We start from the raw sequence: 72,089 nt of genomic DNA on the forward strand, positions 1-72,089 counted from the left end.
GCAAAAACAAGTCCTGGAGCTGACTGTGGCTTAGGTCATGAGCTCCTTATTGTAAAATTCAGACTTAAATGGAATCAAGTAGGGAAAACCACTAGGTTATTCAGTTATGACATAGATCAAATCTCTTATGATTATACAGTGGAAGTGGGGAATAGATTCAAGGGATTAGATCTGGTAGACAGAGTGCCTGAAGAACTATGGACAGAGGTTATGTAACATTGTACAGGAGGCAGTGACCAAAACCATCCCAAAGAAAAAGAAATGCAAGAAGGCAAAGTGGTTGTCTGAGGAGGCCTTACAAATAGCTGAGAAGAAAAGAAGCAAAGGCAAGGGATAAAGGGAAAGATATACCCAACTGAATGCAGAGTTCCAGAAAAGAGCAAGGAGAGATAAGAAGGCTTCTTAAATGAACAATGCAAAGAAATAGAGGGAAAAAATAGAATGGGAAAGACTAAAGATCTCTTCTAGAAGTTCTACAAACCTTGAGGATGACAAAAAGGTAATACCAGGGCTGCTTGCTATCAGGGGGCCATTTTTTCTTAGAAACTGTCTTTGGATTATTTGTCTAGAGTTTACCTTTAAAATTCAGGTGCTACTTAGCAGCTTCCCTAGGAGTTTCTCTGAGGAGCAGGTCAAAGAATAAAAAAAGAAAAGGGGGAAAGGGACCTTCTCAAAGTACAAAATCGTAGTGTTGGCTTATTTTCTTCACCATCACTTCAGCTGCACCTTTGGGAATGGTTGCAGGCATTAAGAAAAGTTACCCAAGGGTTAAGCACTATGCTTCAAGAAGACTGAAGCACACCCGGCTTCCCTAGCATCTCCAGGGAAACAGCTTCTAAGTTACTCATGATCTCTGATCATTACAACAGCACTGTGAGGTAGATATTATTATGTATTTTCACTTTTAAAATAAAGAAGCTATAATCCAAGAGTCAAGTAATTTGCCAAAAACCCATGTAAGTGCTAAGTGGAAAAGCTGAGGTTTAAACTCTGGTCTAGTTCCAAGGTGAATGTTCTTCCAACTGTGCTTTTTTGCCTCTCACTTAGTGGTTAATTAGCCAACGCAACTGCTCAGCAAATAGCATTTTTTCAAGCTAAGTGATCTGCTCTGGCTGGTTATTCCTCTCAGAAGAAAAGTAATTGTTCCTTTCTGCAATACAGCAGAAATACCCTTTGTGCTAAATACTTCCTTCACCAGGTCAATAAAACCCCCTTTCCATAAGCTGTTGCCTAAGCCTTGGGAATGCTTCTGCTACAGTGAATTTCTCACCACAGAGACATTCCTTGCAAAGGGACTTGATGTATAGACCAATAGTGCCTATAACTCATTCTGCAAGAAAATGCATACGCTATTAACATTTTATGGCATAAATTCCACAGAATAAAACAACATTTTAAATTTCTTGGAAACACTTGGTAGTTCCATTATTTGTGGAGACCTGGACAGTGAATGAGAGGGGGAATTGAGGGAATACTTATGCTTTTTTACTTTCACAGTTCTCTGCTCTGTTGCTGCGCTTGTGTGTCACTATGCCTTCTCTTTTGACCACCAAATGGAGGAAGGAGCATGTTTCCACAATTAGAACTATTCAGACACTTTTCACTTGAAGCACAAACTTGCAGCTATTTTTGGTTTCTCTTTGAGGCAAATAGTGGACAAACATGAACTATTTACTCAGTGGGAGGGATTCCAGGAACAAACTTTGGAGAGAGTGAAAACAAGTATATGGGCATTACACATTTATAAAGGCCTTCATACATGTCTCATAAAGTTGCCTCCTGGGAAAAGTATAACTAGCTGGTTTCTAGAAACCTAGCCCTCAGTATCTTCCTATCTTTCTTTCCCTACAGCCCCAGTTGCTCAGTGACATTTAGAAGAAACTTCCAATCACTACGCACTTCAGAAGGTACATATTCACTGATACTTTGGATTACTTGCTGAAATAGCAGCCAGTCCTTAGCTTCAAAAACCCAGGAGTGCTCTGAGAGATATTCCTTCTGAGAGATGCTTCCCTATCAGCTTCAGGGCCAGCGGGGAGGAAAGCTTATATTTTATTGGTCTTACAACCTGAATGACAGTGAAACTATGTTATTCACAGTCTCAAAGGTGGGCTTGCTCTTGGGCATTGTTGAGAAATGGCTGACTCCTGGAATAAAAGGGAGGGAGACTGTCACAGAAGAGGGAATCACAGCCCCTTCCAGAATGAGAGCAAGGCAATCAACAAGTGCACCTTCAAAATATACCTCAAAGGTCTGGGATTTGGAAGTATTCACAGTGAGTGTCTAAGTGTTCAAGCTATCATGCACTAACTATGTGACTTAGGCTGGTTATTTAACTTTTCTGAACCTCAGTTTTTCTATCTGAAAAATAATATCTACATCGCAGTGCTGTTTTAAGGAGTTGTTATGAAGTTAAGTATGATATATGGCAATCCTTACCATTCTGTTTAATACATGGTAATTACTTCCCCTTGCATATATGGACATATTAATTTAACTTGTTTAGGAGCAACTAAAGTACAGTTGCTAGATTATGAAGTTTAAAGTAATATAATTCTGTCTTTGAAATCCACCCCACCCTTTTAAAGGGATCATTCAGACTGGATTCAAATCTCAGTTGCACCCCTCTCAAACCTTGCTTTGATCAACTTTAAGAATGTAATTATACCTGCCCCACAGAGTGGTTGAGAAATAGGGTTAAATGTGAAGTGTTACTGCAGCATTGGAAACATAATAGGTACTCAGTAAATAATAAACTCCTCTCCTCTCATACCTAGAAGACTAGCCTGGGCCATTGCAAAAGTCACTATATAATCTATACATCCTGAAAAAATGATTTTTTGTTCTTTCTGTGTAAAAATATTCTAGATAATCTAAGTCATTTCAGGTCACTCTCCTTATGTATTCCACCACCCATGTTTTAAGTATCTACAGTGCATTACCCTTCTTTCAGTGATCAGGACCATCAACCATCTGACTACTACAGTAGATTGCTAACATTTATCAGTTAAAATGCACATTCCTTAATCAATCATTCTTGAGATCCTATAGCTATGGTTATTACACAGAGTTTTTGTGCTGTTGTTGTTTTTTCTAAAACAGACTCAATTTCAAGTATTGTACCCTATCTCCTATGTTGTCATAAATCACTGCAAATGCCTGGCAATTATAATACTTTGCTTTTCAAAATATATCTCTTACCTCTGCCACTCATACCCAAAAGCAGCACAGAAGTTATTTATTAAGCCATAGGACCTGATAATTGATTCATAAATTGTCATCACTGTACCTAGAATTCTTTGCAGTATGTACAAATGTGGCATTTCCTTACTCATTATTTCTCACAACAAGAATTTATTGAATACTCACTGTTTGCCAGGTAAATGATGCCAGAAGGGTAAATATGTTATATAGAAAAGCAGACATAGAAGTAGATAAATTATTATATAATATGACAGAAAAATAGAGCTATATAAAACTATGCTATGGCAGCCAAAGATAGAAAACAACCAGCCAATTCTACCTGAGGCTAATAAGGCAGTCTTAACTAGAGAAAGTGATGATTTAACTTGGACTTAAATGATACTTAAATACATAAGGGATGAATAGCTACTGTTTTTCTGAGTAGATATTGTTGAGGTGTTAGATTGGGGGGGTATTCCCTTCTATTACTGATTTCCATTTTGTGAGCTCGTATACTGTATTTCAGTTTTTCTAGAAAGCAACATAAAAAAAAAATTCCCCATGATAACAAGCCTAGCCTCAAATATTTTTCCTCGAAGTGGAACTTAAAATATCTATTTTTTGTCATCAGGTAGCTAAACTTTTACTGCTATTAGTGACCATTGTTTTCAGATATCATTACTGGCTCACAAACATGACTTTAAAAAGAAACATATACATACCCACATATTAAACACACACACGATGTGTATGTCGATGAGCAAGTGTACATATCACACACATACACACACACACAACACATACACACATACCACTTAGAATAAGCTCTGCATGCAGAAACGAAATTGGTAGCCAGCATTTCATGAGTATAATACTCGATTTAAAGCCTAAAAAAGAATGTAATTATCATTAAATGCTGGTTTGAGTTTCTAAAAATCAAATAAAAATTATGTTTATAAAAGCAGTATTGACGCTTTTCAACTCTGACTTTATTAAAAATATTAATTTTGTTTCATTTTAACTCATCTACTGTTAATTCAATAATGTGAAGCTTGTTCTCATTTACTCCTTTCTTTCCCACTATAGTCTCTGCCTAACAAAGACATGTCATTTGACACAGGGACAGGCAAGAGAGAGTGAATAGCTCATTGAAAATCTATCTCAGCTTGTAGGAACAGCTAATCCTCAGGCATGCTCTGCTTTAGGGGGAGGTGTGTCAAGCACTCCACATATTAAAACTTAAACATAGAGCCAAAAATGGCCCAGAAAAAAAAAAAAGAAAAGAAAAGCTGTGAACCAAAACGTAACTGCAAGTGTTTTTGCAAGGAACAAGCAGGTAAATTAAGAGTGGAAGAAAAAGTCTTCATGACCAACCAGACACCACCATTGGTTTTGCAGCTCTCATCTCTCTTCTTGAGATAAGTTTAGGAGTAAATTTGAAGACGTTGATCAGAAACTAGATAGCTTCTTGTCAATGTTCAAGAGAAAAGCACCTTCTCCAACTGGCAGAGAGAGCCAATTGGAAAGGTGAGAATGGCTCTGAAAATACATTCAGCTCTGGCTTAACCAAGATGGGATTTGTCAGTATCTTCAAGACCTGGCCAGTTTACAGTTCACATCTGTTAGGGAACAGGCAGCTATACATTTTCCATATAAATTCCAACTGGCCACTGCCCATTTGCATCCCCTCCTTCAAATCCAACCACACCAGTTCCTCTGAGGTTAGCTGACCAGTAGCTGAGAAGAGACTTTTTCTCTATCAATGCATAATTGGTCATTGATGAACAAACAAGCAGTCACTCAGACTACTTGAGTCTACCTAGGAAAAAATTTCCTGACCATCTTTCCAGATGTTCATGTCAGTCACCACAATCTCCATATAATTTACAAGGTATTAAATGTCAAATAATGAATCTTTTCAGTTAGCATCTTGGCAGATGATGATAGCAGTACAGTTTATGTGAGAAGCCAGCACAGACTTCTCCCACTAAAAGTGCAAACAGAAAACTGTGAGCACTGGCCCCAGATCCTCCTAGAAAAAGGCTGCCATTATACTCATTACAGTTAAAGCTATGTATGCACTTCCTGGATGGCATCCAATCACATAGCACTTTTCCCTCTGTTACATTTTTTTACTCTTATTAATAAAAACATGCCCTCTTAATGGCTAGGCAGTGGTTTCCAGTAAAGAAATAGACTGAAAATCAACCAGAGGAATGTGTTCTGAAAGTAATTAGAGATTTTTCAAAATGACCATTAACAAGATAATTCTTTGTAGTCAACTTTATGTGTTATGTGGCATGCCATATGGACCAAAGACTCCAGTCTAATATATAATTCAGAAGTGTCAGCAAGTGCCAGAAAGTACAAATTAAATGAGGGGAAACTGCAAAGGAAAGGTGGAGTTATTTACTTAAGGCTTGAATATAGCTTACAAATTTTAAACATGTTCAAGATTTGTCTCCTTTCTTTGAGTTCTTCCTTGAATACTTGGAAAGATATTTGGGAACCCCTAGGTTCTGCACAAACTCAAAAGAAGCAAAAGATAGAGTAATGAAAGTAGTCTCTTTAGGAAATTAGTTATGTACTTTTCCAATTGTATTCTAAAATAAAGATGATTTGCCCTTCAGTGTTCAGATTCTGAAGAAAGTCAACATAAAGCAATTGGAAAAGATGTTGAGCTTTAGGGAAAAGAGAAGGTTCAAGGAATAAATGAAGGGACAGTATAAGAGTAAGAGCCTTGAAGTCAAGCAAACCTGGTTTCCTATCCCAGATCTTCCACCTTGATTCATTCAACAATTATTACTTGAATGTCTACTATGTGCTAAATATTGTACTGATAAAAGCAACAGGATTTCTGTCCTCATGGAACTTAAATTATATGAAGAGTAATGTAGGCAGGCGCTGAATGAATTAATTAAAAAGAACATCAGTGAATTCTATGAAGAAAATTATAATAGGGTAAACTGACAGGAGTATCTGCAAATCTACTATAGATTGGAAGATCAGGGAAGGCCTCTCTGAAGAAGTGACATTCAAATCTGAATGATGAGAAGGAGGCAGCATGTGAAGACCTAGTGAAAAAGTATTCTAAGCAGAGGGAAAGCAAAGATGAAGGCTCTAAGACAAAAATGAGTTTCACTTATTAAATAGTGGAACTAACACCAAAGTATTTGGAGTTCAAGTATGAAGGAGAGAGTAGAAAGAAGAGGGTGGTCAAAAGGTATGAGCTTCACCTGGAGGGAGGGCTACCATGGTTAGGTGCTGTATTTCATAAAGACCCATTTGTTATCTATGAGAATTTGGGGAAGTTCCTTAACTCTCTACCTCAGCTCCCTCACTTGTAAAAGAGAGGAATAATAAGAACATTTATCTCAGAAGGTTATTGTGAAGATAAAAAGAGATATTTGTAAAGCATCTTAAGGGATTTGATTTAAGTAATACCAGAATAGTCCAGTGGTTTTCCCCACTTTCTTCAATTTAAGTCTGAATATGGCAATAAGGAGTTCATGATCTGAGCCAGAGTCAGCTCCTGGTCTTGTTTTTGCTGACTGTATAGAGCTTGGGGTTCTTTGGCTGAAAAGAATATAATAAATCTGATTTTGGTATTATTATCTGGTGATGTCCATGTGTGGAGTCGTCCTTTGGGTTGTTGGAAGAGGGTGTTTGCTATGACTACTGTGTTTTCATGGCAAAACTCTGTTAACCTTGGCCCTGCTTAATTTTGTACTCCAAGGCCAAACTTGCCTGTTACTCCAAGTATCTCTTAACTTCCTATTTTTTCATTCCAGCCCTCTATGATGAAAAGGACATCTTTTTTGGATGTTAGTTCTAGAAAGTCTTGTAGGTCTTCAAATGGACTCAGGGAATTATATCTGATAGACAGAGTGCCTGAAGAACTATGGGAAAAGGTTCGTAACATTGTACAGGAGGTGGTGAAACCAAAACCATCCCCAAGAAAAAGAAATGCAAAAAGGCAAAATGGCTTGTCTGAGGAGGCTTTACAAATAGCTGAGAAAAGAAGAGAAGCAAAAGGCAAAGGAGAAAAAGAAAGATATATCCATCTGAATGCAGAATTCCAAAGAATAGCAAGGAGAGATAAGAAAGTCTTCCTCAGTGATCAATGCAAAGAAATAGAAGAAGACAATAGAATGGGAAAGACTAGAGATCTCTTCAAGAAAATTAGACATACCAAAGGAACATTTCATACAAGATGCGCACAATAAAGGACAGAAATGGTATGGACCTAACAGAAGCTGAAGATATTAAGAAGAGGTGGCAAAATACACAGAAGAACTATACAAAAAAGACCTTCATGACCCAGATAACCATGATGGTGTGATCACTCACCTAGAGCCAGACATCCTGAATGCAAAGTCAAGTGGGCCTTTACAAACATCACTATGAACAAAGCTAGTGGAGGTGGTGGAATTCCAGTTGAACTATTTCAAATCCTAAAAGATGATGCTGTGAAAGTGCTGCATGCAATATGTCAGCAAATTTGGAAAACTCAGCAGTGGCCACAGGACTGGAAAAAGTCAGTTTTCATTCCAGTCCCAAAGAAAGGCAATGCCAATTTTCAAACTACTGCACAACTGAACCCATCTCACACACTAGCAAAGTAATGCTCAAAATTTTCCAAGCTCCAACTTCCAGATGTTCAAGTTGGATTTAGAAAAGGCAGAGGCACCAGAGATAAAATTGCCATCATTTTTGGATCATAAAAAAAGCACAAGATTCCAAAAAACATCTACTTCTGCTTCATGACTATACAAAAGCCTTTGACTGTGTTCAGTTCAGTTCAGTTGCTCAGTCATGTGCGACTCTTTGTGACCCCATGGACTACAGCATGCCAGGCTTCCCCGTCCATCACCAACTCCTGGAGCTTACTCAGACTCATGTCTTTCAAGTCGGAGATGCCATCCAAACATCTCATCCTCTGTTGTCCCCTTCTCCTCCTGCCTTCAATCTTTCCCAGTATCAGGGTCTTTTCAAATGAGTCAGTTCTTCACATCAGGTGGCCAAAGTATATTGGAGTTTCAGCTTCAGCATCAGTCCTTCCAATCAATATTCAGGACTTTTGACTTTGTGGATCACAGCAAACTGGGGAACATTCTTAAAGCAATGGGGATACCAGACCACCTTACCTCCCTCTTGAGAAATCTGTATGCAGGTCAAGAAGCAACAGTTAGAACCAGACATGGACTGGTTCAAAATTAGAAAAGGAGTACATCAAGGCTGTACATTATCACCCTGCTTATTTAACATATGCAGAATACATCATGCAAAATGCTGGGCTGGATGAAGCATAAGCTGGAATCAAGATTGCTGGGAGAAATATCAATAACCTCAGATATACAGATGACACCATCCTTATGGAAGAAAGCGAAGAAGAACTAAAGAGCCTCTTGATGAAAGTGAAAGAGGAGAGTGAAAAAGTTGGTTTAAAACTCAACATTCAAAAAATGAAGATCATGGCATCTGGTCCCATCACTTCATGACAAATAGATGGGGAAACAATGGAAACAGTGACAGACTTTATTTTCTTGGGCTCCAAAATCACTGCAGACTGGGACATGAAATTAAGAGATGCTCGCTCCTTGAAGAAAACCAATGACCAACCTAGACAGCATACTAAAAAGCAGAGATATTACTTCTCCAACAAAGGCCCATCTAGTCAAGGCTATGGTTTTTCCAGTAGTCATGTATGGATGTGAGTTGGACCATTAAGAAACCTGAGCACCGAAGAATTGATGCTTTTGGACTGTGGTTTTGGAGAAGACTCTTGAGAGTCCCTTGGACTGCAAGGAGACCCAACCAGTAAATTCTAAAGGAAATAAATCCAGAATATTCATTGGAAGGGCTAAAGCTGAAGCTTCAATACTTTGGCCACCGATGCAAAGTGCCAACTCATTAGAAAAGACCCTGATGCTGGAAAAGATTGAAGGCAGGAGGAGAAGGGGATGACAGAGGACAAGATGGTTGGATGGCATCACCAACTGATGGGCATGAGTTTGAGCAAGCTCTGGGATTTGGTGATGGACAGGGAAGCCTGGTGTGCTGCAGTCCATGCAGTCACAAAGAGTCAGACACAACTGAGAGACTGAACTTGTAAAGCATAGTGTCTGGCACATAGTAAACATTTGATACTTAGTTATTATATATTAAAACAAGTTTCTTGGCTGCTGATTTTAACTAGCCTGTATAAATATGTAAGTCCTGGTTCTGCCTTTTATTGGCTGTATGACTTTGGGCCTGTTACTTCGGCTCAGTTTTGTCACTTTTAAAATGAGATCATAGGATTATGTGTGCTACTTCCTGACACTTAATGAGCATTTGAAATATGTCCACTAATATTGCTATTGTTATTATTTAAACTCATTCTGGCCTCACAGGGGAGTGGTGGTGGTTTATTCACCAAGTCGTGTCTGACTCCTGGGACCCCATGGACGGTAGCCCGCCAGTCTCCTCTGTCCATGGGTTTCTCCAGGCAAGAATACTGTAATGGGTTGCCATTTCCTTCTCCAGGGGGATCTTTCCCACCCAGGAATCAAACCCAGGTCTCCTGTATTGCAGGCAGATTTTTTTACTGACTGAGCTGTGAGGGAATCCCTAAAGTGAAAGTCACTCAGTCGTGTCTGATCTTTGCAACTCCATGGACTATGTCCATGGAATTCTCCAGGCCAGAATACTGGAGTGGGTAGACTTTCCCTTCTCCAGGGGATCTTCCCAACCCAGGGATTGAACCCAGGTTTCCTGCATTGCAGGTGGATTCTTTACCAGCTTTTCTGAAAAGAATGGTGGAGAGAGAAGGAGTCAGAGTGACAGAAACAGAAAGAAAACAAGTGAGCCTCTTGCTGAAGGATGAAGCCTGAGGGAGAGGAGGCTGAGGCCATGACATTATCAGCTTTGATGACTGAAAGTTGCCTATGCCTGGGTTTTCAGGAGCCTTTTGAGGTCTTTGGCTTGGGCAAGAGCATAAACAGCTAAAGGTAGACAGACTAACCACAGAATTTGGACAATTCAGGGCTGCATAACCCCTTTAAAAACAAACATTAGTGATGTGATGTTTTAAAGTCAGAACTTTTTAGCTTATTTTTTTAGCTCTCCATGCTCTGAGTCTAGAACATAAGATTTAAAGTGCCTTTTTGTCTGTTATTTTCACTACTGCATTCTTAGTGTCTAAAAGAATGTTTGGCACATGGTTGATGTTCAAGGAATTTGTTGAAAAAGTAAATGAATGAATTATGAGTCACTCCCCCAGCCAAACTTTCCCAAGAACCTCAAACCTCCTTGAATCAAGACTAGTCCAGAAGTCCTATAATCTCAACTGAGGAAGACGATCAACTTGAATGAGGAAGGTAAAAAGCTGAGCAGACAGTTTATCCTAGACTAGCAGTGGGCGCAATGAAGGCTCTTTGTAACAAGCTTTACATCTTTAGGGCAGAGCTCCACCATGATAAGAAAGAAAACAAGGTATACACAAGTCATCCTAATCTTGGGGCTTGCCTGGTTTCCCTCACTGCCATATTTTAGGCTTCCACTGGCTCTACTCTTCTGCCCTCCTGGATTCAGCACCTCTCTGGGTGTTCGGGACAGAAGAGCTCTATTCCCACTCAGAGAGAGAAAGAAGCGAGGCAGTGGTAAGTATATAGCTATTCAAAACTCTGAATACAGGCAAATTTTTACTCAGTCATCTGTGCTTTGGCTTCTCCATTGAAACAAACTGCTTCATATTTTAAGAACCACTTCACCAAGTCCACCAGGATCAGCAGACATTTGAGGGAAATAATCCAAGTATATATGAAACGAGAGCATGTGTTCCCAGTCATCAGGGGGCAATTTTGGAAAAAAAGACTGTCTGGAGGAAGGCACTGTATATTTTAAACTCAGTAGTACACAGGGTAGTGTCAAGAGAGTGGGAAAAGAGAGTCGCAGTACAGAGGTTGTACTGCATGAGATGAGGGAGGCTGAAGTTCAAGAGATGATTTACCATTTGCAAGGACAGTCATCTCTCCCCATCCCAACCCTGCTTCAGTCATTTGAATTACCCAGACTCCTTTTATAAGATGCAAACACCAAAGTGAGAATTAAAAGCAGTGGGTAGTGTCTCAATGTAAATTTCTTCAATATGTCACTGTCTTGGCAGACATTTATGTCATTTATATATTGGTTTTGGTCCACAAAGAAGTACTATTTCTATAAGAGGTGGGGAGAGATGTTAAAGGGCCACAAGAAACATAGGTAAAGAGTTTGGGAAACAATAGCAAACATAAACTGCAGGGCTTTGGGAGTACAGAGATGGAAGATGGTTAATAAGGATGTGAAACCAATGGCATATCCCCATTTCTTCTGAGGATCTGGCTTAGAAGGTCGCTAATGACAAAGTTCTTATAATTTTAAACATAGCCTAGGGTGGACCATGCTGGTCATGATGTTAGAAAAGGCAATGTTTGCTGTCATCACATGGGGAACCAATATACAATGTACTTTATGAAATGCTGACACTGCTTTCCCTGAGAGTTAGAAGGCATAAGGATGACTAGGAATTTCCTGTGCTGCTATGCTGGGACCACCACTTGTTTTAGTTATTGATCAGTCAGCCACCTCTTTCCAAAATCATCTCACTGTTGTTAAATGTTTCCTCCCCCTGACTTTCCGCAGGCCTCCCAGTCATCCTAGGGTATTTCAGCAAATCTGAAAAGTCAGATTCAAGCATCAACTTGGCAATAAACTGCAAATAAATCAAAGCCAAGTTGGACAAATCAGCTTAACCTTTCAGTTTGATGCCTGAAAAGTCACCCAGGGATTTTCCTTTTGCAACTGAACATTAGTCTTCAGACAACTTCAAAAACAAAGTATTGGAATTGATTTGAGATCAAATATCCTTTAATAAGTTTTTTCTGAAAGATGGAGGGAAGGTAAAATTGTCTCTGGATGCCCACAGATAAAGGCAAAGTTCAGGGGTCCCTTTTCTCCATATTCTTGCCAACATTTGTTGTTTCTTGTCCTTTTAATAATAGCCATTCTGACAGATGTGAGGTGGTATCTCATTTTACTTGCATATCCCTGATGATTAGTGATGCTGAGCATCTTTTCATGTGATATGCCTGTTGACCATCTTCCTTGGAAAAATGTCTATTCAGGTCTTCTGCATACCTGAAACTAATATAACATTGTATATCAATTATAATTCAATAAAAAGGGCAAGTTGAAGAAATATTTGACCGAAGTATAACTGCTAGATAATCCAAATGTATTTTATTACATTTAATAAGCACTTAAAATCCAAGTTGTAACTACAGTTGAATGATTGCTTTTGCTTTTAAATGTAAAATAAAAGGTAATTTTATATTTAGCTTACATTACATTTTGTTGGTTACATTGTTAATATGACAAAAATTTTATTATTAGCAAGCTATATTAACTATAAAATTTGAAATTAAAATAAGTTGAAAAATGGAAAAGTAAACAAAACTAAATATGGAAATTATACAGAAGGAAATTGGTTTAATGATATACTTTATGTCAACCTGGTTAATATATTCTATTAAATGGTTTGGTGTAATAAGCCTAAAATTTCATAATTTTGAGAGTCAAGGGCACAAACAAAAGTTCACATATAGTTTATAAGAAACAGAAGAGAAATAATACTAAAAGAAACAAAAAGATTACTCATACTTTGATAACTAATTTGATCTTACAATATAATCTAACAACCAAACTTTACCTAACTTAAGCTAATTTCATCTAACTTAATCTAATGCCTTACATATTCAATCTATAACCTGTTTTCATAAGACAATATAATGCCTGATTATTTTTAGGAATTTAGATCATGAGGAAAAAAGTAATGCCATTTTTGAGAATTCTGTTTTATTATCGTTCTGTTGTTTTAGCCTTTTTTTTCAATCAGTTCCTAGTCCGGGGAAAGATTCAGCGGTTTTTAAGAGTTACATTATGCTCAAGAATTTTTATCTTAAAATTTTAGTGTTTTTAATCTACATATATCTGAAAGACAAATGTTAATAAGAGTTTTAACAATTAGCTTATGGCTTTAAAAGTTTTAATCTTTTGTCATTATTTTATGGTTTTTAATCTTTTTAAAATCACTCCCTGGTGCAAATTCAGCAACTTACAAAATGCATTGTTTCTGAAATTTTTACTTAAGAAGTCTTAGCATTTTAAAATTATCACATCTCTAAATAATTTAAAAAATTGATTAAAACATACTTTAAGAATATTTTGGTTTTGTTTATTATGTGTGTAGTTGTGTGTAGTATGTATGCAGGATATTCATTTTCACTACTTACCTGAGCACAAATCTTTCAAGCTATACCATGCTCAGAAGTTATGTTTAAGGTTTTAATATTCTTAAATCTATACTTCATTCAATAAACGGTAAGAGATTCTAAAGCTGTTTTTGCTGCTTTTGCTGTTTAAATTAGTTTAAAAAGTTTTCTTTTATATACTTTTAAATATTGATTTTAACTGCTTATGAAGTAGATGCCAGCTTAGTAACTTCCTAGTTGCATTTTCATTCAAAGCATCATAAGAAAGTTATAGCATCTTGTAAGTTTTAAAAATGCTCAGAAAAGTTCTAAGTTGTGTTTCTGTGTGTGTGTGTGTGTGTTGTTGTTGTTTTCTACGGAGTTATTTTGCTTTTATTTTTTTCCAGTTAGTTCCTGACTTGGGCACAAATGTAGTGGATTTCTACTTGTACTCTAAAATTTTATACAAATAATATAGTAATTTAAAATTTACATATAGTCAAATAATAAATAAAATATTAATGCAAGTGTTAGGAATATTTTTGTGGCTTTTATTGTTTTAGTTTTTCTTTTTGTGTGTGTTTGTTTGTTTGCATTGGTTTAGTTTGGTTTATGTATTTTTTTTCAATATGCTCCCAACCTGGGCACAAATTCAGCAGCTCTCTTGCTACATTGTGCTCCAAAATTAATACGAAAGCATAAGTAATTTAAAGTTACAGATCTCTGCTCCCTCCCTCAAAAAATGATTGATGCAAGTTTTAAGAAAGTTTTTTGTTCTATTATTGTATTTTTGTTATACTTTTGTCTTTTTGTTTCAATTTGCTTCTGACCTGGGCACAAATGGAGCCACTTTATGGTTGCACTGTGCTTCAAAATTTCACATACAGAATATTTATAAAAATTAGTCTCCCAAAAGAAAAAAATTGAAAATTCTTAGAGAAAATATTAATTTCTCTTAGTTTTTTATGAACATTTGTTGTTTTATGTGACTTTCCATTTTGCCCTGTTTTGGGCACATACTTAGCAGCTTTCTGGATTTGACATTTCATATAAGAAATTTAATATAGTATAAAAAAGGAAAAGGTTTTAAAAGCTGACACTGCTGGTAACTGCAAATATGTAAATCCAGTTAATTTTCCGTTTCTTCCCAGCAATATTCATACAAACACAAGTTATGTTTCTGCTTTTAAAATATATGCAATACATTTTACTTTTTTAAATTTGATACTTTTTTATTAATAATGTTAAAGTATGTTCTTGTACTAAAATAAACTCAACGACAATTCAAAAAGCGAAAAGAAGACTAGTATATATCAGTAGTAACACAAAAGGTTGTTTAAAAACAAATACCTGAATTTGTTCTATATTTATAGGCCCAAACTAATTACCAAATATTGGAATGGAAATATATTTTTTCAAAGTTTTTAAGTAACCTCTGTATCACTGAAGTCAAGGCTACTGTCGACTTATATAATGTGGTACACTGAATTTCCAGCCCAGAAGAACAGTTTGGCAATTCCTTTTGGCTGTTGTAATTAGATGTGACCTATAATTATTGAACAAAACAATATATGTATTACAATAAACATTCAAATAAATGTAGCTGATTATATTCAGTACATTGATCTATTCTTAATATCATTAGCTTCAAATTTTTTATTCATAGCATAGAAAAATCATAGAAGAAACCATATCTGGACCTAAAGAGACTTCTTGTACCTAGAAGGTGGATTCTAGCATTAATTCACCACCATTATGTGTTGTTTGATCACTAACTTCCTCTTGAATAGCTGGAAGGGAAGGCTTTGTGGTCAGAGGTGTTTCAGTCTTAAACAGAGACTCCATCCTGATATGGGTATTGATATAGAAGGACTTCTGAAAGGACTCAAGGGTGAAGTAATAGATGAAAGGGTCAAAGCAACAGTTTAGAGTTGCAAGGCACAAGGTGATTGGATACATAATCTTTGCAAATCTTTCCAACAAGCAATTGGTAATGGCTTGGGAGCGCACCAGGGCATACAGGAAGAGAACAGAGTTATAGGGTACAAAGCATACCACAAAGACTGCCATATGCACTGTGATCATCTTCAGCACTTTTTTCTTATTAGTCCCAATTTGAGACAATGTAGCAGGCTTACGGAGGGTTTTTAGCACCACAGAAGAGCAAGAGACATTCAGTATCAAAGGAATGATAAAACCAACAACTTCAATAAATATGGTTATCTTGGACAGATATGTCTTCCATACACGTTTGGAGAAGCCCTCAAAGCAGGTGGTGGTTGCATTGTTGACATTAGTGGTGGAGAATAAAGAGGCTGAAATACCACCACTGAGGACTAGGATCCAGACTCCAGCACACACAATGGCAGAATTCCTCCTGGTCCTAATGGTACGGGATCGGAAGGGATAGACAATGGCCAGGAAACGATCCACGCTAATACAGGTAAGGAAGAGCATGCTCCCATAGATGTTGGTTAGGAATGCAGTCCCAGAGATCTTGCAGAGGGTATCACCAAAAGGCCAGTGGCGGTTGAAATTGTAAAATATTTTGAAAGGTAGAGTGCAGACAAAGAGCAAATCAGAGAGGGCCAGATTGGTGATGAAAATAGCTGTCTCACTTCTCATTTTCATGCGGAAGCAGAAGACGAACAGAGAGGCACTGTTGGTTATCAAACCCAGGATGAATACAACACTGTAGACAGCACCATTCAGATTATACTTGAAGGAATCATCAACAATGCAAGTATTATTGGCAGTAGCATTGCCCAACCTGGGTCTGAGGTTTGAATTTAAATCTTGGAATTGGAAGTCAATGAATCTTCTGTCACCCATGGACTTTTATTCAGGAGGCCTGCGGGCTGCAGGGTTCAGCACTCTGAGACTAAAGACTGGTAGGAAATGTTTTCCTCCTATGGAAGATAAGATTAAGAGTCATCAAATCTACCTTCCATCCATCTTTGTGGAGTAAAAGATATTCTGTTCACACAGACTGGAAATAACATGCATATTCAGTTCAGTTTAACAAGTACCTTTTGATTACCTACCATATGTTAAAAGGTAGTACAAGAGTATCTTGCAAGAACAGGAGGGACCACACTCAAGACAGTAAGCACTATACTGTAGCATTGCAATTCACAGGAATAAGGTATTTGTTCCTTGGGAGCCCTAGGCTAGCAGGGGTAGGGATATGGAGACTCTGATATTTAAAACAATGCTAATACTTGGAAATTTGTATAATTTTTTAACTTCAAAAATGTTTTTTATTTGATTCCCACAAAAACACCATGAGATAGGCAAGGTAGGAATTTATCATCATGTTGCAGAAGCAGAAACTGAGGCTTATATAATTTAGAATTACATAATGTCAGAATTGTAAGAACATGTAAATGGTATAGTCAGAACCAGAATTCAGGTGTTCTTTTTAAATTCCTAACCAGAGGATTATTAAGCTTCTCTAAATTATATTGTCTACTCTCTGGTATTACTAAACTTCATTGTTGAGTATTAGTTCTACTGCACAAGACTAAATGTGGATATGAGACCTCCAGGAAAACCTCTTTAAAAAGTTATAAGTAAACTCCTGAATTAAAATGTTGATTATATGCAAAACAGAAAAAGAGACACAGATGTACAGAACAGACTTTTGGACTCTGTGGGAGAAGGCGAGGGTGGGATGTTTCGAAAGAACAGCATGTATATTATCTATAGTGAAACAGATCACCAGCCCAGGTTGGATGCATGAGACAAGTGCTCGGCTTACCTGGTGCACTGGGAAGACCCAGAGGAATCGGGTGGAGAGGGAGGTGGGAGGGGGGATCGGGATGGGGAATACATGTAACTCCATGGCTGATTCATGTCAATGTATGACAAAACCCACTGAAATGTTGTGAAGTAATTAGCCTCCAACTAATAAAAATAAATGGAAAAAAATTAAAAAAATAAAATAAAATAAAATGTTGATTCATCTTTTCTTCTAAAATACAGGTTCAGAGAGCAGGAATTCCTCAGTACATTAAAACTTTTGGCTGAAACTTTTCTCACTCCATTACAAAGCCTCTATAGAGAGAGAATTCAAATGATAATTGCAGTGTTTCTCTCCTTTAGATTGTGGTCCCTTACCAAGTTTCTTTCATGCCAGACCCTGAGCCTTGGATATTGTCTTACTCCCTCTCCCACTGCCCATTCCATGAGTTACATTCATGCTTTTAGCTTTTAAAATGGCCCAGGTCAATAAAGCCTTTTCTAGCTACATAAAAGTGAAATATGAAAGGTAGATTTGAGTTGAACAGCTATTCTTGTACATGTGGAGGTCACTGACTAATTATCTTTGTTGGATATCTGAACCAATATCGTTCAAGGTGCATATAGAAATCTTACTAACATGCTCCTAGGTCAACAGCCGCCATTGGAGGACTGTCTTCTGAATGCTCTATAATGCACTATGAATAAGTTGCAGCTGAATGAATTCTTTTCAATGAAGAGGATATGGAGTGAAAGTGGTCTTTGTTCCTGACATACCCAGTAATGAGTTTGCACATGATTATATTTTAAAATGTGAAAGCCATTTCTCTGAATTGATTCCTCCTTATGTCACTCTTTCTTTCCAACTCCTGGAACAGGTCACAGGACCTCATATATAACAGAAAAGGGAGTGGCAGGAGGAATCTGCCGGAGATATAGAGGTCTGAAGTCACTTCAACCAGTGGTTGGCCTGAGGGAGGAAAACACGATTTGAGAGAGACAAAAAAAAAAAAAAAAAAAAAAATTCACTCACTGTAGTGCCTAGAATGAGAGCTGACTTTCGAGAAAACAAGAGTGCAAAAAAAGTGTTGGCATTTTTAACAGCAAAGTTTAAAGTTAAAATTGGAAGTGTGCTGTTTCTGAATTCTCATTTAACGAGCTTTATGGAGTGCCTCCCCTGAGTCTAACACTTCTGTAAGATCATATTCCTTCATGGCCATTTCATCTCATATGAGATGGCTCAACTCAAAAGCCAGCTCAACTTTTGCCAGAAGTGACCTTAATACATGAAAGCAGGGTATGGTAAGAATCTTGACAAAGGAAGGTCCAGGAGGGAAAAAAAAAAAAAAATCCAGACAAGGAAGAAATAAAAATAGATGCGGAGAGCAGAACAGAGAATAGCAAAGAAAGTAGCAGAGAATGAAAAATAGAAGAACTGAGAGAAAAGGAAGAATAAAACACACAAAAAAGAAGACCTTGCTGGAGAGAGGTCACTATTTCCATCTAATTTGTATTAAGGGCTCGGAAGATAATTCCTCTAATTTCATCCTCTCTACCTTGCTCCATCTGACTTCTTCCATTTTTCTCAGAAAAAAAAAGTACATAATGACTGCTTAAGGTCAATGAATCTAATCTGAAAAAGAAAAATGAAAAGCCAGGAAAATCTCAGTCAATGGCATTCAAACCTCACTTTGAGAGCTGTAAATCTAAGTTTCTACAGATTGCTTCACCAAGGGGTTGGCAGAAAGGAAGACAATGTCAACTTCTCAACTGCTTAAACCACATTATATACCATTTTACACCCAACATGCTACCCATTAGTCTGGAAATCATTTTTTTTTTTTATTGCTGAAAGAAATCAAACTAGTCAAAAATATCCCTCTAACATAATCACATAATCTAATGAAATTATGGGACTGAAAAACCCCTAACATTAAAGTCAAGCCTCATTCACTATGATTTGCTTGCACTTGCCTTCTACAATAAGTACTGTCAATAAATTTTATTTGGAAAATGCTTTCATAATAGAAGACTTTCCATATTTGCTCAGAGTCCCTCCAGTCTGCCCACTGGTGATCCCTTTCCAGAGTATACCTCTAGCTCACTGGCTCTGTATTATTTTGTACTTCCCAAGATGGCATGTTTCAAATAGCTGTTTTCAAATAACTGTTTCAAAAATCCCCAGTTTTCTATTCAGTTTTATATCTCTTAGAACATATACACTATATCCACAGCAGACAGTCTGCAAATGTCTGGCACTTCTGTTCTTCTGCTTTGCATGACCAAGTTCTATGGGAGAGAAAGGAACAAAGACAATAAAGCATTACAGTCTCAATCCTGAAGAGAGAGCATGGGAAAACTGTCACTAAGGCCCTATTCATAGCTTTCCCTTGCTCAAACACACAGCACCTTTTGCTGTCTGGCGGAGAGGGTGTGGTGCTGGGATTTAACACAGCACTGGAAGCAAGGAGTTCTATTTCTGATTCAGACATTGGTTTGCTCTGTAACTTGGCTATACAGTTTCTCTTCCCTGTATAAACATTACCTCTAAGCCTCCCAGCTGAGGCTAGGAAGATTCAACAGGGTTTGTGAGTAGCTTTATGAGCTTGCCCAGCATTCAGTCCTACCTAACCACAAAGAAATATTACAGGAGTTTTTTTTTTTTTTTTCATTTTCCTTCATCTAACACAGCTGGACACATGTCTCTGTCTTTCTTGGTACGCTGAACTTCATATTAGTAACACATCTTCCTCCTAACACCTCCTAACACTCTACTTCAGAAATCTTCCCTTGAGTTTCTACCTTAACTACGCAATTTTATCATAACAGGACAACCCAGGAGTGTATACCAAAAGGAATATCTTCCCACTGAGCTATGGTTAAAAAAAATCAGAGAGGCATTTGACTCTTAAAACTAATTCTGAAGAAAAAATCAATGAAAGAGAGAAACGAGATCTCTTTTCTAACTGGCTTTCTTTTCTTTCCACTGAAATAAACAGTGTTTTTTTAACCACTATATTTTCCTAAATGGCTAACATATTGTGTACTGAATGGAGGCAAAAGGCCAACACTTGAGCTTCAGAAGAGATGAAGAAGAAAAAAAAAATAGACTGACATAGTTAATTACATCCTTCACTGCAAGTAGCATTAGACTATTATCTTGTGAAGACTTTTACAGCCAATTATTATAAATTAATCACCTAGGGGTCCAGAGTGCTGAGTGGATGTATTTTCAGTGACAACAGGCAGGAAGCAAGTTACCTGGAGGTTGGCCAAAAAGAAATCTGACCTTCATGAATTTTTAACTTTGACCTACACATATGGAGCCAGTTCAGACAGTTCACAGTAGTGTTCACAATGTTTTTCCTTTATAAAAAATTTCTAATGATAACGAAATATAACATGCTTGGGGTCTTTGGGGCTCCTGGAGGAAGTAGAGTTAGCCCTTTTTTCCTGTAAAGATGAATATCTAAATCACTTTACTAAGTGCTAAATTTTCAGATGATATATTGAAAACAAAGGTCTAATTTCTGGCATATTCCCAGTAGCCCAGAAAGGCTGACTTGCTTTTGTTCCTTACAGAAGACAATCCATAATTCAGGGAGACAATTCAGGGAGACAAGGCCTTAAAGAAAGAGAATACTCAATTTTCCTTGCTTTGCTCCCTTTTTTTTTTTTCATTTATTTTTATTAGTTGGAGAAAAAGAGACACAGATGTACAGAACAGGCTTTGCTCCCTTTTTAATGAGCTTGGGTCAGATCAGAGTGCTTCTGATCCCCAGAGCCATTTCCTCTTTCTACTCTAGTCGAAGCTTAGGACACTGCCACAATAGTTTTCAGAGGAAGCTGAAACCTATTGGGTCTTTGTCTATAAATATTTAGCAGTGAAGCAAACTAAAAAATACAAAAATGTTGCAAAAATATAGATTAAAGCTATCCCACTGGAGTAATAGGGAATATGTCCAAATTGCCGTTCCTCAGACGAGTGGCTGCTAACAGAGAAGACTCCTTAAGGAAATCTTCTAGGCCAAGTCACAAGCACAGGTCACAATCAAACACATGGTTCCAATTGATGTTTCTGTGCACTGGTTACTGTTTTATAATAGTTTTCAAAACACAACCTAGCCATATAAAATTACGTATGGAGGAAACCATTGGTAAATGTTTCACTCCATAACTGAGCTGGGAAATTCATCTATATCAGGTCTCATCTCAAACAAGCCTCTCTCTGTGTCAAATGCTTAAATTGATAAGACTTATTTATTTTATTTTTTATCCTCCTTTATTGTTTATACAAGAAATATCCTTCTGAAGAAGTCTCTTTATGTTACATTTGGTTCACACTAAGATTGCTATGACTGTTTTGTCCTCCTGCTTTATTTGAAATGAGCAGGAAATTGACATACATCCTAATCTGAGCAGTTCTATCCTTAGTGATTAACTTTTTTCACTAAAAAATTATTCTAGTCTCTCACTAATAGTCTCTCACTATCACTAATCTGATAACACAGTCTAATGCTGCTGCTGCTGCTGCTAAGTCACATCAGTCGTGTCCAACTCTGTGTGATCCCATAGACAGCAGCCCACCAGGCTCCCCGTCCCTGGGATTCTCCAGGCAACGAACACTGGAGTGGGTTGCCATTTCCTTCTCCAGTGGCAGAGAAGGCCTAAACCAAAGAATCAATATTTTTCCACACCAAATCTGCCTGGATTACAATAAACAATTACAACTCTTCCCTACATTCTGGATTTTTAAAATCATATAATCTGTAATAAACTGGAAACACTGGTTAGAAAAAAAGTTGGAGAATAAACTTAAGAATTTTAGAGAGAGTTATTACCAGAACAGTGGTACTCACCACATTAGTTCAAACCAACTTCTGGCACCAATTTTATCCAAGACTTGGTTGACCAATGAACTTTCCGGAGGTACTGTGGTTAGAGATTTCCTCCAATGGATACTGTGAAATAGAAATAATCACAATAGCATGTTATGGAGAGAACTTTTCAATAAAATGTATACCAAAATCATAAGGTAAAAAAAATTATTATATGATATAAATCAGAGTAAATGAGAGCCAACACATTTAAAAATGGTATATAAATGCTTTTGATTTCATTATTACAGAGTTGCTGATAACATTTTATTTTGGAAATTTGTTACTGCTATGTCATATTTTATTAGTTATATTAACACACACAAAGTCCATGAATTTATGTAACTTATAATCATTTAAGGTTAACTAGTGACAAAAGGCATAAAATACTTCTTCCACTTTATAAGGTAATTGTTTTTGTTGTTATTTAGTCACTAAGATGTGTCTGACTCTTTGTGACCCCATGGACTACAGCACGTCAGGCTCCCCTGTCCTTCACTACCTTCTGGAGTTTGCTCAGATTACTTTACATTAAAAATAACAGAACAAAGGAGATTTCCTTATTTCGATTGAAGTTGTACTGGTTCTTTGGGTTTTGTTGTTGTTGTTTTTCTCCTTTCTTTTCCCTGGCAATGACTATTACTATTGAGCAGGAGCCTTGATAGGGGAAGAGGAAAGAAGACTGGAACAACATGTGGAGACCTTACTGCCTTGTCTCTAACCTGCATCCCTAGTCCAGCTGGATTTCTTCCTTCTCTGAACTGTAGTCATATGAGCAAGTCTTCAATTACTGGATATTAGCACACTGACAGTCACCACTGCCTCTACTAGGATGTCCTAGACCAACATAATATAGCATGTCTGTAACATCTTCAAATCACAATTCTACCTAAAATACCTGTATAGAACCAGAAATATTCTGCAATGGTATTCTTACAAATAGCACTTACTGTCTGTAAAGTGGCAGATTTATACTATCATCACACCTCACTCCCTTCTGAAGGTGGCCTAAACAAAACAAAGTAGACTGCTATGCTTGAACTCTCCTGAAATAATTTTTCTCTAATCTATAGGAATCAAAACTTAAAAATAAAATCATGAGACAATTTTAAATATATTTGAGATCACCTTAACATTAAGGAGAATTGATTTTCACACTCCTCCAGAGACCAGTATTCCTGGAAAGAAATTGATATTATTTTATTTATTTATATAAAAGAAAGACAGAACTTTAACATTTCTTTTTGTTATGGCTTTCACAATTGACACAGATTATAAAGAAAAAATTTCTTTGTTTAGAATCAAAGAAAACTAAGAAGTTCAAATACCTAGAAGTTTTCATATTTGGTATTAATTCAATGAAGCCACATCCAGCCCCATCACTAGCTAACTGTGTGAGACCAAGTCACAGTCCCCTTCTGGTCCTCAGTTTCTCTTTTTCCTCCATCTTTGCCTTGATTATTAGCAGCCTTCAATTGGCGTCATGGCAGTGTGACTTTACTGGCTGTTCCCTCCTATCAGATGTTTTCACCTGCTCCCATTTGTCACTGCAAAAAAAAATTTTAATCCCTCAAAGTCTGAGATAAGGGAAATTAATTTTTATTAGACTCAGTAAAACTATTGCTAATTTATTGTATTTTTAATTGAGGTATAATTGAGATAATATTAGTTTAAATATACATTATAATGATTTGATTGATATTTGTATGCATTGTGAAATGATCATCACAGTAAGTCTAGTCAACATCCATTACCATACATAGTTTAGATTTAACATCAGAAGTAAAAAAAAAATCAGAAGTAAATATTATTAATTTTTATCATTACCTAAGAATCACAGATCAAGCTGGCATTTATATGGTAAAGTCGCCCTGATAACCTCATTTTCCTCCTCTTCTTTCCTCATGCTCATATCAGCTCTAATTGTCTAGGTCTTAATCCTTGACTTATTCTACCTGTTCCCCAGTCACCTCTCTCCTCAAAATATAAGGTTATTGAAATACTTCAGAACATAACTATAAGGAATCAGTAGACTACTTATCCTATGCCTTGCTCTAATAACCAGTTATTTATCTACTAAAAGTGGGACTGAATAACCAATGGTAGGTGAATTCCTATCAAGCTCCCAATTTTTAGTACTAATATTCACAAGTACATTATTAAGCTTTCTCCTCTCCCTTAAAAAGGCCAAGAGTAGACTATACACAATGACCATATAGACAGAAAAAAGGCAACTTACACAATTAATCTTTGACCACACCACAGTAAGGGCAACAACTTTCATTACAGTTTCTGTCCGATGGAATTGAATAAATTAAGCTTTAGCTAAACTTAGCCTATCTCTGTAAGTCATATTCCCAGTCCTCTTTTTAACTTTTGTGAGTATACATTCAGAAAGACTTGTCTGCTTTTTCAAATAGGGCTTTCATTTGCATCTCTGATTAGCAGGAGACGCTTCAGAGTAAAGCGGCCATCAAGTGTTTCAGCTGAACTCATCTTTTTCAGCAAGAGCACATTTCATCTGTGACAAGGCAAAATAATTTACAGTCTATGTTGATGGGATATGTTATTTGAAATTCTGTTCTGAAAAATAAATGTTTCAAAGCCACTGAATAATTTGGAGCTTAGGTTATTATTGCTGTCTTCTTCATATTAGGTAAGGGAAAAGAAAGTTGGTATAATTTGGTAAGGTAGCAAAGTGAACAACCCAACTAAGCTCTGAAATATTCTAATCTTAGAATTTGTCTGGTCCTTTCCACAGTGCAATAATAATAAATTACAGTGCTCAATGTCCTAAAACAAAGTAACTAAAATACAATATTTATCAATTCAACAAAATCTTGTAAGTAAAAAAAAAATTTTTTAAATATTCAGGATATACAAGAAGAGAATTTTAAATGTCACATTATTGCATTTGTTTGGAAAATGGTAATTAATTTCACATATAAGAGCAAATTCCATTTATGCCAGAATTAGTTTCCCATTAAACTGTGTTTCTTCCTTTATGGATTATTCATGAATTATTCAATAAAGCAAATGTCACATTCTCCACAAATCAATTAGGCATCAAAGGCATGCTGCTGTATAGTTTCACTAGAAGAAACCTCATAATAATAGAAGCCACATTAGCTCACAATCAATTGTAAACCAAAGAAACATAAAACTAGCCAAAGAAATTTATAAATTGCTTTACTCTGTGATTTTTAAATCAGCTTTTTAGGACAACTGTGTTAACATGAAACAGCCTGAAAATACTGTATCTCTTCCACTGAAACAGTATTATTGCCAAAACAATAGAAAATCCTCTTTTGTAAACATTCAACACGAAGATCCCTGTTCAGCACTTCAGAGTTGAAATCTAATTTCTTTCCCCAAACCCTCAAAGCCTCAGTGCTTCCACTGAAGTTTGTTACGCCATCCCCCACCCCCAAACGCCCGAATCAAATCTTTCTCAAAGAGACTTACCCCAAGAAAGAGTGTGCTAGATGAGAGAGTGTGCTCATGCCTGTAGACAATTAGCTAATAAACATGTAAACGGGAAACTCGCACTTTAAAAGTGCATATTTTAATCTTTTAGTTTTTTTTTTTTTACAGGGAAAGTTTATCCCAGCCCAAAGTAGCAGACTCTGGCTGCTGAAGCTTCTTACAGCAAACTGCTCCTTCTGAAAATGTGAGCTTATTTACATTTATCTCTTTCCCTTTGTTAAGGAACGGCCCTCTTGAATGCTGTAGCTGGCATGCCTTTAAAACCGGGACTCAAGAAAAGGCCCAAAGTCCGGGCCTGAGCGGAGGGCCTGGGGAACTCTTGGGGGTCTCAATAGGAAATGCTTTTCATTGGATAAGAAGGCATTATTAGGAGCCAAGATCCCGCCCAATCCTCTGTGCTCCACGGTTCCCTCAGTCACCAATCACTGGACTGAAGAAGTTTTTCCTTAAAGAGCATTGCCCAGGAAAAGCAGTTTTCACAGTCAAGAACTGGCGGCGTAAGTGCCACTTTACAGTATAAAAAAAATGTCTTCCCTGGGCAATCAGTCCTCTGAGAAAGCCTGTGTGCCTGTCTTCGCTGCAGGACTGCTATCTTCCCCCATCCCCTTACAAGTCTAAAGAGGAGGATGAGAGGAAACTCCAAACTGGGAGGAGTGTTTCACTTTTGAGCAGCCCATATTTGTTCCAACTTGTTTAAAATAATTGCAATAACAATATTAATAATAATAGGGGCAAGGAAAGGCAAAGTGACTGGTACCATAAATACACTCCTATGCAAAATACACTCCTACCTATATCTCCCACCACCACATTAAAATGAAATTTAATACTATACTCACTTAAGCCAGTGAAGTGCCCTCAGATGGAGATGTGCTGGTGTCCCAGAGCTTTAGTACCCACCTTCCATGTACTAGGGAGTACTCTGTGGCAAAAGGAGGGTCTACACTTTGCTTAAATAACTTCCTGGAAGGACATCTAATTACCATGAGATTTTTCAGAGTTTTGCTAAAAACCAAAATAAATAGTACAGATGCAATTTGTTTATAATGGGAACTTATCTTCAACTGAATACCTACTGCCCCCTGGGCAAGTTCTTTTCCTATAGGTTTACCACCTTGGTTGTCACACTGTTTTTTTTTTTTTTCCCCCTCCTTCTCTTCCCCTCTCTTTGATTTAAATTTGTTGCATAAATTCATTCACCCATCTGTAACTTCTCACTAATTCTTCCCTTCTGTCAGCTCCCTTCATCCTTCTCTCCTCTATCTCCACTCACTGCCAATGCCACCACCAGCAGCCACTCCTCCCCCTTCTCTGGAATGAAACTCTTGGGCCAGAGATAAGGTGCTTTCTTACTCTGGGTAGAGCGGTGTTCCTGGAGAATTGAGGGATTCTCTGACTGCTTTAAAGCTTTGGTCTATATAATTAAGCTGCCTCCCAAATAAGGCATGCTTCATCTTTATTAATTCTCCCTCTTTCTATAGCTCTATTATGACCTTTCACTAACAGTCAGGACTAGCAAGCAAGTGTGAAGCTGATACTAGCCTTATTATTTGTGACTGAATCTAAAAAGCACTTTCTCTGTTGTTTTCCTTCTCCCCCACTCCCAGTCTCTGCTTGTTCTGTTCCCCTCTCCACTTATCTCAGGTATATCTATTTCCGTCAGTTTCAGAATTGGCTATGTCTCCACAAAAGGTCATTCACCCACTCTGAGCCTGGATCAGTCTTTGGCATCTTTATCAATCTACAAGAGAAAGATATAGTCACTGTCCTGCAGTGCCTCACAGTCTAGCTGGGGACACAAGACGCATGAAAGGGTAAGATATGAAAGGAAATTTCAAAAAATATTAAACTCATTATATGGAGAGTAAGTTCTGTAATGGATTAGAGGATGGAGATGAAGTCCCATGGATAAAGCCAGAAGGGCTTCCCAGAAGAAGTGGAATTCAAACTGGACCTTGATAAATAATGGATAAATAATTGGTATTTAAATAAGCCAAGAAAACAAGGAGAAATCTTTTCAGGGGGCCAGATAATAAGTGATCAGATGCAGTAGGTGTAGAATGAGAGAAGGGGAAAATGAAATTGGTTTGTGAAGAGGGAAAAAAAAGGATGATAAGAGCTTTTATGCCAGAGGGCTCAATTGTAGCAACTTAGTGCACCACAATGATTAAAGTCAAATTTTTGTCATAGAAAGTGAAAGTGAAAGTCACTCAGTTGTGTCCGACTCTTTGTGACCCCATGGACTATACAGTCCATGAGAATTCTCCAGGCCAGAATACTGGAGTGGGTAGCCTTTCCCTTCTCCAGGGGATCTTCCCAACCCAGGGATCAAACCCAGGTCTCCCACACTGCAGGCGGATTCTTTACCAGCTGAGCCACAAGGAAGTTTTAGTCATGGTCACTATCTATTTGTCTGTATGATCAGCTCATTATCTTTCTCCTCTTTGTACAAATATTCCTCAGTCTTCCAACTCATCTGCCTTCATTTCTCCTTAAGATACCCAAGTACCTTTCTGATTAATCTCACAAGTGACTCCCAGATTATTTACCATTTCACTGGGTCACATGGCCTTCTTGCATCACTCCTTCTCTGAGCTCTAGCCTAACTGACCTACTTCAGCTTCCTAGAATGATATATGATCCTTCACACCATAGCCCTTTCTACATGTTAGTCCCCTTGCCTGTAACACTCTCCCTCTCTCTAGCTTCCCCTTCACCAAGGTCATTCCTACTCCTCCTTCAGAACTTATCACAGTAATCATATCTTCAGGGGACCTTTCCTTATCCCTAGTTCAGATTACATACACTTAATAGTTCTTACAGCATTATGGACCTTTTGTTCAGTGTATTCATCACAGGTATACGTTTATAAGATGTGGCAATTTTTTTATTTGTATGATAATTTGATTTTTGGTCTCTCCCAACTACAAACTCCAAGAAGATAGGATCTGTATCTCCTTAATTAAAAATTAATATTAGTAATGTTCTCAAAAACACTTAAGTAGAGCAGCAACATTTCTTGTTTTATTTTGTCTTATTTTACTCATTAGCTGAAAACCTGTGTCATTTCATCCTTTACAAACAAGTCCACATCAAGGTGTTACTTTACAACAAAGGGTACAAGCGTATAAATAAAAAGTCCTATTAACACGAAAGTACTAAAGCTTATCCACTACCATCTCCTTTGGCTTGCATCTCAAAATCCCCACTGTGAACATTCTGGTTCTGCTTGCTCTAATATTTGTAAGGTGGAAGGGGGAAAATTAAAGCTTTCCAAGGTGTTTTCCAAACAACCAGTTTATAGCCCACACAACTTAACCCAAAAAGTCCTTTTAAAAATGCCTTCATTGAGTTGCTGATGTCTTTGCTACTTGGAGGTAAGGGATGAATATGCAGCTGAAAAAAAGTGCTTTCAGAGCTACTTGGGAGGGTGTAAATTTCATTTTATCTGAATAGAGAGTAACAAAATATGACTAACTTCCAACTGGGAATTTACACACTAGGGAAAGAACAGTCAGATGCTTAAGATCTAAACACTGCAAACCCAAATCACTTTTTTTTCTGCCAACAATATCAAATGACTGGGTGAATTCACCCCAAGTTCTAAGACTCAAAACTATGCTAGTTTCCTTAGAAACAGTACAGATGTAACCAAAGGATTTTTACTCTGCCTTACGGTCCCACTAACAATCTTGATGACTCTTATATTCTCTAAATGAACACAGTGCCTATATAAACCTGGGTAGTGTTCCAGGAAAAGAGGTCATTTAAGTACTTATTTTGCATTAATTAGCAGATGTCTTGAAACCTTTAATAAAACAAAGGCAAGATCCTGAATCTTATAGACTTTCTTCTTAATACAGTCTTTTTTGCTTCAGTGGGAGGAAAGGACCACCAGTTAAGTTCCAAACCAGTTCATAATACTGGACACTACATCACTGAAAGGGCAGAAAGTATTTTTTTCAGTCATAGTCCCTGGAAGATTTTTTAGCTCATCCTTCACACTGGAGAACCATGACCTCTTAGCACTTGCTCTGGCAACTGTGATTTCCTTCTCATTTAACTGAAGAGGCTTAGATAATAGCAAGGTTCCATTGCTATAGGCAGGGTTGATGGTTGAAGAAAATGAACATTTTAACCAGTGAGTTTTGTAAAGCACCCAGAAGTCCTGAATACTTAGTATGGGTTAGAAAAAACATCAGGGCAATAATAATAATAGCAATAGTAAACTATTCTTGACCATTACTCTACCCCTGGTAATATTCTAAGTGCTTTTCCCATATTCATTTACCTAATCTGCACAACAATGCCGTGTTGCAGTTACAATTATTATTCTTCTTTTATACTTAAAAATCAGGTACAGAAAGATTAAGAGACTTGCCCAAAGCCATACATCTAGTAATTCCTCCAGTAATTCTGCCAATTTTCAGGCTAATAATCATAATCACATATTCTTTTGATAGAGCACTTACAAGTCTGCCCCAAATATATTGTTCATGAGCAAGCATAAGGATCTATGTTTTGTAATGCAAATTGATCACCAAAAGCTGACGAATTCCACTAATAAAATGTATGGTTTTTTAATCATTCTAAGGTTTAAAAATTTCTTTTTAAAATTCATTTATTTTTAATTAGGAGGATAATTGCTTTACAATATTATGTTGGTTTCTGTCATACATCAACATGCATCAGCCATAGGTATACATATATACATATATACATGTACATATATACATATATATACATGTATACATATGTCCCCTCCCTCTTGAACCTCCTTCCCACCTCTCACCCCATCCCACCCTCTAGGTTGTCATTCATAGAGCACTGGGTTTGAACTCCCTGCAGTTATACAGCAAATTCCCACCAGCTATCTATTTTGCATATGATAATGTATGTGCTTCAGTGCTTCTTTTTAATGATGTAGCCATTACTTTTTAATGGTATTGATGAACCTACTTGCAGGTTTAAAAATTTCTGGATCTAGATCTGCCAGTAGAGACCTTAAAGGAGGGAGGTGGGAGGAGGGTTCAGGATGGGGGACACATGTATACCCATGGCTGATTCATGTATGGCAAAAACCACTACAATATTGTAAAGTACTTAGCCTCCAATTAAAATAAATTAAATAATTTAAAAAACTCACAGGCTAACTGTCAAAGGCATAAGGAAAAAATTGACTTACCTAAGACAAAAAAGCTAACAAAGCAAAGCCAAATCAAAATACAAGTTTTTTTAAATTATGTTAGTGTAAATCTGAAGTAGATTTGATAAATTAATATAAATATTGGAAACCCAGCAACAACCACTAATAAAACAATCAAAAATATTGGAAAAATCTTTAAAACAATTGGAAAAGGTATACTAGAAAATAGGCATTCAAAACAAAGAGAAATAGTAAATGAGGAACATAAGACAAAAATATTCATGAGCTCTATAGAAAACAAAAGACAAAATGGTATCAAAATTCAACTATAACAATAATAAATGGGGAATACATGTAAATCCATGGCTAATTCATTTCAATGTATGACAAAAACTGCTATAATGATGTAAAGTAATTAGCCTCCAACTAATAAAAATAAATGGAAAAAAAAACAATAATAACATTACATAGAATAGATTAAACAATCCAACCATAAGGCAAAGAAAAGATTATTGTAAAACTGTATTTAAAAATAAGATCCAACAATATGCTGTCTATAAAGCATACACTTTACATCAAAAACATAAATAGCTTGATGATGGCTTAGGTTGTTTCTATATCATGGAAAGTGTAAGCAACGTTGCTATGAACACTGAGGTGCATGTATCTTTTCAAATTAGTGTTTTTGTTTTCTTTCAGTTCAGTTCAGTTCAGTTCAGTCGCTCAGTCGTGTCGGACTCTGTGACCCCATGAATCGCAGCACACCAGGCCTCCCTCTCCATCACCAACTCACGGAGTTTACTCAAACTCATACCCATCGAGTCGGTGATGCCATCCAGCCATCTCATCCTTTGTCATCCCTTTCTCCTCCTGTCCCCAATCCCTCCCAGCATCAGGGTCTTTTCCAATGAGTCAACTCTTCGCATGAGGTGGCCAAAGTATTGGAGTTTCAGCTTCAGCATCAGTCCTTCCAATAAACACCCAGGACTGATCTGCTTTAGGATGGACTGGTTGGATCTCCTTGCAGTCCAAGGGACTCTCAAGAGTCTTCTCCAACACCACAGTTCAAAAGCATCAATTTTTCGGTGCTCAGCTTTCTTCACAGTCCAGCTCTCACATCCATATATGACCACTGGTTGGCTATTTTACATATGGTGATGTAAGTTTCCATGTTACTCTTTCTATACATCTCACCCTCTCCTCCCCTCTCCCCATGTCCATAAGTCTATTCTCTATGTCTGTTTCTCCACTGTTGCCCTGTAAATAAATTCTTCAGTACCATTTTTCTAGATTCTGTATATATGTGTTAGAATACAGTATTTATCTTTCTCTTTCTGACTCACTTCACTCTGTATAACAGGTTCTAGGTTCATCCACCTCGGTATGGAGATTCCTTAAAAAACTAGGAATAAAACCACCATATGACCCAGCAATCCCACTCCTAGGCATATACCCTGAGGAAACCAAAATTGAAAGAGACACATGTATCCCATTGTTCACTGCAGCACTATTTACAATAGCTAGAACATGGAAGCAACCTAGATGTCCATTGACAGATGAATGGATAAAGAAGTTGTGGTATATATACACAATGGAATATTACTTAGCCATAAAAAGAAACACATTTGAGGCATTGTGGTTTTGATTTGTGTCTCCCTGATGATTAGTGATGTTGAATATACTTTCATGTGCCCATGGCCAACAGTACGTCTTCTTTTGAAAAATGACTATTTAGGTCTTTTGCCTATTTTTTAATTGGGTTGTTTGTTTGGTTGTTTTTTTAATATTGTTTTGTGAGCTGGTTGTATATGTTAACCCCTTTTCGGTCATATGATTTGCAAACATCTTCTCTCATTCAGTATGTTGTCTTTCTGTATTATTGATAATTTTTTTTTGACTGTGCAAAAGCTTTTAGGTTTGATTAGGTCCCATTTGTTCATTTTTGCTTTTGTTTCCCTTACCTAGGGAGACAGATGCAAAAAAAGTACTGCTATGACTTACATAAAAGTATTCTGCCTATGTTCCCTTCTAGGAGTTTTATGGTTTCAGGTCTCACATTTAGCTCTTTATTCCACTTTTTTATTTTGTATATGGTGTGAGAGAATGTTCTAATTTCATTTTTTTACATGTAGCTGTCCAGTTTTCCCAGTATCATTTAATGAAGAAATTGTCTTTTCTTCATTATATGTTCATGCCTCCTTCACAACATACCAAAACCTACATGATACAACAAAAGTAGTTCTCAGGAGGAAATTTATAGCTGAAAATAACTATTTTTTGTAAATCTCAAAGTACTGTCCTATCTTTTAACCTTAAGGAACTCAAAAAAAGGGACAATCTAAACCCATAGTAACTACAAGGAAGAAAATAAAAATCACTAGAGTAAACATTAATGAATTTGGTAATAGAAAAATAATACTGGAAAATCAATGAAACCAAAAGTTGGTTCTTTGAAAAGATCAACAAAATTGACAAACCTGTAGCTAGACTGACCAAGAAAAAAAAAATGTGTAAGACTCAAGTTACTAAAACTTGGAATGAAATAGCAAACATTACTGCTGACCTTACAGAAATAAAAAGTATTATAAGGAATATTATGAATAATTGTGTACTAACAAATTTGATGACATAAATGAAACATACAAACTACCAAAATTGATTCAAAATAATGGAAAATGTGAGTAGTATAATAACAAAAGAGTGAATCAGTATTTTTAGATATTTCAACAAAGAAAATTTCAGCAGTAGATAGCTTCACTGTTGAATTTTGCCAGTCATTTAGGGAAGAATTAACACCCATTTTTCACAAACATTCCTTAAGAATAGAAGAAAAACACTCTCTAATTTATTTAAGAGGCCAATAATACCCTGACACTAAACAGAAATAAGCATCACAGGAAAAGGAATCTACAGACCATTCTCCTTCTTGAATACAGATGCAAAAACCCTTCAAAAATACTAGTGAATCTAATCTAGCAACATATAAAGAGGATTTATATATCATAACCAAGTAGAACTTGCTCCGGGAATATAAAGTTGTTTCAATATATGAAAAATCAAATTAACTTGCCATTTTAATAGAAAAAAGAACAAACCACATGATCTTCTCAATGTGTGCTGCAAAAGCATTTGACAAAATACAATAGTCTTTCACAGTAAAATCACTGAAAAAACTAGGATAGAAGGGAAACTCTTTAACATGACAAAGGACAGCTATGTAAAACCTGTTAACATCATTACTCAATGGTGAAAGAATAAAAATTTTCTCAGTAAGATTAGAAATAAATAAAAAATGCTAGATTTTTACCACTTTTATTCAAAATAATACTGGAAATTCTAACCAGAGCACTTAGACAAGAAAAACAAACCAAAGGCATCCAAACTGGAAAGGAAGAAGTAAAACTGTCTCTGTTAACAGATGATGTGATATTATATATAAAAAATCCCAAGGAGTCCGAAAAACAGTTTTTAGATATAGTAAATAAGATCAGCAAGGTTGCAGAATATAAGATCAAAATACAAAATCAGTTGAGTTATTATACACCAGTAATGAACAATCTGAAAAGGAAATAAATAAAATAATCCCATTTATAATACCAACAAAATAAATAAAACACTTGAGAATAAATATAACAGGGAAATGCAAGACTTACATACTGATAATTATACATAAATATATTTGTATATTATATAAATATATCTGATAATATGTAAATAATGGAAAGAGAGCTATGTTTATGGTTTGGATGACAATATTTTTAGGAAAGCAATATTCCTCAAATTGAGCTATAGATTCAAAACATTTTCTATCAAAATTCCAGTTGGCCTCTTTGCAGAAAATGATAAATTAAAAATCATATGAAAATACAAGGTACTCAAAATAGCCAAAATAATCTTTAAAAAAAAAATTTGCAGACTCATACTTAACCAATTTTAAACCTTAACACAAAGCTATATTAATCAAGATTGTGTGGTACTAGCATAAGGATAGACTGACGCATAGATCAATAAAATAGAAGAAAGAATCCAGAAATAAACTCACATCATTATGTCAATTGATATTTGACAAGGGCACTAAGACAATTAAATGGAGAAATAATTTTTTTTCACATATGGTAATAGGCCAACTGGATATAAGAATGGCTATCAAAAGAATGACTTTGGACTTCTACCTCACATCAAACACAGTGCAAAAATTAACCTAAAGTGAGCCACCTACCTAAAATTAAGAGCTAAATTAGAAAAATCTCAGAAAAATAAGCATAAATCTTCAAGATGAGGGGTTAGGCAATGATATCTTAGCTAAAATATACAACTCAAGAGCTATAAGAGGTTGAGAAATTCAGTTCAGTTCAGTTCAGTTCAGTCATCCAGTCATGTCCGACTTTGCGACCCCATGGACTGCAGCATGCCAGGCTTCCCTGTCCATCACCAACTCCCAGAGCTTGCTCAAACTCATGTCCATCAAGTCGGTGATGCCATCCAACCATCTCATCCTCTGTCGTCCCCTTCTCCTCCTGCCTTCAGTCTTTCCCAGCATCAGGTCTTTTCCAGTGAGTCAGTTCTTTGCATCAGGTGGCCAAAGTATTGGAGCTTCAGCATCAGTCCTTCCAATGAATACTCAGGACTGATTTCCTTTAGGATTGACTGGTTTGATCTCCTTGCAGTCCAAGGGACTCTCAAGAGTCTTTTCCAACACCACAGTTCAAAAGCATCAATTCTTCAGTGCTCAGTCTTCTTTATAGTCCAACTCTCACATCCATACATGACTACTGGAAAAACCATAGCTTTGACTAGATGGACTTTGTTGGCAAAGTAATATCTCTGCTTTTTAATATGCTGTCTAGGTTGGTCATAGCTTTTCTTCCAAGGAGCAAGCGTCTTTTAATTTCATGGCTGCAGTCACCATCTGCAGTGATTTTGGAGCCTCCCCCCACCACACCAAAATAAAGTCTGTCATTGTTTCCCATCTATTTGTTATGAAGTGAAGAGACCAGATGCCATGATCTTAGTTTTCTGAATGTTGAGTTTTAAGCCAATGTTTCACGCACTTCTTTCACTTGCATCAAGAAGATTTTTAGTTCTTCTTCACTTTCTGCTATAAGGGTGGTGTCATCTGCATATCTAAGGTTCCTGACATTTCTCCCAGTAATCTTGATTCCAGCTTGTGCTTCTTCCAGCCTGGCATTTTGCCTGATGTACTCTGCATATAAGTTAAATAAGCAGGGTGACAATATACAGCCTTGACATACTCCTTTTCCAATTTGGAATTAGATCCATGTCTGGTTCTAACTGTTGCTTCTTGACCTGCAAACAAGTTACTCAGGTCCAGGTAAGATGGTCTGGTATTACTTTAATGTAGTCAATAAAGCAGAAGTAGATGTTTTTCTGGAATTCTTTAGCTTTTTCTATGATCCAATGGATGTTAGCAATTTGATCTCTGGTTCCTCTGCCTTTTCTAAATCCATCTGGACCTCTGGAAGTTCTCAGTTCATGTACCATTGAAGCCTAGCTTGAAAGATTTTGAAGCCTAGCATGTGAGAGGAGTGCAATTGTGTGGTAGTTTGAACATTCTTTGGCATTGCCCTTCTTTGGGATTGGAATGAAAACTAATCTTTTTCAGTCCTGTGGCCACTGCTGAGTTTTCCAAATTGGCTGGCATATTGAGTGCAGCACTTTAACAGCATCATCTTTCAGGATTTGAAGTAGCTCAGCTGGAATTCCATCACCTCCACTAGCTTTGTTCATAGTGATGCTTCCTAAGGCCCACTTGACTTCACACTCCAGGATGTTTGGCTTTAGGTGAGTGATCACACCATCATGATTATCCAGGTCATTAAGATCTTTTCTGTATAGTTCTTCATGTATTCTTGCCACCTCTTCTCTCTCTATGATCCAGAAATTCCACTTCTAGCTATATATCTCAAAAAATTAAAATCAGGATCTCAAAGAGATATCTACAGCACCATGTTCATTGTACAATTATTTATAATAGGTAATATATGGATATAGCACAAATATTTATTAACAGATAAATAGATAAAGAAAACATGAAATATGAACCTGGAACACATGATGTTAAGTGAAATAAGTCAATCACAAAAACATATCAATCAAAGAAAGACAAAAATGAAATGATTCCAATTATATGAGGTAACGGAAATGGTCAAACTCATAGAAGCAGAGAATAGAACGATGATTGCTAGGGACCAGGCGGAGGGGGAAATAGGGAGTTGTTCAGTGACTATAATGACACCACCCTTATGGCAGAAAGTGAAGAAGAACTAAAGAGCCTCTTTTTTTTCCCATTTATTTTTATTAGTTGGAGGCTAATTACTTTACAACATTGCAGTGGTTTTTGTCATACATTGAAATGAATTAGCCATGGATTTACATGTATTCCCCATCCTGGTCCCCCCTCCCACCTCCCTCTCCACCTGATCCCTCTGGGTCTTCCCAGTGCACCAGGCCCGAGCACTTGTCTCATGCATCCAACCTGGGCTGGTGATCTGTTTCACCCTAGATAATATACATGTTTCGATGCTGTTCCTAAAGAGCCTCTTGATGAAAGTGAAAGAGGAGAGTGAGAAAGTTGGCTTAAAGCTCAACATTCAGAAAACTAAGATCATGGCATCCGGTCCCATCACTTCATGGCAAATAGATGGGGAAACAGTGGAAACAGTGGCTGACTTTATTTTTCTGGGCTCCAAAATCACTGCAGATGGTGACTGCAGCCATGAAATTAAAAGATGCTTGCTCCTTGGAAGGAAAGTTACAACCAACCTAGACAGCATATTGAAAAGCAGAGACATTACTTTGTCAACAAAGGTCCATCTAGTCAAGGTTATGGTTTTTCCAGTGGTCATTTATGGATGTGAGAGTTGGACTGTAAAGAAAACTGAGCACCAAAGAATTGATGCTTTTGAACTGTGGTGTTGGAGAAGACTCTTGAGAGTCCCTTGGACTGCAAGGAGATCCAACCAGTTCATCCTGAAGGAGATCAGTCCTGGGTGTTCATTGGAAGGACTGATGCTGAAGCTGAAACTCCAATACTTTGGCCACCTGATGTGAAGAGCTGACTCATTTGAAAAGACCCTGATGCTGGGAGGGATTGGGGGCAGGAGGAGAAGGGGACAACAGAGGATGAGATGGCTGGATGGCATCACCGACTCAATGGACATGGGTTTGGGTGAACTCCAGGAGTTGGTGATGGACAGGGAACATGGGGTCGCAAAGAGTCGGACACGACTGAGCGACTGAACTGAACAATGACTATAAAGTTTCAATACAAGTTGAATAAGTTCTAGAGATATGATGTAAAGCATTGTACTTGTAGTTTAAAATACAGTATTTTGCCCTTAAAATTTTGTTAAGAGGATAGACCTTAAGGTAAATGTTCTTACCACCAAAAACAAGGAAGCACGAGAAAACTTTTCAAGATAATGAATATACCTATTTTCTTGATTATAGTGATAGTTTCATGGGTATATTAATAAGTCCAAACTCATCAAATTATATACATTAAATATGCACAGTTTTTGGTTAATTGAGTATACCTTAATACAGCTGTCAAAAATAAAGCAAAAGTATACTGGTTATAAAAAAGATTTATTGAAAGGTAATAATTGTATTTTAAAATTAGACCATTTTAATAGTTACACAATATTTTGAACATACCAAAATCACTGAATTATACTCTTTAAACAGATAAGCATTAATTATGTGTGCATTTTATCTCAATGAGTTTTTTCTAATTAATTTGTTTATTTTAAATGGAAGATAATTACTTTATAACATTATGATGGTTTTTAAAAAATGTGAGGATTAAACAAAATGGTCTCTAGGATCTAGAGGACTCTCAAGTTCAGAAGTTCTATAATGTTAAATCTATTTTATGCATTTTACCACTTTCTGTTGTCTACTTTCTTTACCATACATTCTACTGGATTACTTTCACCTCTGAGCTCAAAATAAAGCAACTTTTAAAACTCCCTTATAGTCTATGGTTGTTAATAAAGGCACTTATCAGGCATTTTTAGATATCTGTAATATTCAAGAAGGCACAGCACAAACTTACACAGCTGAGACAAGATTATTAGGTCAAGGTCCCTGCTTCCAAGCATTTGACAGATATGTACTCAAAGAGCTTCAAATCAATGCAGAAGGAAGTGCTGATGAATATACCAGAGAGAAAAGGCTTGACAGAGTAAGAATTCAAGCTTTTTTGAATAACTATTTGGTAGGTAGACACAAGGGTTACTCCAGACTAAGAAAATCATATGAACAAACAGATACAGACAGGAAGGTCTGTTTTTAATGCCATTTCCCAATGGATGTTGACTATACAATACCAGTCTAATTTCAGCTACCATAAATATTTCAATGCCATAAAATATATTCCGTTAAAAATATCCCATCGTTCATACTCCCTACCTCTATCCTCAAATTAATTTGAATTGGTGAGGCTTTATTGCATTCCTATTCATAATGTTTTGCTTAATGATGACTACTAAGGAAATCAATCTCTTTATGGCGTACTGTGGATTAATAAAGTAGCATTTTTTTTGAAGTCAGAATTGGTATCTCTGCCTCATACTGCCTCAGGAGGCAGTCCAAAACTAAAATAAGAAGACACTCTAATCCTTTTCATGATCCCAATAAAAATATATATTATAAAAGATTACCCTGAAGATTTTGCATTTCAAGACTTTTTGCATTATTAGACTTCATTATTTAGAGCAGTTTCAGGTTTACAGAAAACCTGAACAGAAAGAATAGTTTCTATTTATTTCTCCTCCTTCCTCACCACACACAGTTTCCCTTATGAACATATTATATTACTGTGGTACATTTGTTAACAATGATGAACCAATATTGATGCATTATTATTAACAAGAATTTATAGTTTATATTAGGGTTCACTCTGTGTCGTACAATTCTATAGTTTTGACAAATGCACAATGTCACATGTCCACCATTACAGTATCATACAGAATAGTTTCAGTGCCCTAAAAAATCTTCCATGCTCTACTTATTCATTTCTCCCTGTCTCAATAATTTTGCCTTTTCCAGAATGTTGTATAGTTGGAACCATACATAATATAGACTTTCAGGTTAACTACTTTTCACTTACCAATACATATTTAATCAATGTATACAATATACATCCCTTGATATATTTTTGTGACTTTGATAACATACTTGTTTTTGTCACTGAATAATATTCCATTGTCTGGGACTTCCCTGGTGGCTCAGTGGTAAAGAATCAACCTGCCAATACAGGATGTATCAGTTCCTGTCTTGAGAGAAGGGTTTGATCCTTGGTCAGGGAAGATTTCACATGTGGCAGAGCAATTAAACCTGCATGCCACTGAACCTGTGCTCTAAGGCCTGGGAATCCCAACTACTGAAGCCTGTGCAACTCTAGAGCCTGTGCTCCACAACAAGAGAAGCCACACAATGAGAAGCCCGCACACCACAACTAGAGAGTAGCCCCCACTCACTGAAACTAGAGAAAAGCCAATGCGGCATTGAAGGCTCTGTAAAGCCAAAAATAAATAAATAAATAAAATTATTTTAAAAGTTCCACTGTCTCAGGCTTCCCTGATAGCTCAGTTGGTAAAAAAAAAAAATCTGCCTACAATGCAGGAGACCCCAGTTCGATTCCTGAGTAGGGAAGATCCCTGGAGAAGGGATAGGCTACCCACTCCAGTATTCTTGGGCTTCCCTAGTGGCTCAGCTGGTAAAGAATCTGCCTGCAATGCGGGAGACCTGGGTTCAATTCCTGGGTTGGGAAGATCCCCTGGAGAAGGGAAAGGGTACCCACTCCAGTATTCTGGCCTGGAGAATTCCATGGACTGTACAGTACATGGGGTCACAAAGAGTCGGACACAACTGAGCAACTTTCACTTTAATTTCCTTGTCTGGATATGCCACTGTTTGTTTAACCATTTACCTACTGAAGGATATCTTGGTTGTTTCCAAATGTTGGCAATTATGAATAAGGTTGAATAAATAATTGTGTGCAAGTTTTTCTTTGGACAAAACCCATTTGGGTAAATACCAAGGAGTGAGGTTGTTGGATTATATGGTAAAACTATATTGAACTTTGTCATAAACTGCCAAATTTTCCTCCAAAGTGGCTATACCATTTTCCATTCCCATCAGCAAGATGTTACACTTATTGAAAATTATTCTACTGAAATCTATTTTTGTATTGCATTATGTCACATTCTCAGCCATATGGCCAATTTCTGAATTCAGAAAACGGATGATAAGAGATCAAACTAGTGTGTCATCCAGTTGTCCATGTAGTATTCTGCTGTGATTCCTGACGATCACAATGATTCCTTTCAAAAGGCATTGAGTATTAATGTGCAGATGGTACCTAAGGCTACCTAAGTGAGAAAGAAGAATTTCTAAAAGAATGGATTTTTATGCAATGAAATTGACTTGGAATTCTGTTTTCCAATTTGGCTGAAATTTCTTCAAGGATGTTTACCCACTAATAATAACAGACAGTGTGTATCCAGTGCCTATTGAAAGAACAATGAAGCCAAGCTCAATGAAAAGTAAAGACTGATTGGGGAATAATAATATCTAAAGATCTGAAAATTTGTGAAGGGTAGCTTTCCTTTGGTTGCAAGGAGAGAGACCCAATAAATCTAAATCAAGTAAAAGGACCAGATTCAGTTAAAGATATATGGGAGTCTCAGAGAAAGTGAAGGACAAGAACTAATACATAGTCAGGCCTCACAGGCACTGGGACTGGGATAGGAGTAGAATAGTCATTAAGTGCACACTCTGAAGTCAAAAAGCCTGGGTTCAAATTTTTACTGACTGTGTGACTTTATACACCTCAGTTCAATTCAGTCGCTCAGTCGTGTTTGACACTTTGCAACCCCATGGACTGCAGCACACAAGGCCTCCCTGCCCATCACCAATTCCCTGAAATGCTCAAACTCATGTCCATTGAATCAGTGATGCCGTCGAACCATCTCATCCTCTGTCGTCCCCTTCTCCTGCCTTCATCTTTCCCAGCATCAGGGTCTTTTCTAATGAGTCAGCTTTCCACATCAGGTGGCCAAAGTATTGGAGCTTCAGCTTCAGCATCAGTCCTTCCAATGAATATTCAGGACTGATTTCCTTTAGGATTGAATGGTTTGATTTCCTTGAGTCCAAGGGACTTTCAAGAGTCTTCCTCAACATGGCAGTTTATAAGCATCAATTCTTTGATGCTCGGCTTTCTTTATGCTCAAGTCTCACAACCATACATGAGTGCTGGAAAAACCATAGGTTGGAATATGTGGACTGTTGTTGGCAGAGTAGTGTCTCTGCTTTTCAATATGCCATCTAGGTTTGTCACAGATTTTCTTCCAAGGAACAAGTGCCTTTTAATTTCATGGCTGCAGTCACCATCTGCAGTGATTTTGGAGCCAAAGAAAATAAAGTCTGTCACTGTTTCCATTGTTTCCCCATCTGTTTGCCATGAAGTGATGGGACTGGATGCCATGATCTTAGTTTTTTGAATGTTGAGTTTTAAGCAAGAGTTTTCACTCTCCCCTTTCACTTTCAGCAACAGGCTCTTTAGTTGCGCTTTATTTTCTGCTATAAGGGTGGTGTCATCTGTGTATCTGAAGTTAGTGATATTTCTTCCGGCAATCTTGATTCTAGCTTGTGCTTCATCCAGCCCAACATTTCACATGATGTACTCTGCATGTAAGTTAAATAAGCAGGGTGACAATATACAGCCTTAACGTATTCCTTTCCTAATTTTGAACCAGTCTGTTGTTCCATGTCCAGTTCTAACTGTTGCTTCTTGACCTGCATACAGATTTCTCAGGAGGCAGTTAAAATGGTCTGGTTTTCCCATCACTTTAAGAGTTTACCACAGTTGGCTGTGATCCACACATTCAAGTGTTTTACTTCAGTCAGGGCAGCATAAATACAAGTTTTTCTGGAACTCTCTTGCTTTTTCTATGATCCAACAGATGTTGGCAATTTGATCTCTGGTTCCTCTACCTTTTCTAAATGCAGCTTGAACATCTGGAAGTTCACGGTTCACATACTGTTGAAGCCTCCATTGGGGAATTTTGAGCATATCTGTGCTAGCATGTGAAATGAGTGCAATTGTGTGGTAGTTTGAACATTCTTTGGCACTGCCTTTCTTTGGAATTAGAATGAAAACTGACTTTTTCCAGTCCTGTGGCCACTGCTGAGTTTTCCAAATTTGCTGTCATATTGAGTGCAGCACTTTCACAGCAACATCTTTTAGGATTTTAAATAACTCAGCTGAAATTCCATCACCTCCACTGGCTTTGTTCATGGCAATGCTTCCTAAAGCACACTTGACTTCACACTCTAGGATTTCTGACTCTAGGTGAGATATGACACCATCATGGTTATCTGGGTCATGAAGATCTTTTTTGTATAGTTCTTCTGTGTATTCTTGCCACCTTTTCTTAATATCTTCTGCTTCTGTTAGGTCCATACCATTTCTGTCCTTTATTGTGCCCATCTTTGCATGAAATGTTTCCTTGGTATCTCTAATTTTCTTGAAGAGATCTCTAGTCTTTCCCATTCTATTGTTCTCCTCTATTTCTTTATCACTGTGGAAGGCTTTCTTACCTCTCTTGCTGTTCTTTGCAACTCTGCATTCAGATGGGTATAGATTTCTATTTCTCCTTTGTGTTTAGCTTCTCTTCTTTCCTCAGCTATTTGTAAGGCTTCCTCAGACAACCATTTTGCCTTTTTGCATTTATTTTTCTTGGGGATGGTCTTGATCACTGCCTCCTGTACAATGTCATGAACCTCTGTCCATAGTTCTTCAGGAACTCTGTCTATCATATCTAATCCCTTGAATATATTTATCATTTCTATTGTATAATGGTAAGGGATTTGATTTAGGTCATACATGAAGTGGTTCTAGTGGTTTACCCTACTTCCTTCAAATTAAGTCTGAATTTTGTAATAAGGAGTTAATAATTTGAGCCACAGGCAGCTCCCTGTCTTGTTTTGCTGACTGTATAGAGCTTCTCCATCTTTGGCAGCAAAGAATGTCATCAATCCTTTGTATTGTTGGAAGAGGGTGTTTGGTATGACCAGTGTGTTCTCTTGGCAAAACTATGTTAGCCTTTGTCCTGCTTCATTTTTTACCCCAAGGCCTAATCTGCCTATTACTCCAGGTATCTCTCTTTTTTTTTTTCCATTTATTTTTATTAGTTGGAGGCTAATTGCTTTACATCATTGCAGTGGTTTTTGTCATACATTGAAATGAATTAGCCATGGATTTACATGTATTCCCCATCCCGGTCCCCCCTCCCACCTCCCTCTCCACCCGATCCCTCTGGGTCTTCCCAGTGCACCAGGCCCGAGTTGGAAATAGAACTGCCATATGACCCAGCAATCCCACTTCTGGGCATACACACCGAGGAAACTAGATCTGAAAGAGACACGTGCACCCCAATGTTCATCGCAGCACTGTTTATAATAGCCAGGACATGGAAGCAACCTAGATGCCCATCAGCAGACAAATGGATGAGGAAGCTGTGGTACATATACACCATGGAATATTACTCCAGGTATCTCTTGACTTCCTCCTTTCATGTTCCAGTCCCCTATGATGAAAAGGACATCTTTTGGGGGTGTTAGTTCTAGAAGTCTTGTAGGTCTTCATAGAACCATTCAACTTCAGCTTCTTTGGCATTAGTGGTTGGGGCATAGACTTGGATTACTGTGATACTGAATGGTTTGCCTTGAAAACAAAGATCATTCTGTCATTTTTGAGATTGCACCCAAGTACTGCATTTCAGACTCTTTTGTTGACTATGAGGGCTACTCCATTTCTTCTAAGGGATTCTTGCCACAGTAGTAGATATAATGGTTATCTGAATTAAATTCTCCCATTCCAGTCCATTTTAGTTTGCTGATTCCTAAAATGTTGATGTTCACTCTTGCCATCTCCTGTTTGACCACTTCCAATTTGCCTTGATTCATAGACCTAACATTCCAGGTTCCTATACAATATTGTTCTTATAGCATCAAACTTTACTTCTATCACCAATCATTTCTACACATGGGCATTGTTTTTGCTTTGGCTCCATCACTTCAATCTTTCTGGAGTTTTTTTTTTTTTTTCCACTCTTCTCCAATAGTATGTTGGGCTACTACCGACCTGGGGACTTCATCTTTCAGTGTCATATATTTTTGCCTTTTTATACTGTTCATGGGATTCTCAAGGCAAGAATACTGAAGTGGTTTGCCATTCCCTTCTCTAGTGGACCATGTTTTGTCAGAACTCTCCACTATGACCCTTCTATTTTGGGTGGCCCTATATGGCATGGCTCATAGTTTCATTGAGTTAGACAAGGCTGTGGTCCATGTGATCAGTTTGGTTAGTTTTCTGTGATTGTGGTTTTCATTCTCTCTGCCCTCTGATGAAGGATAAGAGGCTTATGGAAGCTTCCTGATGGGAGAGACTGACTGTGGGGGAAACTGGGTCTTGTTCTGATGGGCTGGGCCATGCTCAGTAAATCTTTAATCCAATTTTCTGTTGATGGGCTGGGCTGTATTCCCTCCCTGTTTTGTGGCCTGAGGTCAAACTGTTGACCCATGCCTCCACTGGAGACTCCTGGACACTCATAGGCAAGTCTGGCTCAGTCTCTTGTGGGGACACTGTTCCTTTCTCCTGGCTCCTGGTGTGCACAAGGTTTTGTTTGTGTCCTCCAAGAGTCTGTTTCCCTACTCCTATGGAAATTCTGTAATCAAGTCCCACTGGCTTGCAAAGTCAAATTCTCTGGGGGTTCTCATCTGCTTGGTGGCTGTATGGTGGGGCTAATGGCAAACTCCTCCAAGAAGGCTTATGCCACCTGCTGCATGACCCAGGTCTGCTGCAGTCAGAGCCACTGTCCCTGTGGCAGGCCACTGCTGACCTCTTCCTCTGCAGGAGACACTCCAAGGCAGGCCTGGATCAGTCTCTGTGGGGCTTTGGGTCGTGGTGTACACAAGGTTTTGTTTGAGCTCTCCGAGTGTCTCTGGTGGGTATGGGGTTTGATTCTAAATGCAATTTCATCCCTCCTACCATCTTGCTTGTGGCCCAACTGCTAAAGAATCTGCCTGCAATGCGGGAGACCTGGGTTCAATCCCTGGGTTGGGAAGATCCCCTGGAGAAAGGAAAGGCTACCCACTCCAGTATTCTGGCCTAGAGAATTCCATGGACTGTATAGTCCATGGGGTTGCAAAGAGTTGGACAGGACTGAGTGACTTTCACTTTCACCATCTTCTTGGGGCTTCTCCTTTGGCTTTGGATATGGGGTACCTTTTTTTGGTGGGATCCAACATTCTCCTCTTGATGGTTGTTCAGCAGTGGGTTCCAATTTTGGAGTTCTTACTGGAGAAGATGACCACACGTCATTCTACTCTACCAGCTTGAATATTATGGGACCTACAAGGGATTTCTGAAGCAAGATTCTGGAGCAGCTCATTACCATGTGCAGCAGGCACAGCTACACATGGCAGCAGGTTTCACCCTGGGGTGAAGAATATAATCAGTCTGATTTCAATATTGACCATTTGGTGATGTCCATGTGTAGAGTCATCTCTTGCATTGTTGACAAGAGGGTGTTTGCTGTGACCAGTGTGTTCTCTTGGCAAAACTCTGTTAGCCTTTGCCTGCTTCATTTTGTACTCCAAGGCCAATCTTGCCTGTTACTCCAGGTATCTCTTGACTTCCACTTTTGCATTCCATTCCCCTATGATGAAAAGGACATCTTTTTTTGGGTGTTAGTTCTAGAAAGTCTTGTAGGTCTTCACAGAACTGTTCAGCTTCAGCTTCTTTGGCATTAGTGGTTGGGGCATAGACTTGGATTACTGTGATATTGAATGATTTGCCTTGGAAATGAACAGAGATCATTCTGTCATTTTTGAGATTGCACCCAAGTACTGCATTTTGGACTCTTGTTGACTATGAGGCTACTCCATTTCTTCTAAGGGATTCTTGCCCACAGTAGTAGATATAATGGTCATCTGAATTAAATTCGCCCATTCCAGTCCATTTTAGTTCACTGATTCCTAAAATGTTGATGTTCATTCTTGCCATCTCCTGTTTGACCATCCTTCCAATTTACCTTGATTCATGGACCTAAAATTCCAGGTTCCTATGCAATATTGTTCTTTACAGCATCAGACTTTACTTCCATCACCAGTCACATCCACAACTGGGCGTTGTTTTCACTTTGGCTCAGCCTCTTCATTCTTTCTTGAGCTCTTTCTCCCTTTCTACTTCAGTCTTTTTCTTTATATCTGTTTATGGGGTGGCTCAGACGGTAAAGCGTCTGCCTACAATGTGGGAGACCCGGGTTCAATCCCTGGGTCGGGAAGATCTCCTGGAGAAGGAAATGGCAACCCACTCCAGTATTCTTGCCTGGAAAATCCCATGGATGGAGGAGCCTGGTAGGCTACAGTCCACGGGGTCACAAAGAGTCAGACACGACTGAGTGACTTCACTTTCACTTTCACTTTCTGTTCTCCTTTTACTGAAAACTATTTTCCTTTTTCTCCACTATATATTATTTTTATTCTCTCAAAATTTCAGCTTAAGGATCATCTTTTATATTTGATTCTTGGTTAATGTAGCTAAAGGTTTCTTTTTTGGCTTACTATATTTCAGTCCCATGGCTATTTAGTGTAGTAGTTAAAGTATAGACTCTTAATCCAGACTGCTTAAGTTTCAATCTTAACTCTGCCACTTACTACCTATGTGCCCTTGAGCAGGTTACTTAGCCTCTCTGTGATTTCACTTCCTTATTTGTTAAAAGATATTAATAATAATTGAATCTATCCCATAGTTTGTTGGAGGTTGAATGAGTTAAGATTTTTCAAGGTACATATAGTATGTGCTGCATGAGCATTTGCTATCATTAATATGGCAGTTCTCAAAGCATACTTTGTGATTTTTTCATGAGATGTTAAATTGTATAAATTCTAACTTCAAAAGAAACTGGTGGAAGGGGGTACAGGAAGAGTTCAAGAAGAGGGAAGAGAAAAGTTAGGAGAGGCAGTATACCACTTATCAAGATACAAAAATAGAGTATGCCTTTCCCCACCCCCACCCCCCAATAAGAAAGCACTTGGTTTAGACATATTTAGTTGGCAACAGAACCTCCAAGTGGAAATTTCTGGAGGCAGTTTGAGAAACTGATTTGAAGCTCAGATGCAACGTCAGGACTAGAATACAGATTTGATCACTATTTTACATAGAAAATATCTGAAGAATTGAGATTTCACCAAGGGAAATCAAAGGGTGCTAAGACTGACTTCTGGGAATTGCCTGCATTTAAGAAGTGGGAGAAAAAAAAAAAAAGAAGTGGGAGAAAGAAAAGAGAAAGAAGGAGTCATTGAAAAGATCAAGGAACATCCTGTGACCCCAGATTCAACAAATAGTTTCAAGAAAGCAAGGACAATCAGCAGTTCTTGTTAAATGCTCAAGAACACTCTTGTTTTGCTTGAGTTTGGCAGTTAGGGCTAGAGAATAAGAGATCACTGATGATCTCCAGAGAACAAATTAGGTAAAGCCACAGGATATAAAGAATGCAGGGGGTCATGAGGCAAGAAGTTTGGCAAATAAAATAACTAAGGAAGATAACGTTAGGAGAGTGACAGAGTCAAGTAAAAGATCTCCTGAATTCACACCCAAAATGGATAAGACCTATGAAGCTTTCATCAATTAGCATTCCATCCTGTCACAAAAAAATCTAATTATTTTCATTTACATTAGTTGTATTCTGCAAACATCTGAATTTATTGTAATATATTAGAAATGTCTTATCTAATTTTAAAAAATAAATGCAATTTGCTATATTACAATAGGCTAAGTAAAAGTAACATTAGTTACTTGTATTTCAAGAAACTAATTGGAAATTATATATGAATAGCCTATTGGACAGCTATTTAATATCTGGAAACTTTGTGTATATATGTGTGTCTCTGTGTGTGAGTGTGCATGTGCACTCAAAATATAAAATGTTTTTTTTTAATTTTTATTGAAGTATATTTGATATACATTATATAAGTTTTAGGTATAAAACAGTGATTCATATTTTAAAGATTATATTCAATTTACAGTTACTATAAGATATTGGATATATTCCTTGTGTTGTACACTATATCCTTATAGCTTATTTATTTTAGACATAGTAATTAGTACCTCTTAATTCCTAGGCTTATCTGGCCCCTCTCTCTTTCCCTCTCCCCACTGGTAACCACTAGTTCATTCTCTATATCTGTGAGCTTGCTTCTTTTTTGTTGTGTTCATTAGTTAGTTTGTTTTTAGATTTCACATTTAAGTGTAACATAAAGCATTTGTTTTCACTTGTCTGGCTTATTTCATTTACCATAATACCATACAAGTCATCCATGTTATTGCAAATGGCAATTTTTTTTGTTTTATGGCTGAATAATATTCTATATATATATATATATATATATATATATATATATATATATATATACACACCACATCTTCTTTATCCATTCATCTGTCAATGGACATTTAGGTTGCTTCCATATCTTGGCAGTTGTAAATAATGCTGCTATGAATATTGGGATGCATACATAGATTAGTCTTTTTTTCCAGTTATATACACAGACGTGAAATAGCTGGGAAACATGATATTCTATTTTTAGCCTTTTGAGGAACCTACATAATGTTTTAAACAGTGCCTTCACTGATTCACATTCTCACCAACAGCATACAAGTGTTCTCTTTTCTCCACAACCTCACCAACATTTGTTATTTGTGGGTTTTTTTATATGAAAAATGTGAGGTGATATCTTATTGTTGCTTCAGTTAGCATTCTCTACTTTTTAATAGTGTTAATCATCTTTTCTTGTGCCTGTTGGCCATCTGGATATCTTCTTTAGAAAAATGTCTATTCAGAACTCCCACCCATTTTTTTTGTTGGGCTGTTTTTTCTTTTAAAAAATTTTTATTGGAGGATAATTGCTTTACAATGTTGTGTTAGTTTCTGCTGTGCAACGTGAATCTGTGACGATCTATAGGGTGGAGAGATTGGAGCAAGGATGCTTGATTTTTTTATTGTGAGTTGTTTGAACTGTTTTATATGTTTTGGATATTAACCCCTCGTTGGTTATATCATATGCAGGTATTTTCCCATTCAGTAGGTTGTTTCTCCATTCTTTCTATAATTTCCTTTGCTGTGCAAAGACTTTTAAGTTTGCTTAGATACCATTTGTTTATTTTTGCTTTTATTTCCTCTGTTTAGGGGACAATTCCAAAAAAAATACTGCTATGATATATATCAAAGAGTGATCCAAATATTTTTTTGCTAGGAGTTTTATGTTTTCTGGGCTTAGCATTTAGGTCTTTAATCCATCTTGAGTTTATTTTGCATTTAGTGTTAGAAAACGTTCTAATTTAATTCTTCCATATCTAGCTGTCCTATTTTCCCCCACCAGACTTTTATGGCTTTTCTCCATTGTTTATTTTTGCCTCCTTTGTCATAGATTAACTAACCATAAGTACATGGGTTTATTTCTGAGCTTTCTATTCTGTTCCATTGACATATTTCTTTGTTTTTGTGCTGGTAGATTCTGTTTTGATTACTGTAGCCTTTGTAATATAGTCAGAAATATGGTAGTATGATTCCTCCAGCTCTGTTCTTTCTCAAGATTGTTTTGGCTATTTGAGTTCTTTTGTGTTTTCTTACAATTTTTAAAATTATTTGTTCTATTTCTGTTACAAATGCCACTGATATTTTGACAGAGATTGCATTGAATCTGTAGATTGCCTTAGGGTCATTTAAACAATAATAATTCTTCCAGTCCATGAACAAGGTATATTTTTCCATCTGTTTGTGTCATCTGCAATTTCTTTCAACAGTGTCCTATAGATTTCTGAGTACAGGTCTTTTACTTTCTTAGATAGGCTATTCCTTGGCATTTAATTATCTTTGATGTGATTATAAATGAGATTGCTTCCTTAATTTTTATTTCTGATAACTCATTTCTAGTGTATAGAAATGCAGCAGATTTCTGTATATTAATTTTGTATCCTGAAACACTATCAAATTTATTGCTGAGCTCTAGTGCTCTTCTAGTGGCATCTTTAGAATTTTTATGTATAATGTCATGTCATCTGCAAATAGTGACGGTTTAACTTCTTCCCAATCTGTATTCCATTTATTTCTTTTTCTGTTATAATCACTGTGGCTAGGACTTCCAATCTTATGTTTAATAAAAATGACAAAAGTGAGCAGTCCTGTCTTGTTCTTGATCTTAGGAGAAATGATGTTGGATGTTGGCTTACTGTATGTGACCTTTAGTATGTGGAGGCATTTTCCTTCTATGCCCACATTCTGGATAGTTTTTCCCTAAACAGATGCTGTTTTGTCAAATATTTTCTGCATCTATTGAAGTAATCATATGATTTTTATTCTTCAATTTGTTAATGTGGAGTATCACATTGATTGATTTCTGGATATTGAACAATCTGAATCCCTCAGATAAGTCCCACTTGATCATAACATATGATCCTTTTATTGTATTCTTGAAATCAGTTATTAATATTTTGTTGAGGATTTTTATATCTATTATCTTCAGTGATATTTAACTGTAATTTTCCTTTGTTTGTGTGTGATATTTTTCTCTGGCTTTGATATCAGGTGATTTTGGCCTTGTATAGTGAGTTTAGAAAAGTTCCTTCCTTTGCAATATTTGGAATCATTTGACAATGATAGTTTTTAACTCTTCTCTAAATGTTTTGATTAGAATTCATCTGCGAAGCCATTTGGTTCTTGACTTTTACTGGTTGGCATCTTTTTATAACTGATTCAATTTCATTACTGGTAATTGGTCTGTTCATGCTTTCTATTTATTTCCTGTTCAGTCTTAGATTGTACATTTTAAGGAATTTGTTCATTTCTTTTAGTTTGTCCATTTTATTTTTATTTAGCTGTTTGTATTAGTATATTTTGATCCTCTGTATTTCTGTGGTTTCCTTTTTTATTTCTGCCTTTACTGATTTGGGCCCTCATATGTTCTCTTTATAAGTCAAGCCAAAGGTTTATCAATTTTGTTTATCGTTTCAAAAAAATCAGATCTTTTACTTTCATTGATCTTTTCTATGGCATTTTAGTCTCCATTTCATTTATTTGTGCTCTGATCTTTATTATTTCTTTCTTTCTACTAATTTTGAGTATTTTTTGTTCTTCATTTTCTACCTCCTTTAGGTGTAAGTTTAGGTTGTATATTTGAAATTTTTTCTTGTTTCCTGAAGTAAGTTTGTATTGCTATAAAATTCCCTCTTAAAACTGCTTTTTCTGCATCCCATAGATTTGGGATAATGACTGTGGATATAGATGATTTTACTGCTTTTGTCTTTTAAATACCCTACTAGCTTTGTGTGTGAACTATTTCCTACCTTACTGTGTGTTTTCCTTTCCTGTGAGCTTTTTTATTTCATGATTTTCTTGTTTCTAGTAGTGGTGGTTTCTTTTTTACCTAGAGAAGTTCACTTAACATTTGTTGTGAGGCTGATTTGGTGCTACTAAACACTTTTAGCTTTTGCTTGTCTGTAAGTATTTTGATCTCTCCATCACACCTGAACAATAACCATGTCAGGTAGAGTATTCTTGTTTTTCAAGTTCATCACTTTAAATACATCATGCCATTCTTTTCTGGCTTGTAGACTTTCTGTTGAAAAGTTAGTTGATAGCCTAATGGGAGTTCCATAGTATGTAATGTTGCTTTTCCCTTGATGTTTTTAATATTATTTCTTTTTCTTTATTTTTTTTTCAATTTTAGTTACAATATGTATTGCTGTGTTCCTCTCTGGGTTAATCTTGTATGGGATTCTCTGTGCTTCCTGGAATTGGATGGCCATTTACTTTCCCAAGTTATAGAAATTTTCAAATATTATGCATTCAGTTATATTCTCAGGCCCTTTCTCTTTCTCTTCTTCTTCTGAGGCCACTATAATGCAAATTCTAATACACTTGGTGTTGTTCCAGAAGTCTCTTAAACTATCATCATTTTTTTCATTTTTTTTTTTTTCTTTAGCACAATTGATTTCCAACACTCTGAACTCTGGGCCCATGATCTACTCCTCTGTATAGTTTAATTTATTGCTGATTTCTTCTAGTGTATTTTTCATTTCAACTCTAGTTTTCTTCATCTCTGTTTGATTGTTCCTTATATATTCTCTTTGTTTAAAACTTCTAACTTCTCAGTGTGCATCCATTCTTTTCCCAAGTTCTTTGATCATCTTAACAATCACGACCCTGAACTCTTTCTCATGTAGATTGAAAAAGAGTAGGCTTATCTCCACTTCACTTAGTTCTTCTTCTAGGGTTTTATCTTGTTCTTTCATTTTGAATGGGAGCTTCCCCAATAGCTCAGTTGGGTAATCTTTTTTTTTTTTTCCTTGTTTTATTTATTTATTTATTTTTTAAATTTTTTTTAAATTTTTATTAGTTGGAGGCTAATTACTTTACATCATTACAGTAGTTTTTGTTATACATTGAAATGAATTAGCCATGGATTTACATGTATTCCCCATCCCAATCCCCCCTCCCACCTCCCTCTCCACCCGATCCCTCTAAAGAATTTGCCTGCAACGTGGAAGACCTGGGTTTGACCCCTGGGTTAGGAAGATCCTCTGGAGAATGGAAAGGCTATCCGTTCCAGTATTCTGGCCTGGAGAATTCTATGGACTGTACAGTCCATGGGTTCACAAAGAGTCAAACAGGACAGAGTGACTTTCACTTTCATTTTGAACACACTGTTTTTGCCTTATTTTACTTAAGTTCCTGTTTCTATTTTTATATATCTGGTTAGTTGGTTATATTTCCCAAACTTGGAGAAGTGGCCTTCTTTAGGAGATTTCCTGTGAGTCCCAGTAGGATTCTCCCCTCTCATCACCAGACCTATATACATTAGGGATTTCCCCAGTGAAGATTGCACATGTCTTTCTGTTGTGACAGGCTGATTACATCGTCAGCCTGGTAGGCTTCGTTGGTCACCAGTCTGGTTGGTTGCCAGGCCCTGTCTGCTGCCTCCTGTGAAGGTGGGTGATTGCTGATTGGTGGGACTGTGTCATGAGACAACTTATTTCAGGACCCCAGGGACCCTCAGGGCTAGCGCTAGTTTACTGATGAGTAAAGCCAGGTATGGGGTTAATGCCAGCCTACTGGTGGGGAAAATCAGGTCCTAGGGTCTGACTGTAGGACCTGGGGTTTCCAGAACTAGTGTAGGATTTCTGGTGGATGCGGCCAGTTCTTGAAAGAGTTGGCTATAGGTCTGGGGTGTTCCAAAGCTTGTGTTGGCCTATCAGTGGATGGAGCCAGGACCCAGACAATCTCAAGGCAATATTCGGTCTGTTGTCCATAGGTTGCAAAACTGCATTTTTCTTGCAGCTGGTATCTGTGCACCAGTGGGTGAACCTGGGCCTGAGGCTAGAGAAAGCTCACTGGTGAAAAAGGCTGGGGCCAAGCCATTCCCAGGACAGGAACTGGCTTGCTAGTGGATAGGCTGCAACTGCAGACCACAAAGCTGTGTGTTTTTGTTTTTGTTTTTTATGGCTGGTGTCTGCCCCCCAGTGGGTAAGGCTAAGCCCAAGGTTCGAGCAGGCTCCTTTGAGGGAGTAGTCAGGACTCATGGCATTCTGGGGCTAGAGCCTATCCACTTATGTGTAGGAAGTTGTATCATGGGGTTTCTGGCTGGAGGGCCTTGGGATCCTAAGTCTAGTGACTGTGCATTGATGTGGGGGGCCAGGTCCTGGGCTCCCTAGTGGCAGGACTATGTCCAGGGTTTGCTGTTTGCTCAGGTGGTCTTAAGACAGCCTGTGGCTGATGGGTGGCACTGTGTCCAAGCCCAGTTAGTTGCTTTGCCTGAGATATCCCAACACTGGTGCCTAAAGGTTGTTGGGTGGGGACAAGGATGAATTCTGGGGCTAAAAAGATAGAGGGATGATTTCAAAATGGCACTTTCCAGCACCAGTGTCATTACAGAAGAAGCTCCTAAAATGCCTGCTGCCAGTGTCTGTGTCCCCAGGTTGAGGTGCAGTTGTTTCTTGTCTCTCTAGAAGGATCTCTAAGACCATTAGGTAGGTCTGATCCAGGTTCCTATCAAAATTACTGCTTATACCCTGGTTCCCAGAATGTATGAGATTTTGTATGCACCTTTTAAGAGTGAAGTCTCTCTTTCCCCCAGCTCTCTGAGACTCCCAAAATTAAGCTCCACTGTCTTATAAAGCCAAATGCTCTAGGATCTCAAGTTATTGCAGGACTCCTGGGCTGGAGGTCCAACTGGGACTCAGAACTCTTACTCCTTAGGGAGAACCACTGTGATTATGATTGCTCTTCTTTCTGTGGATTGCCAAACCTTGGGTATGGGACTTGACTATGTCATGCCTTCACCTCTCCTACCTGTCTGGATATGGTTCTTTCTTTACATCTTTATTTGTAGATCTTCTCTGGAAGGTTCCATTCTTTTTATTCATGATTGTTCTGCAAATAATTGTCATTTTGTTGTGCCTATGAGAGGAGGTGAGCTCAGCGTCTTTCTATTCCCCCATCTTGCCACCAACCTAAATTGTTTTTTAAAATAGTTAAAATTTCATCTCCTCCACAGCATCGAAACATGTATATTATCTAGGGTGAAACAGATCACCAGCCCAGGTTGGATGCATGAGACAAGTGCTCGGACCTGGTGCACTGGGAAGAACCAGAGGGATCGGGTGGAGAGGGAGGTGGGAGGGGGGATCGGGATGGGGAATACATGTAAATCCATGGCTGATTCATGTCAATGTACGACAAAACCCACTACAATATTGTAAAGTAATAAGCTTCCAACTAATTTAAAAAAAAATTTCATCTCTTCCATAAAACCTTTCCTGATCACTCCAGTATGCATTTGTGCAACTTCTAAACTGATAACTATCCTTTTAAAATGCACTGGTTTGTCATATTTCTTCTAGTTTTCTCAAACAGTCCTTTAAATGTTGCTATTGAGCTTTCATCCTTTGGTCTTGTCTGCCTATCTCCTTCATTAATGTGTGAAATTCACAAGAGCTTTTATTTTGTTAATAGTTGTAACCCCAAAATATTTAGCATAAAACTTGCACATAGTAGAAAATTGATGATTGTTTATTGCTTTGAATTTTTTAATATCCTGATAATTTGCACAAAAGTTCCATGTATTTTCATATTATTGGCCCATGCAATGCAGTCATTTTAAACAGCAAACTAATAGCGAACATGTCATTTTTAGCCTTCATGTTCTTCTAAATTTTAACTTAATTTTAAATTTTAACCTTCTGTGTATTTGAAAGGTGGTAGACTTAGAAAGCCTTGCACCATTATTGATCTTTTGAACAGTCTCCTCCTCGAACTTTCTGATATCTTTTAGTCTTCACTGTTACAGTGGTTTCACCCTTAGCTTTTACATGTGTATCATTTATTCATATAACATCTCTGATTCTTTTCCACTGAGGACTAAATAATTTTTCAAGCTTTCCCTTTCATTTATGAGTTATTTTTCCATTTTATTTAGAAATAAATGCAGACAAAATGGATAGACTGATGCCATAGACATACCAAGACAGGAAAGTTTCCACTTGACAAAACAACTGCAAATCCAAATGCCTACTTACCACCTTTTTCTCTGCCTGTGTAGATCTAAAGCATAACTGTAATTCTAACACAAGGACTTAGGTGATGGAGGAGGAAAAAGGCAAGTGAGGAAAAAAAAACAAGTCAGGATTCAGGCAACAAGATGAAAGGCAGTATTAGAAGGGAAAGAAAAGGAAAGCTTATTTTTCACATTGAATGTTTCTCAGACGCTAGTTTTATCTTTATATGATGTTCTCATTTCCAGGAAAAAAATCAAGTGGGAGGAAGCTTTATTCCTTCCTCTACCTAGAGAGTCGGACATGACTGAGTGACTGAACTGAACTGAACTACATACAGAACATAAATTTTCTTTCTTTTTTTCCAGTGGGGGCAGTAGTATTTGCATTTTTTATTTATTTGTTTTTTTTTTTTTTAATTTTTATTAGTTGGAGGCTAATTACTTTACATCATTACAGTAGTTTTTGTTATACATTGATATGAATTAGCCCTGGATTTACATGTATTCCCCATCCCAGTCCCCCCTCCCACCTCCCTCTCCACCCGATCCCTCTGGGTCTTCCCAGTGCACCAGGCCCGAGCACTTGTCTCATGTACCCAACCTGAGCTGGTTATCCGTTTCACCCTAGATAATATACATGTTTCAATGCTGTTCTCCTGAAACATCCCACCCTCTCCTTCTCCCAGAGTCCACAAGTCTGTGGAAACCAGATCTGAAAGAGACACGTGCACCCCAATGTTCATCGCAGCACTGTTTATAATAGCCAGGACATGGAAGCAACCCAGGTGCCCATCAGCAGACGAATGGATGAGGAAGCTGTGGTACATATACACCATGGAATACTACTCAGCCATTAAAAAGAATTCATTTGAATCAGTTCTAATGAGATGGATGAAACTGGAGCCCATTATACAGAGCGAAGTAAGCCAGAAAGATAAAGACCATTACAATATACTAACACATATATATGGACTTTAGAAAGATGGTAACGATAACCCTATATGCAAAACAGAAAAAGAGACTCGGATGTATGGAACAGACTTTATTTGTTTTTTAATTGGAGGAAAATTGCTTTACAATGTTGTGTTGGTTCTGCCATACAACATGAATCAGCAATAACTATATGTATATCCCCTCCCTCTTGAGCTAACCTCATCTCCCCGCATCCCACCCCTCTAAGTCATCACAGAGCATGAGGTTGGGCTCCCTGTGTATTTGGCAACTTCTCACCATTTATTTTACATATGATAGTGTATATATGTCAATGCTACTTTGTCCATTCATCCCATTCGCTCCTTCCCTCACTGTGTCCACAAGTTCCTTCTCTACATATACATCTCCATACCTTTCCTGCAAATAGGAAATAACATTTTCCTAGATTCCATATATATGCATTAATATATGGTATTTGTTTTTCTCTTTCTGACTTACTTCACTCTGTATAACAGGCTCTAGGTTCATCCACCTCACTAGAACTGACTCAAATTCATTCCTTTTATGGCTGAGTAATATTCTACATCTTTCAATGGACATTGACACATCCACACATTTTATATATATATATATCTCCATCCTTTGATGGACATCTAGGTTGCTTATATGTCCAAACCATTGTAAATAGTGCTGCAATGAACAGTGGGATGCTTGCATCTTTTATTTATTTATTTTTTAGAGATACCTTTTTTTTCAATTATTTTTATTGGTTGGAGGCTTTACAATATTGAAGAGGGTTTTGTCATACATTGACATGAATCAGCCATGGAGTTACATGTATTCTCCATCCCGATCCCCCCTCCCACCTCCCTCTCCACCCGATCCCTCTGGGTCTTCCCAGTGCACCAGCCCGGAGCACTTGTCTCATGCATCCAACCTGGGCTGGTGATCTGTTTCACTATAGATAATATACATGTTTCAATGCTGTTCTTTCGAAACATCCCACCCTCGCCTTCTCCCACAGAGTCCAAAAGTCTGTTCTGTACATCTGTGTCTCTTTTTCTGTTTTGCATATAGGGTTATCATTACCATCTTTCTAAATTCCATATATATGTGTTAGTATGCTGTAATGTTCTTTATCTTTCTGGCCTACTTCACTCTGTATAATGGGCTCCAGTTTCATCCATCTCATTAGAACTGATTCAAATGAATTCTTTTTAAAGGCTGAGTAATATTCCATGGTGTATATGTACCACAGCTTCCTTATCCATTCATCTGCTGATGGGTATCTAGGTTGCTCCCATGTCCTGGCTATTATAAACAGTGCTGCGATGAACATTGGGGTGCACGTGTCTCTTTCAGATCTGGTTTCTTTGGTGTGTATGCCCAGAAGTGGGATTGCTGGGTCATATGGCAGTTCTATTTCCAGTTTTCTCCACACTGTTCTCCATAGTGGCTGTACTAGTTTGCATTCCCACCAACCGTGTGAGAGGGTTCCCTTTTCTCCACACCCTCTCCAGCATTTATTGCTTGTAGACTTTTGGATAGCAGCCTTCCTGACTGGCGTGTAATGGTACCTCACTGTGGTTTTGATTTGCATTTCTCTGATAATGAGTGATATTGAGCATCTTTTCATGTGTTTGGTAGCCATCTGTATGTCTTCTCCCCAGAATATTGGAAATAAAAGCAAAAATAAACAAATGGGACCTAATGAAACTTAAAAGCTTTTGCACAACAAAGGAAATTATAAGCAAGGTGAAAAGACAGCCCTCAGATTGGGAGAAAATAATAGCAAATGAAGCAACAGACAAAGGATTAATCTCAAAAATATACAAGCAACTCCTGCAGCTCAACTCCAGAAAAATAAATGACCCAATCAAAAAATGGGCCAAAGAACTAAACAGACATTTCTCCAAAGAAGACATACAGATGGCTTGCATCTTTTAGAATTGTGGTTTTCTCAGAGTATATGCCCAGTAGTGGGATTGCTGGGTCATATGGTAGTTTTATTCCTAGTTTTTAAAGGAATCTCCATACTGTTCTCCATAATGGCTGTATCAGTTTATATTCCCACCAACAGTGTAGGAGGGTTCCCTTTTCTCCACATTCTCTCCAGAATTTATTTTTGTATATTTTTTTTTTTTTGATGATGGCCATTCTGACTCGTGTGAGGCAATATCTCATTGTAGTTTTGATTTGCATTTCTTTAATGATTAGTGATGTTGAACATCTTTTCATGTGTTTATAGGCCATCTGTATGTCTGTGTGGAGAAATGTCTAAGTGTTCTGCCCATTATTTGATTTGGCTGTTTGTTTTTCTGATATTGAGCTATATGAGCTGTTTGTATATTTTGGAGACTAATGCTCTGTCAATTGTTTCATCTGCAATAATTTTCTCCTATTCTGAGTGTTGTCTTCTTTCATAAAGCTTCAATTTTTATTTTTTTAATTATAAAAGTATGATAACACATTTACAGGAGACTTGGAAAATACAGAACAAGTTACATATAGTTTCACTATATATTACAATTATTTTTTTAAGTAGATAAATTAAGATTTTTAGTTGGAGTTTCAATATCAACTCTCAAATATTAGTAGAATAAATATACAGAGAAGTAGGATATAGTAGACCTGAAAAGCACTGTGAACCAATTCAACATAATTAAGATTTATACAATTTTCACACAAGTAAGATACAAATTCTGTTCAAGTTCCCATAGACCTTAAACTAGAAGACATTGAAATATATTGAGGGATATAAAACAAGGTGCAAAAATATCATGGTCTAAAAGTATTGAAATCCTACAGAGTCTGTTCTCTTATCACTGTGGAATTGTTAGAAATCAATATCAAAATATATTTGGTGGGAGGGGGGAACGGGATGGGGAATACATGTAAATCCATGGCTAATTCATTTCAATGTATGACAAAAACCACTGCAATGATGTAAAGTAATTAGCCTCCAACTAATAAAAATAAATGGGAAAAAAAAGAAAAGAAAAACAAAACAAAACAACAACAAAAATATATATATATTTGAAAATAAACCACATATTTTCAAGTGCAATGTGACATTTGCCATGAGACATTTTTTAATCAATAAAGTTAGACTGAAAGAAACACAGAAGGTGACTACTGAAAAGAAAGCATAAACTTAAAAATGAAAAATTAGAATCAAAATGATAATATGAAAAACATTTTAAACAAAATTCCATGTATTTGGAAATTAAATGTCCACTTTTAAATGATGGGTGTATCTAAGAAGCCATAACAAGGAAAATTAGAAAATATTTGTAATAGAATAAAAATGAAAAGAGAATTTACCAGAATTTGTTGCATGCAGCTGAAGCTGCTCAATGCAATTAAATACAATGTGGAGTCTTGAATAAGGTATGAAAACAAATAATGGACACTAGCATAAAATTTTGTGAACTTTGAACAAAATCTGTACTTTAGTTGATAATGCTGTCTCACTTGTTAATTTCTTAATTTTTACAGCATAGTATTCCTTTATATTCTTAGAATTGGATTCCGAGTTTAAATCTTCAATTTTTTTTTTTAATCACTAAGATAATAAATTTTCTTAGGCTTTGAACAGTAATACTAGATGTCAAAATATATGGAACAATAACAAATTTAGAGTGAATATAAATTAGAAATATGGCATCTATTAATACTAACTCAAACAAGTGGAGTCAAATGTCATAAAATTTTTTAGTTAGGCAAAAATTCATAGATTTTCTAAAATATATATATTAAACATTATATATACATATTAAATGAATGCTTTCTGCCGTATTTGATAAAAGCTGGAGAAAGAACAAAAGCAAAAAATAGAGATGGAGAAATTGGAAAACATAAGCTAAATGAAATGGGACACTGAATATGAAATAGAAAAATTGAAACAAACTAGATAAAAGTAAAAGATCATCATATAGTCCAGTTGTTTTTAAACATGGCTGCTCATTAGAATCACATCTGGGCATTTGTATTTTTCAAAAAATTCCAAGATAATTCTGATATGCATCTGGTATTTTAAAAAATGATTACAGGTTTTTCTATTAAATGGTAGTTTTAGTGATACAGAATTCTGTTATTTTCTGTTGACCAATTATACAATGACATTAAGTTACATAATCACAATAGTAAAAGATGTTTATCAGTTTTCACAATCAATAGCCAGACAAAAAATAAAAGATAATTATAATTGCAAGCCATAATGGAAACATGATTAACCTAACAATATAAAATAATTACATACAATTTGGGGGGTTAAGCAGAGTGATGTGGTAAGTGGAAGTGCATATATGCACATGTTCTCATTTATCCAGCCAGTCTATATTTTTTGGGTGATGCACTTAATCCATTTACAGTTAAAGTAATCATCAATATGCATGATCCTATTACCATTTTCTTAATTGTTTTGGGGTTTATTTTGTATAGGTCTTTTCCTTCTCTTGTGTTTCCTGCCTAGAGGTTTCTTTAGCATTTGTTGTAAAGCTGGTTTGGTGGTGGTGAATTCTCTTAAGTTCTCACTTGTCTGGAAAGCTTTTGATTTCTCCATCAAATCTGAATGAGAGTCTTCCTGGATAGAGTATTCTATTATAGGTTCTTCCCTTTTATCACTTTAAATATATCATGCCACCCCCTTCTGGCTTATTGATTATCTGTTTGATAAATCGACTGATAACCTTATGGGAGTTCCCTCGCATGTTGTTTTTTTTTCCCCTTGTTGCTTTTAATATTTTATCTTTGTCTTTAATTTTCATCATTTTGATTACTATGTGTCTCAGTGTGTTCCTCCTTGGGTTTATCCTGCCTGGGACTCTGCACTTCCTGGACTTGATTGACTATTTCCTTTCCCATGTTAGGGAAGTTTTCATCTATTATTCCAAATATTTTCTTGGGTCCTTTCTCTCTTCTCCTTCTGGGACCCCTATAATGCAAATGTTGGTGTGTTTAATGTTGTCCCAGAGGTCTCTTAGGCTGTCTTCATTTTTTTTTTCATTCTTTTTTCTATATTCTGTTCTGCAGCAGTGATTTCCACCATTCTGTCTTCCAGGTCACTTATCTGTTCTTCTGCCTCAGTTATTCTGCTATTCTTTCTAGTTCATCTCTGTTTGTTTTTAGTTCTTGTAGGTCTTTGGTAAATATTTCTTGCATCTTCTCAATCTTTGCCTCCATTCTTTTTCTGAGATCCTGGATCATCTTCACTATCATTATTCTGAATTCTTTTTCTGGAAGGTTGCCTATCTCCACTTCATTTAGTTGTTTTTCTGGGGTTTTATACTTGTCCTTTCATTTGGGACAAAACCCTCTGCTTTTGCATTCTGGTTAACTTTCTGGGATGTGGTTTTTCTCTAACTGCTGCAGGATTGTGGTTGCATGTTGCTTCTTCTGTCTACCCTCTGGTGGATGAGGCTTGTGTAGGCTTCCTGGTTGGAGTGACTGGTGGTAGGAAAAACTCGGTCAAACTTGTCAATGACGGGCAAGGTCATTCTCAGTAAAACTTTAATTATCTGATGATGGGTAGAGTTGTACTCTCTCCCTGTTAGTTTTTTTTTTTTTTAGTCTAGCGCTCTATGTTAGGATTAATGGTGACCTCCAACAGGACTTACAGCAAGCGGCCCCTTCCAGGACTGCTGTTTCAGTGCCCCTGACTCCACAGTGAGCCACTGTTGACCTACATCTCCTCAGGAGACCTTCCAGCACTAGCAGGTATGTCTAGTTCAGTTTCCTGCTCCTTTCCCCTGGGTCTTGGTACACACAATATTTTGTTTGTGCCCTCCAAGAATGGGGTCTCTGTTTCCCCCAGTCCTGTGGAAGTCCTGTAATCAAGTGCTTCTGGCCTTCAAGGTCAGCTGCCCTGGGGGTTCCAGTCCCTTTGTAGGATCCCCAGGCTGGGAAGCCTGACATGGGCTCAGAACCTTCACAACAATGGGAGAACTTCTTTGGTATTATTGTTCTCCAATTTGTGGTCCGCACACCCAGAAAGCATGGGATTTGGTTTTATCATGTTTGCACCCCTCCTGCCGTCTCGCTGTGGCTTCTTCTTTGCTTTTGGACATAGGGTACCATTTTCAGCTGGTTCCAGAGTCCTCCTGTAGATAGTTGTTCAACACCTAGTTGTGATTTTGGTGCTCTCACCCTCAGGGTTGTCTTTGCATCTTGTTTGTTTCCTTTAATGTGTAAAAGTTTTTAAGTTTAATTAGGTCTCATTTGTTTATTTTTGCTTTTATTTCCACTATTCTAGGAGGTGGGTCAAAAAGAATCTCGCTGTGATTTGTGTCAAAGAGTGCACTGCCTATGTTTTCTTCTAAGAGCTTTACAGTTTCTGGCCTTTCATTTAAGTCTTTAATACATTTTTAGTTTATTTTGGAGTATGATGTTAGACATTGTTCTAATGTTGGGAATTCCCTAGAGGTCCAGTGGTTAGGGCTTGGCAATTTCATTGTCATGGCCTGTGTTCAATCCCTGATTGGAGACTTAAGATCCTGCAAGCTGAAAGGTGTTGCTGGGGAAAAAAAAAAAAAAACAAAAAACAGAGACGCTTTCTAATATGGCCTTTTCATTTAAAATGGTGTCCCTCACCTGAAAAAATGACCAACTCGTCTGTCCTATCGTTTTTCCAGTTTTATTGAGGTATGATTGATGAATAAAAATTGTGTATATTTAGGTTCTAAAATGCAATGCTTTTTAAAGTTGTACAACATGACTACATATATAGAGTTAAATGTTTACCACTATCAAGTTAATTAGCACATCCATTACCACACATGGTTACCTTTATTTGACATCACTAATCATCAGGAAAATGCAAATCAAAATCACAGTGAGATACCACCTCACAAGTGTTAGAATAGCTATTATTAAAAAGACAAGTGATAACAAATTTTGGTGAGGATGTGGGGAAAAAGTAATTCTTATACAGCATTGATGGAAATGTGAATTGGCACATCCATAATGGAAAACAGTATGGACATTTCTTTCCTATAATTTAATAATTTATTGGTGCCACAACATAGAAGTACCCTAATACCAGTTCTCACAAGGAAAATAATGATTTCCCTGGGTGGCCCTTATTTATCCAGCATGCCAGACTCCACTCTAGCATTGTAGAATGTAGGCTTGACTGTGAAATGGCTCCTTAGACATTTTCTCCCTGGGTAGTGTATTTACAAGAGCCTGTCCTCAGCTTCAAGTGTGCTGATCTTAATTTCTCAAATAACAGAAACTATGCTGTACTAGATATGTGGCCTCAGACAAATCGTTTCCCTTCTCTGGGCTTCAGAACTTCCATCTATAAAATGAAATGCTTAGACTAGATGAACACTAAGGTATCCTTAATTTCTATCAACTACTCCATCAATGGCATTTGTTGGTATCAACTATCTGTCTACACACACACACACACACACACACACACACACACACATGCATCCCACTCTTATTTTATAAAGTTGGAACAATATGGTAATAAGGAAAGAACATCAGATTTGTCCTCAAAATAATTCAGTTTCTATATTATCTCTGCTATCAAGTAACCTCAGAAAGATGGCATCATATCATATACCTATATTCAATGATTCAATCTGTAAAATGGATGGAAAGAGAGATTTCAGCTAAATAAATTTCTAAAGGTATTTACCTTCTAGCTCTGAGGATCCAACATTTCAACAGCGTGGCCCTTTACAGGGATCTTTCTGAAGTTCTTAGCTTATTTATTCAAAGAACCATTTCCATGATTACCCAGGCTCTCTCCAATTCCCTGTATCCAATCAATAACTAATTTTCCCCAAATATCTCCTGCAATAAATCTCCTTCTCTTCATTCTCACATTTACCATCCAACTTGAATTCACCACTGTTGCCAAAGTTATCTTTCTGGAGGATGTCCTGGAACATGTTATTCTAGCGCTGAAAATCCTTCAGTGGCTCCCCATTGCCTCTAATAAAATGCTCAAATGTTTTAATCTTGTCATTTAAAGTCCTCCATGCTACCACCTCACATATGTGTTCACTCTTTCCAGACTATGTCTTGCATTTTCCCATTTCCATGCATGATGCAATGATGTTCCAACAACATCCTCCCTATAGCAACCCTTTTTGCTTGCTGGATTCTGTACATATTTTAAGGTTCAGCTCACATTCTTATTGCCATCTTGAAGTATTCTTTGATTTCCCAAATAGATAAAGTATCTTCCAGTGCTGCAATCCCATAGTACTTCTTCTGAATCTCTTTAATGGTGCACATTATACTCTGCTATGTATCAACTCACTTATGTATACAATACTGAATGTCACTGGACTGTGACCAGAGTCCATGTTTTACTCACTCCTGTTACTGCCCAGCTCAACATAGCTTGACACAGGGTCCTGCTGTTCTGCACTTAATAAGCACACAAAGACATTGAAAAGTCATGGAGTGAGTACAAATCTGCCTACCAGACCTGGATGGTGGATGAATTATCTCAGGACTCAGAGGAAAGAAAACTCAGATATGCCATGTCTATACAAAATCCACGATCTGCACTGTGGGAGTCCTAAAAAGTAAGCTAATGTATCTAGACCTCATGAGCTAGGGGGTTTACAAATTTATAAGACACCCAAAAAGTAAATAACAAATGTAGAAATTGAGTATCATTCCCATCAAAATAAAGTAAGATATCATCTGATAGTTATCTTCTGATTTGTAAGGTCCAGATGCCACAACAATCACTTAATTACACCTGAAGCAAAATTGAACCATGAGCAGTCAGGAACATAGGATACTAACCAAAAACACACTGTACCAAACCAACTTAATTTTACATTGGAACAATTTAGAATAATTATAAAATGAAGGCCCTCATCAGGTATCCTTGATTTCAGGAAAAGCAGTCAACAGGTGCTTTCTGGGTTGTTGGTTGAGACACAATTGGCCTCAGGGATGATTTGCATGCATAGAAGAATTTGAAGGGATGTTAATTACCTGTTACCTGTTAGTTACCTGTTCCAAGATGATCAGTATGTTAACACAAATAACTAAATCCAAAAATGTGAACCTCTAGTGGTTGTGGATTTTTCAAGTGCATGAGGAAGCTAGAAGAATGATTTTTCCTTTTAAAACAAGGGAACTTAAAATACAGACATGAGTCCTGTTGCTGGCTCTGCAGCTAGTTAACAATGTGGTTTTGTACAAGTCATTTGGTTTCTATGAGTGTCAGGTTTCCTCTCTGAAAACTGAAGTGGATTATCTAGATTCTTTTCAGTTCTAATGATCTGTACTCAGTAAATCTCAGTATCTTTACTACTCCATTTATTCTACCTCTCCATACTCTTTGTCCTAGTTGTCACCACCACACTAATAGAGAGAGAAGCCTGTGTTTTCTACATTTCACGTCACTGCTACCAAGCATAATTGACTCAATAGAACCAAATTCACTATAATGGAAACTAAGCAAAAATGTTGGCAAAAGTGGCATGAGATTTCTTTTGCACAATAGATGGACATACCTACAAAAGGGTACGTGTAGAATAAGATGTTTCTGACCTATAATGGGAAGAATATTGAACTTAAAGTCAAGCAAAAGAAAAACAGTTCAGTCACTCAGTCATGTCCAACTCTTTGTGACCCCATGGACTGCAGCACACCAGGCTTCCCTGTCCATCACCAACTCCTGGAGCTTACTCAAACTCATGTCCATTGAGTCAGTGATGCCATCCAACCATCTCATCCTCTGTTGTCCCCTTCTCCTTGGAATCAAATCCTAGATCTACTGCTTAGTAGCTCTAGGAAAGTCTTTTAATTGCTGTAAAGGTTAAAAGAGAAAGTGCATGTAAAGTATTTGACAGACAATCTGGAAAATAGTAGGGTTTCTGTTCACATTACTGAAATCTGGGTTGGAAATAGGAATTTCTCAAGATTTCACCTGAGAAAACCTTTGATGCCAATTAGATAGGTATAATGTCCTCAAGGTCCATGCATGTTGTCTCATTGGGCAGAATTTCTTTCCTTTTTAAGGCTGAATAATATTTCATTCTATGTGTATACCACGTTTTCTTTATTCATCCATTTGCCAATGGAAATTTAGGCTATTTCCACTTCTTGAAATAATTCCACTTACAGGAGATGTTTAAAATAATCAAACTCACAGAAGCAGACAGTAGAATGGTAGCTACCAAGGGTTGGAGATATGAAATGGGGAAGTGATTTTTAGTGGATATAAAGTTTCAGTTATGAAAGGTATAAAAGTTCTACAGACCTGTTGTACAACACTGTGCTAATAGTTCACACCTGAAGCAAAACTGAATTATAAGCAATACTATATTATACACTTAAATGTGCTAATAATGTTAATCTCAAGTGTTCTTACCATGATTTAAGAATTGATGGTATATGGACTAGACATACGATGGTGAGGAGTAGGTAGACATGGCGTACACCTTCACGGATGTATCAGAAATACACCTTCGACACAGAAGATCTCTAAGAACATTAGCTGAGAGTGGGCAGAGTCCCTGACCACTGGGAAGGAATACATAGATCCACGCAAAACTCAGTAGGACAAAGGAAGTTGGAGAAAAATAGGAGAGTGAGCAGGACTGAACATGCCCTCGGGGATTGGGGTACTGAGGCAGAGGGCAAAACCCCCAAATTGGGGCAATTGTTTGCGACAGTGGAGAAGCACTTGAGGCTGTTACAGAGTGCAGCAGCTGATCTATGACAGTCTCGATGGAATGAGAACCACACAGACAAGCCCTGCCACAGTCCTATAAACCCTGGACAGGGATACAAGTCTCCTGGAATGTGCAGTGGCTGGGAGCTGGACCATAGGCATTGGAGAACAAGCCCAGGGTGAAGTCTGTTGTTGACTGATGGGAGACGGCCCAAGGGAACATGAGGGAAGAGAGCACAGTGGGAAATGCCTTTGGAAGAAAGTTGATCTGCCATGGAGCAAAGCACACAGCTGAGTCATGTGCAGAGTGTGGAGTCATCACTTTAGCCTCTCCTCACATGCCAGTAGGGGCAGTTAAATAGAGAAGGGCCATAGCCAGGGTGGCCATTTAAGTGCCTGATGTGCTGAGCAATACAGAAGGACCTTAATCAAGGTGGTTGTTTAAGTGCCTGATGCACCAGGTAGCAGAGAAGGACCAGCCAAGGAAGCCCTTTGAGTGCCATCTGTCAGAGGCTAGAAAGACTAATAGGAACATAGCTCCTGTGGTTGAGATTATCGGCATCCCTATGCACTTGGTGCCACCAGGCTCCCTGTGATCCAAGCAGTCATGCCACTTCCACACTTGATCCCCACTGGACAGAGCTGCCAGAGGCTAGGAAAAAACCCTAAGAACACCACCTCTCCTGCTCCCCTGACCACAGGCTTCGCTATGTACCTGACACTGCCAGTGTCCCTGTGATCCAACCAGCTTGCATCATCTCCACAACCGAACTTCACTAGGGCAGACCCAAGTCTTCCAGGCAGCCTCAGGATCAAACTCCTGTGGACGACCCACATGCAGAGGAGGAAATAAAAACACAATTGAACTGCAGGGGCAATGTGGCTAAACCTGCTGTACAAGCTGCAGATTAAATCCACATGATTTAAAGACAGATTCTTTGTCTACAGAATATATTAAAAGACAATGAGAGTTTCCACAGTAGAAAATGCACTAACTCTGGCAGCTGTGGACATTGGAGGCAAAAGTACATGCAGGAGTAGGGCCAGATTAGAGTTTGAGATGTCCCCACAGCAGGTTCAGACCCCAGCCCATTATTGAAAGTCATTCTGGGGAGGTGGAGGTGGACTGTGACTCACAGCAAGGGAAAGGATGCTGACAGCTGAGATCCAAGAAGAACATTTATTATTATTCTTAGATTTTGATTTGTTCTGTAATTGGTTCTGGAAGTTTTTTTCTTCTTTTCTATCTTTTCTCATCTGTTGCTGAGGCTGTCAATATTATTATTACTATTAACTCTAAGCTTGTGAGAACTTTTTTATCACATTATTAAGTTCCTTTAGATACTTCTACATCTATGTTGGCATTTTGCTGTTCTGTTTTGATCTTTGTTGTTGTTGTTGTTTTGTTTTGTAAGTTTGGTTGTTTTTCTTATTGTTCATTTCCTGCTGTAGTTATTTAATATATATAAATACCTTATATACTTTTATTTAACTTTGCTTTTCTATTTTTAAATTTTTTTCTACTTTTATTACTTTTCTTTCTCTTTTTCAACATGTTCATTAGTTTACTCTATTTTCTTTGTTTTGTTCCCCAGATGTCACTCTACTTTGGTTTTGTTTTCCAGTTTGTGTTTTGGTTAGTTTTGTTTTTAATTGTTTTTATTTTTTAATTTGTTTTTAATTTTTAGTTTCCTTTGCTCACCAGGACACTTTCTCATGCTTACTTTTCTTTAAACAGTTGTGGTTTTGTGTGTGTGTGTGTGTGTGTGTGTGTGTGTGTGTGTATTCCACTCTCTTTCTTATTACCTGTCTGATTTTAAATATAACATTTGTTTGGGTTCACCTTTTGTTTCTTACTATGTCTTGCTTACTGATTTTGGGTGTTTGTTTTAATCTCCTTTAATGCCAAAACAAAAACATTCAGAATCTCAATTACCTGGCCAGAGATCAGGCCTCGCCACTTGGAGTGGGATCACTGAGTCCAGGACCCTAGACTGCCAGAGAACTCCTAACACCAGAGTGTATTCCCACATGAAAACTCCCATGAAGACCTCCACCTATATACAAGACCTTGCACCACCCAACTGCAGGCAGCATCCAGTTCAGGACTCCTCACTCAAACAATGAGCAAGACAAAAACACAAACCCAAACATCAGAAGACATGATTACAACAGAGAACCCAAAACATATCACCTCATGCAGCTCTGCCCATCCAAGAGGAAAAAAGCCACCTCCTCCTAGCAGAATGCAAGTGCAAGTCACTCCCAACACAAAGCCTACACAAACAAATGGACCAACTTTATACACCAAAGGAAAAGGCCAAAAGAAACAAGTAATATGATCCTAAGTCTGGGTAAAGGAGATCTCAAGCACAGTAATTAGGAAAAAATGAAAAAACAGAGAAATGTTGTGTAAATATAGAAACAAGGTAGAAATTCGCAAGACCAAACAAAAGAAGAGGAAATAGGCAAAATACCTGAAAAAGAATTCAGAGTAATGATAGGAAAGATGTTCCAAAATCCTCAAAAATAGAATGGAGAAAATGGAAGAATCAATTAACACAATTAACAAGGAACTAAAAGAAATGAAGAATGAACAGAGGTGAGCAAGTACTGAAATTAAGAATTTCAGTATTCTTAAGTACTGAAATTAAAAATACTCTAGAAGGAAACAATAGCAGAATAACTGAGGCAGAAAAAAAATAACTGAGATGGAACATAGAATGGTGGAAATAACTGCTGAAGAGCAGAATAAAGGAAAAAGAATGAAAAAAATTGAGGATAGTCTCAGAGACCTCTGGGACAATATTAAATGCACTAACATTTGCATTATAGGCATCCCGGGAGAAGCAGGGTGGGGGAGAAGGGTCTGAGAAAAAATTTTTGAAGAAATTATAGTTGAAAACTTCCCCAACATGGGAAAGGAAATAGTCAATCAAGTCCAAGAAGTGCAGATAGTCTCATACAGGATCAGCCTAGTAGAGAAACACACTGAGTCACATACCAGTCAAGCTAACAAAGACTAAACACAAAGAAAGAATATTAAAAGCAGCAAGAGAAAAGCAACAAGTAACATACAAGGGAAACCCCATATGATTAATGGCTGATCTTTCAGCAGAAACTCTGTAGGCCAGAAGGGAATGGTAGGATACATTTAAATACTGAAAGGAAAATATCTAAAAACAAGGTTACTATACCAGCAAGGATTTCATTCAAAATTGATGGAGAAATAAAATGCTTTACAGATAAGCAAAGTTTAAGAGAATTTAGCTCTACAAAACCAGGTTTACAACAAATGTTAAAAGGACTGCTATAGAAAGAAAACACAAGAGAAAGAAAAGACCCACAATAACAAGCCTAAAACAATTAATAAAGTCAATAGGAACATATATATCAATAATTACTTTAAATGTAAATGGATTAAATGTTCCAACCAAAAGACACAGACTGGCTGAATGGATACAAAACAAGATCCATATATGTGTTGTCTAAAAGAGATCGACTTCAGACGTAGGGAACACACACAGACTGAAAGTGAGAGGATAGAAAAAGATATTCCATACAGATGCAAATTAAAAAAATGATAATAAGCTGGAGTGGCATACCTCATATCAGATAAAATAGACCCTAAATTAAAGAATATTACAAGAGATAAAGGACAGTACATAATAATCAAAGGATCAACCCAAGAAAAAGACATAACAATGGTAAAATTTATGCAACCAACATAGGATCACCTCAATACATAAGGCAAATACTAACAGAGATAAAAGAGGAAATTGACATTAACACAAAAATAGTAGGGGATTTTTAACACCCTACTTACACCAATGGAAAGACCATCAAAGTGGAAAATTAATTAGGAAACACAAGCCTTAAATGAAACATTAGATCAAATGGACCTAATTGATATTTTTAGGACATTCCATCCAAATGGAGAAGAATAAACTTTCATCTCAAGTGCACATGCAACATTCTCCAGGCTACACCACACATTATCAAGGCTCAGTAAATTTAAGAAAACTGAAATGGCATCAAGCATCTTTTCTTAATACAATGCTATGGGACTAGATATAAATCACAGGGGAAAAAAAAACTATTAAAAAACACAAACACATGGAGATGAAACAGTGTTTCTAAATAACAAACAG

The 72,089-nt window shown here is 37.3% G+C and overlaps 1 protein-coding gene across 2 annotated transcripts; it reads right to left on the bottom strand.

Annotated features, from left to right (window-relative positions):
- Window positions 1-12,087: 12,087 nt before the first annotated feature.
- LPAR4 (lysophosphatidic acid receptor 4) lies at window positions 12,088-25,875 on the bottom strand. Of its 2 annotated transcripts, XR_011486637.1 has the most exons (5): window positions 25,538-25,875; window positions 23,201-23,250; window positions 22,055-22,156; window positions 16,225-16,363; window positions 12,088-12,348 (listed from the first exon to the last, which is right to left on the bottom strand). XR_011486637.1 is itself a non-coding variant. In XM_020904531.2 (4 exons), exon 4 carries the CDS (start codon window positions 16,284-16,286, stop codon window positions 15,174-15,176), a length of 1,113 nt encoding a protein of 370 aa, XP_020760190.1. In that variant the 5' UTR covers window positions 16,287-16,363; window positions 22,055-22,156; window positions 23,201-23,250; window positions 25,538-25,875; the 3' UTR covers window positions 12,394-15,173. The 2 variants fall into 2 exon arrangements, 1 of the variants encoding a protein (XP_020760190.1); XM_020904531.2 differs by lacking the exon at window positions 12,088-12,348 and having other exon boundaries at window positions 12,394-16,363.
- Window positions 25,876-72,089: the final 46,214 nt, after the last annotated feature.

This window comes from Odocoileus virginianus, unplaced genomic scaffold, assembly GCF_023699985.2.
Source record: "Odocoileus virginianus isolate 20LAN1187 ecotype Illinois unplaced genomic scaffold, Ovbor_1.2 Unplaced_Contig_45, whole genome shotgun sequence".
NCBI classification, from domain to species: domain Eukaryota; kingdom Metazoa; phylum Chordata; class Mammalia; order Artiodactyla; family Cervidae; genus Odocoileus; species Odocoileus virginianus.

Bases quoted from the DNA above. Each gene is read 5' to 3' on its own strand.
- LPAR4 (XM_020904531.2), bottom strand. From the start codon at position 16,286: ATGGGTGACAGAAGATTCATTGACTTCCAATTCCAAGATTTAAATTCA.